Raw genomic sequence first — 71,131 nt, 5'->3', positions numbered from 1 at the left:
TTAGACCATGCAAATCTAATTAAAACAAATAATAAAGGGTTCTTTAGCCATATAAATAAAAAGAGAATAAGAAAAGAAGTGGGAACGCTCTGCAGTGATGGTAGGGTAGAGATTGAGTATAATCTAGATATGGCCCAAAAACTAAATGCATACTTGCCTCAGTTTTCAATAAGGATGATAAATTTAGGGTAGAACCTGAGGACAAAGGCAGGATGACTAACGAGGATGTGTGTGTAGAAATGGAAATTACACAAGACACTGGTAAGACCTCATCTGGCATACTGTGTACAGATCTCTTCACCCATGTTCAAGAAAGATTAATTCAAATGGGAACAGGTGTAGAGAAGGGCTATTAGGATCATTGGTGCCAATTTTACAATGTGCCAGGGGGTGCTCGGCCCCCAGCTCTGCCCCATGCCCTCCCCCCAACTCCACCCATCCCCCTCCACCTCTTCTTACCCCCACCCCATCTCTTCCCACCCCATTCCACCTCCTCCCTGAGCCTCCTGCGCCCTGAAACCGCTGATTGCAGCAGGCAGGAGGGGGGAGGGGGAGGTTCTGATGGGGGGGGCTTCTGGTGGGTGCTCAGCACCCACCATTTTTTCCCCGTGGGGGCTTCAGCCCCAGAGCACCGATGGAGTCGGCGCCTATGACTAGGATGATTGGAGGAAGGTTATTTTATGGGAGGGGACTGTAACTGGGTTCAATCCCCTATCTAGAGAAGAGTTAAATCCTTAGATACAAGAGTAAACCCTCCTCTGCTACCAAATGTTGACACCAGGGGGTGCTACTACCCCTGAAATGGATCTTTACTGGCTCCTGGTGGAGCACTTACTGTCATACTAGTGAAAAAGGTCCACAGTAATTAATTTCAATACACAGCAGTTTATTGAGAAGGAATTACACAAGTGGTAAGGGGTTATATCAAGCACATAACTCCTATGTTAGACATTAAGAGCTATACATTCCCCTTAATGAGTCTCTTTTTTACTAACATACACAAACAGGCCCTGCGGTGGCCTCACACAGTTCCTGCTTGGCAAACAGAGAAAGTGGTTACCAATTTTATAGACGGCTTCTTCTTTCCTTGTCTGTTCTTCTCAGCCTTCTGGTCTGCTTTGGATTCTGCGAAGCAAGACCTCGGTTGCCTTGAGACCCCTCTGGTTCACAGTCCCACATAGCAGAGTGATTGGTTACTCTGTCGAGGCAGCGTTGCAAGCTTCTTTAAGTGTCAATTAAGTAAGCCCAACAGTAATTTAATTTGCTTGATTTTTATACTCTTTTTCCTCAAAGAAGTCACATGTCTTAAAAGCATGCCCAGTGGGCATGTGGTTACTAATTTTTACCTAATTGGTATTTTTAGAAGGGGCTGGAGGGGTGGTACTGAATGAAGATCACCCTATGTTTACATACTTATCAATCATTCACTCTGGCTCTCCGCATGATGTTCCTGCTGTAAGGTCACTATAACCAGGTCGACCTGTGTTCCATACTGGAACTTTATACGTGGATATTTACTTTTGCATGGGCCCATATTTGCCAACAAATAGGTTCAATATCAATCGTACACACAGACTTTTCCAGTTCTTTATCAGATTTGCTTCTGCTTAAAGATTCTCCCAGGATCCTCTGCAGCCATTCAGCCATATTTAAGCTCTGGTCTACACTAGGACTTTAGGTCGAATTTAGCAGCATTAAATCAATGTAAACCTGCACCCGTCCACACGATGAAGCCCTTTTTTCGACTTAAAGGGCTCTTAAAATCGATTTCCTTACTCCACCCCTGACAAGTGGATTAGTGCTTAAATCAGCCTTGCTGGGTCGAATTTGGGGTACTGTGGACACAATTCGATGGTATTGGCCTCCGGGAGCTATCCCAGAGTGCTCCATTGTGACCGCTCTGGACAGCACTCTCAACTCAGATGCACTGGCCAGGTAGACAGGAAAAGAATCGCGAACTTTTGAATCTCATTTCCTGTTTGGCCAGCGTGGCAAGCTGCAGGTGACCATGCAGAGCTCATCAGCAGAGGTGACCATGATGGAGTCCCAGAATCGCAAAAGAGCTCCAGCATGGACTGAACGGGAGGTGCGGGATCTGATGGGGAGAGGAATCCGTGCTATCAGAACTCCGTTCTAGTTTTCAAAATGCCAAAACCTTTGTCAAAATCTCCCAGGGCATGAAGGACAGAGGCCATAACAGGGACCTGAAGCAGTGCCGCGTGAAACTGAAGGAGCTGAGGCAAGCCTACCAGAAAACCAGAGAGGCGAATGGCCGCTCCGGGTCAGAGCCCCAAACATGCCGCTTCTATGATGAGCTGCATGCCATTTTAGGGGGTTCAGCCACCACTACCCCAGCCGTGTTGTTTGACTCCTTCAATGGAGATGGAGGCAACACGGAAGCAGGTTTTGGGGAGGAGGAGGAGAAGGAGGAGAAGAAGAAGTTGTAGATAGCTCACAGCAAGCAAGCAGAGAAACCGGTTTTCCCGACAGCCAGGAACTGTTTCTCACCCTGGACCTGGAGCCAGTACCCCCCGAATCCACCCAAGGCTGCCTCCTGGACCCAGCAGGCGGAGAAGGGACCTCCAGTGAGTGTACCTTTTAAAATACTATACATGGTTTAAAAGCAAGCATGTGACAGGATTAATTTGCCCTGGCATTCGCGGCTCTCCTGGATGTACTTCCAAAGCCTTTGCAAAAGGTTTCTGGGGAGGGCAGCCTTATTGTGTCCTCCATGGTAGGACACTTTACCTCTCCAAGCCAGTAACATGGACTCGGGAATCATTGTACAACAAAGCATTGCAGTGTATGTTTGCTGGCGTTCAAACAACATCCGTTCTTTATCTCTCTGTGTTATCCTCAGGAGAGTGAGATATCGTTCATGGTCACCTGGTTGAAATAGGGTCCTTTTCTTCAGGGGACACTCAGAGGTGCCCATTCCTGCTGGGCTGTTTGCCTGTGGCTGAACAGAAATGTTCCCCGCTGTTAGCCACGGGGAGGGTTGAGGGGGTAGCCACACGGTGGGGGGAGGCAAAATGTGACCTTGTAACGAAAGCACATGTGCTATGTATGTAATGTTAACAGCAAGGTTTACCCTGCTTACCAACAGGAGAGTGGGTTTTTTTGGGGAGGAGGGTGAGAAAATCTGGATTTGTGCTGGAAATGGCCCACCTTGATTATCATACACATTGTAAGGAGAGTGATCACTTTACATAAGCTATTACCAGCAGGAGAGTGGGGTGGGTGGAGAGAAAACCTTTTGTAGTGATAATCACTCATTTTTTCATGGTTTGTGTGTATAAAAACGTCTTCTGTATTTTCCACAGTATGCATCCGATGAAGTGAGCTGTAGCTGATGAAAGCTTATGCTCAAATAAATTGGTTAGTCTCTAAGGTGCCACAAGTACTCCTTTTCTTTTTGCAAATACAGACTAACATGGCTGTTAGTCTGAAACCTGAAAGAGTGTAGCCACGGTTTATAAAATGTGTCTTTTTAAATACCGCTGTCCCTTTTTTTTTCTCTCTCCACCAGCTGCATGTGTTTCAATGATCACAGGATCTTCTCCTTCCCAGAGGCTACTGAAGATTAGAAAGAAAAAAAAAAACGCACTTGTGATGAAATGTTCCCTGAGCTCATGCTGTCCTCCCACACTGACAGAGCAAAGATGAATGCGTGGAGGCAAATAATGTCAGAGTGCAGGAAAGCACAAAATGACCGGGAGGAGAGGTGGCGGGCTGAAGAGAGTAGGTGGCAGGCTGAAGACAGGGCTGAAGCTCAAATGTGGCGGCAGCGTGATGAGAGGAAGCAGGATTCAATGCTGAGGCTGCTGGAGGATCAAACCAGTATGCTCCAGTGTATGGTTGAGCTGCAGCAAAGGCAGCTGGAGCACAGACTGCCACTACAGCCCCTGTGTAACCAACCGCCCTCCTCCCCAAGTTCCATAGCCTCCACACCCAGACGCCCAAGAATGCGGTGTGGGGGCCTCCGGCCAACCAGCCACTCCACCACAGAGGATTGCCCAAAAAAACAGAAGGCTCGCATTCAATAAATTTTAAAGTTGTAAACTTTTAAAGTGCTGTGTGGCATTTTCCTTCCCTCCTCCACCACCCATCCTGGGCTACCTTGGTAGTCATCCCCCTATTTGTGTGATGAATGAATAAAGAATGCATGAATGTGAAGCAACAATGACTTTATTGCCTCTGCAAGCAGTGATCGAAGGGAGGAGGAGAGGGTGGTTAGCTTACAGGGAAGTAGAGTGAACCAAGGGGCGGGGGGGTTTCATCAAGGAGAAACAAACAGAACTTTCACACCGTAGCCTGTCCAGTCATGAAACTGGTTTTCAAAGCTTCTCTGATGCGTACCGCGCCCTCCTGTGCTCTTCTAACTGCCCTGGTGTCGGGCTGCGTGTAACCAGCGGCCAGGCGATTTGCCTCAACCTCCAACCCCACCATAAACGTCTCCCCCTTACTCTCACAGATATTGTGGAGAGCACAGCAAGCAGTAATAACAGTGGGAATATTGGTTTTGCTGAGGTCTAAGCGAGTCAGTCAACTGCGCCAGCGCGCCTTTAAACATCCGAATGCACATTCTACCACCATTCTGCACTTGCTCAGCCTGTAGTTGAACAGCTCCTGACTACTGTCCAAGCTGCCTGTGTACGGCTTCATGAGCCATGGCATTAAGGGGTAGGCTGGGTCCCCAAGGATAACTATAGGCATTTCAACATCCCCAACAGTTATTTTCTGGTCTGGGAATAAAGTCCCTTCCTGCAGCTTTTGAAACAGACCAGAGTTCCTGAAGATGCGAGCGTCATGGACCTTTCCCAGCCATCCTACGTTGATGTTGTGATCCACCTTGTGATCCACCAGGGCTTGCAGCACTATTGAAAAGTACCCCTTGCGGTTTATGTACTCGCCGGCTTGGTGCTCCGGTGCCAAGATAGGGATATGGGTTCCATCTATGGCCCCACCACAGTTAGGGAATCCCATTGCAGCAAAGCCGTCCACTATGACTTGCACATTTCCCAGGGTCACTACCCTTGATATCAGCAGATCTTTGATTGCGTGGGCTACTTGCATCACAGCAGCCCCCACAGTAGATTTGCCCACTCCAAATTGATTCCCAACTGACTGGTAGCTGTCTGGTGTTGCAAGCTTCCACAAGGCTATCGCCACTCGCTTCTCAGCTGTGAGGGCTACTCTCATCTTGGTATTCATGCACTTCAGGGCAGGGGAAAGCAAGTCACAAAGTTCCACGAAAGTGCCCTTACGCATGTGAAAATTTTGCAGCCACTGGGAATCGTCCCAGACCTGCAACACTATGCGGTCCCACCAGTCTGTGCTTGTTTTCCGAGCCCAGAATCGGCATTCCACAGCATGAACCTGCCCCATTAGCACCATGATGCATGCATTGGCAGGGCCCATGCTTTGAGAGAAATCTGTGTCCGTGTCCTGATCACTCACATGACCGTGCTGACGTCGCCTCCTCGCCCGGTATCGCTCTGCCAGGTTCTGGTGTTGCATATACTACTGGATAATGCGTGTGGTGTTTAATGTGCTCCTAATTGCCAAAGTGAACTGAGCGGCCTCCATGCTTGCCTTGGTATGGCATCTGCACAGAAAAAAGGCGCGGAACAATTGTCTGCCATTGCTCTGACGGAGGGAGGGGCGACTGACGACATGGCTTACAGGGAATTAAAATCAACAAAGGGGGTGGCTTTACATCAATAAGTATTTCAGGCAGGACTTCACAGAGGGTTCTAATAAGAAATGGTGCACCTAAGTAATTGTTCTTATTGGAACAAGCAGGTTGGTCTGGCCTCTGATTGATACATGGCTAGATTTACCTCGCTGCACCTTCTCTGTGAGTGACTGCAGTGTGACCTAGAGGAATGAGTCCCCTAGGTGGGGGAGGGGAGGAAGCAAATGAGTACAAAACAAATCTGGTCTATTTCTTGTTTTGATCCACTCCATCTATCTTTGACATCTTTGGCTGGCAGCAGACGGTGCAGAAGGACTGCAAGCCACCCACATCTCATGGCTGCTCGGCAGAAGATGGTGCTAGCCATTCTCATCTCTTGCCTGCCTGACAGAAGATGGTACAGTAGGACTGCTAGCAATCTGTATCGCCTGCCTGCTCACCATAAGATGGTTCAATAGGACTGACTGCAGGACTAAAGAGAATGACCTGGTCAAGTCACTTCTAATGTAGTCCCTGCACCCATGTCTGCCCAGGTGCTCCTGGTCAACATGGCCAGGAGCACCTTGGACATGATGATGACGGCTACCAGTCCTATTACACCGTCTGCTGCCACAAGGCAATGGGTTGCTGCTGCTGTGTAGCAATGCAGTACCACGTCTGCCAGCACCCAGGAGACATACGGTGACGGTTACCTGAGTGGGCTCCGTGCTTGCTGTGGTATGGTGTCTGCACAGGTAACTCAAGAAAAAAGGCGCGAAACAATTGTCTGCTGCTGCTTTCACGGAGGGAGGGAGGGAACGGGGGCCTGACGATATGTACCCAGAACCACCCGCGACAATGTTTTAGCCCCATCAGGCATTGGGATTTCAACCCAGAATTCCAATGGGCAGTGGAGACTGCGGGAACTGTGGGATAGCTACCCACAGTGCAACACTCCGGAAGTCGATGCTTGCCTCGGTACTGTGGAAGCGCTCCACCGAGTTAATGCACTTAATGCACTTAGAGCATTTTCTGTGGGGACACACACACTCGAATATATAAAACCGATTTCTAAAAAACTGACCTCTACAAATTCGACCTAATTTCGTAGTGTACACATACCCTACATCATGTCAAGTTATGCTTTCACCATTAATTCAGTATGGCCACACCAATTTGGCACCATCCCAACAACAAGGAGCTGCATGTGATTCTCAGCGACGACCCCATCTCAACCCCCAAGAGCAGCGTGGATACCTCCGAGGAGTCAGGTCCTGGGCCACTGCAGGCAATCCTGAGCAGGAGGTCTGGGATGAGGCAGAGGCGAAGGAGAATGGGAGACAGGCGAGTGAGAGATCCATTGTGCTGGAGAGCCAGGAGCTGTTTGTAACCCCAAAGCTGGGAATGGGTGACAGGGAATGAATCACCTGATGATTACCTGTTCTGTTCATTCCCTCTGAGGCACATGGCATTGGCCACTGTTGGAAGACAGGATACTGGGCTAGATGGACCTTTGGTCTGACCCTCTATGGCCATTTTTATGTTCTTATGAGGAGTCCAGCCAATGACAGTACAGCAGCATGGCCAAGCATGACGTTGGAGAAGGAACCTCTGGTGAGTATGCAACTCCAATTAACATTTTGGGGTCATATGTTCTTATATGCTATTTTTTATTTAAAAAAAACAGTTGAGATAGAGTGGCTATCTGCTTCCCAGTGGCTGCACCAGCTAGGCAGAGGGTGCCCTATGAAAAAGATTGTGTATATACACAGGGATGTCCCAGGAATCTTCCATAGCTTTCCTGGAGGTAGTCTGCAATCTATTGTAGAAGGTTTCTGGGAAGGATTGCCTTATTTCTTCCACCATGGTAGGACACTTTGCCATGCCACTCCAGTATTAATTCAGCTAGTATCATCACAGTACACAGCATAGCAGCATAAGGACCTGGTCTGAACCAGACTCTTACAGCAGCTGTTCTCTTGCCGCCTCTGTTACTCTCAGGAGCATGATATCAACTAGAGTCACTTATGGGAGACGGAGGTAGTTTCCATTTAAATTGCTCAAACCACAAACAATAGTGTCTGTGCCCCCCACTTGTGATTTTCCGCTCCTTTCTCCATGCTTTACAATACATGGCCATAGTTTGGGTGGCAGGTGTCAGTGCTGACCACAGAAAGTGCAAGCCTTGGGCAGGTGGGATGTGGGGACATGGGCCCGGGGCCGCTCTCTAGCACCCCATCCCCTGCCCCCACCTAGGGCAGGTGGAGCGTCTGGGCCTCTGCACACTATCCAGGTCTCTCTCGGAGGCTCTTAACACTGCCTGGGCCCGGCTTCTGAACTGGGCTGGGGGCAGTGGGGGAGGGAGGGGCGTGCCTTGGATGCTGGAGAGCAGCAGTGGCAACAGGACAGGAGGGTAAGGAAAATGTTGTGGTAGCCATAAGCCACCGCAAGCACCCCCCCCCCCTCCCCCCAGTGTTGCCTCTGCCAAGGCTTGCAGTTTGGGAAGGAGAACACTGGTCCCCAACCTCCAGACAATATCCATGTTACAAAAGGGAGGTGGCATTGCCCCCTGGCCACCTCCAGTTTGGCCATGGGTTGCTCCCCGCCACTGCAGATGGTCCGGCGCCCCTGTTCCCAAGCTATACTCACCAGAGCTGGGACATCAAATTGGTTTAATGAATACCTTGTAGAAATGAAAATGTTCTGTTTTACACTTGTGGGGATTCAGGGGGGTGATTTTTATATAGCAATTCTGCACTAGACCTTGGGTCTGCACTGACAATGGTTCCTTTGCGTTTTGCAGGTTTTACACATGAAAGTGTGTCCTTCAGCTCTTCCTCCACACCAGCGGAGACGCTCTCCCAGGTAAGACAAAGGCTAAAGAGAACATGTGAAGACCTGTTTAATGAGATAATGAACACCTCTGGGACAGTGGACACTGAGCAGAGGGTGTGCAGGATTGCTCTCTCTGAAAAACTGGACATGGACATTATGAGCAGGAAAGCAGCCCAGTAGAATGAGCGTGGCATGCAGCAGGTCATGTGTGGGATTCAGAAGGGACAAACAGACACGTTGAGACATTTTGTTGACCTTCAGGAGAAACACCTTGAGGCTTGACTCCCTCTGCAGCCCCCACAGAATGGCATTCTACATCACCGTATTCTCCCTGCCCCCCTCGTACACATTCCACTAGTCGATGGGGGCCAAAGCAATGTCCCTTCCACTCAACCCCAAGGTAAGGTGCCAAGAGTAACAGCCGCACGTACACTGATGTATGACAGGCGAGATCGCTTTGTTTTTAAAGAGATGTTTCCCCCCTCCCAGTTTTATTCCCCTGTATTTCCATGGTTTAATTCTTTGTCAAATCTTTCAGTGTCTATTTCTGTGTGTAATAAAAGTCCATGTCTTGAAAATGAAATTGTCTTTATTAATTCATAGCATGGGTGGGAGGGGTGGGACCGGGAAACTGAGGCTCTGGGGTTGAGGGATGTGCACAACTTCACACAGAGCCGGGGCTGTGGATAGACCTCAGAAGTCCTGGTTCCCATCCCCTCCATACTCTAACCCAGTGGCTCTCAACCTTTCCAGACTACTGTACCCCTTTCAATAGTCTCATTTGTCTTGTGTACCCGCAAGTTTCACCTCACTTAAAAACTAACAAAATCGGACATAAAAATACAAAAGTGTCACAGCACACTATTACTGAAAAATTGCTTACTTTCTCATTTTTATAATTATAAAATAAATCATTTGGAATATAAATCTTGTCCTTAAATTTCAGTATATAGTATACAGAGCAGTATAAACAAATCATTGTCTGTGAAATTTTAGTTTGTATTGACTTCGCTAGTGCTTTTTATTTGCCTAGTTTTACAACAGGCTAGATATCTAGCTGAGTTGATGTATCCCTGGAAGACCTCCTGGGGTACACAAAGCTCTGGTTGGGAACCACTGCTCTAACCAGTAGCCCACGCGCCCTTCACTCATGGCAGCCACTGTTTTGGCCCCCAAGAGGGATGAGTTGCTGGGTTGCTGCCCATTCCCCAGGCACCAAATACACGTCCCCTCAATGGCTGTGCCTTAGGAGAGGCAAAGGGTTGAATGGCATATTGGGTCGTCTCTCCGGCACTAGGCTGGGAGGCGGCTCTAGTGGAGGTCGATGGTGGGGGCTGAGAGTTATATTCAGAGCAAAGCAAGAGGTGTGTTTCCAAAATAACATTACTACACAGACAGCAAGCGCAGCAAGGTTCAGACTACGTGTAGGCACAATGCAGAAAAGCAGCACGCTTTACTGTGTGTCATTAATAAAATGGATTTTCAAAGCTTCCCTGTGACACGCTGCTCCACATTGAGCTCTTCTTATAGCCCTGGTATCAGGCTGCTCAAAATTAGCAGAAAGCATATCCACCTTCATGCCCCACCCCTGTGGAAACTTCTTTCCCTTTGCTTCACAGATATTATGAAGCACACAATAGGCAGCTATAATGATGGGGATATTTTTTTCCACAGAGGTCTTACCTAGTGAGAAAACTGCACCAGCGATCATCCAAATGGCCAAAGGCACATTCAACCACCATTCTGCACTTGCTGAGCCTATTATTGAACCGGTCCTTGTTGCTGTGCAGGTGTCCAGCTGTGACAGGATCCCTGGAGTGCAACTTGGAACTGTGGGACCGCTGTGACCCCTTTACTCACTATTCTGGGTTGTCTCTCACAATGGCTTACTGGTGGCAAGCAGCAAACCCCTCCAGGTTCTGTTACCACTCAGTACAACTGCATGTGGAGCCCCACACCCAGCTAGATTGCCTGAATGCTCTCACAGCCACTCATGAATCACACAGAGAAAGGCACCAGAATAATCTGTCCCCAGCTCCCAGCCTTGTATGGTAGGAATATACCATTTTGCAATTATCAAGATGCTTTCTTGAGCAATGCAAGTTCATTAATTGGTTTGCCACTTCATCAATGGAAAGTGGACATACACCACCCTTTGTAACCTGAGCAGATTTACCAAGCACTTCAAACTCATTGGTATGGATATACATTAAAATAAGTTTGATTACAAAAAGATAGATTTAAAGAATAGGCCAAAAATCAGAGTGGTTACCAAAAATAAAATAAAATATAAGCATGCAGTCTAAACTCTCAACCTATAGACTGGGCAACATCTAGATTAAGCAATTTTTCTCACCCCATTGGATATTGAAGGTTGGTCACAGTCTTTCCAGGGATTTCCCTTTTAGCCTCAGGACCAGTATCTTCAGCTCCAGCATTCTCATTGCCTTCAGCAGAGGTGGAGGAGAAGAGGAAGGACGAAGAGTGGAACCACTGTGTTCTGTTTTATACCTTAATTCCATGTGCTTGGAAAACATAAGTCCAGGCATGTCTGGTGGGCATTGCTGAGTCACCATGCAAGGTTGAGCAATTCCCCTGGTGTGACCTTGTGCAAGTGAGTCATTGAATTGTAATTCTCTTGCTGGATAATGGCTGTTGATGGTTGTTCAACACCCACCCAGGTGTTGGTTAGCTCTCTTCTACTTGTCTCTGGGGATCTAATATCTGGGCAATTCCCCAACTCACAGCATATTTTAGTGACAACCATACAACACAGTCTCATAACTTCATATGCACCAATGATACACATATTTAGCTAGAACAATGACTTTCAGCAGATCCTTTCCCATGATACCTCACATGGCATGCTTTATATTAAATATCACTGTCAAGGTTCCTCCCCCACTCTGAACACTAGGGTACAGATGTGGGGACCTGCATGAAAACCTCCTAAGTTTATCTTTACCAGTTTAGGTCAAAAAGTTCCCCAAGGTACAAAATATTCCACCCTTTGTCCTTGGATTGGCCGCTACCACCACCAAACAAATACTGGTTACTGGGGAAGAGATGTTTGGAAACGTCTTTCCCCCCAGATACTTCCCAAAACCTTGCACCCCACTTCCTGGACAAGGTTTGGTAAAAAGCCTCACCAATTTGCCTAGGTGACTACAGACCCAGACCCTTGGATCTTAAGGACAATGAACAATCCTCCCAACACTTGCACCCCTCCCCTTTCCTGGGAAATGTTGGATAAAAAGCCTCACCAATTTGCATAGGTAACCACAAACCCAAACCCTTGGATCTGAGAACAATGAAAAAGCATTCAGTTTTCTTACAAGAAGACTTTTAATAGAAATAGGAGTAAATAGAAGTAAAGAAATCCCCTCTGTAAAATCAGGATAGTAGATACCTTACAGGGTAATTAGATTCAAAACATAGAGAATCCCTCTAGGCAAAAGCTTAAGTTACAAAAAAGATACATAGACAGAAATAGTTATTCTATTCAGCACAATTCTTTTCTCAGCCATTTAAAGAAATCATAATCTAACACGTACCTAGCTAGATTATTTACTAAAAGTTCTAAGACTCCATTCCTGGTTTATCCCCAGCAAAGGCAGCAGACAGAGACCCTTTGTTTCTCTCCCTCCTCCCAGCTTTTGAAAGTATCTTGTCTCCTCATTGGTCATTTTGGTCAGGTGCCAGCAAGGTTACCTTTAGCTTCTTAACCCTTTACAGGTGAGAGGAGTTTTCCTCTGGCCAGGAGGGATTTCAAAGGGGCTTACCCTTCCCTTTATATTTATGACAATCACAATTATATATAAATTATGAATATGGGATTTACAGGGCACTCCCCCAAAGTATAGAGTGTCACAACAGCTTCATGAACCATGGGAGTAAGGGATAGGCTGGGTCTCCCAGGATCACTATTGGCATTTCAACATCACTTCAGTAGGCAGGGATTAAAAGCAGTCAAGCTAGGCTGATTGGGGATGCAACCACAGCTGGGGCCATGCCAATCAGGGCCCAGCTGGCCCTGATAAAAGGGCTGTGGGGCTAGGCAACAAAGGAGTCTCTCTCCAGCCCTGGAGGGAGAAGGGCTAGCTGCCTGAGAGGAAGGTACCCAAACTGGAGCAGTGCTGGGGAATAGGGCTGGGGAGCTCCAGTCTGGTAAAACTGCAGGCCTTGATGAAGGCTTACAGAGATACTGGGGCTGCAGAGATACAGTCTGGGAATAGGCAAAGGCAGCAGTCCTAACCTCCTTGCCAGTGATGAGTGGACATGACAGACTGTAGTTCACCCCAGTGAGTGGGGGCTAGATGATGACTGGCAGTAGCCACTGAGGCAAGGTGGGTTTAGAGGGTTGGGGGTTCCCCTGGGAGGGGAGACCCAGAGCATGGACCCATGGCTAGGGCAGAACCCTGAGGTAAAAGGCACTGGGGTCTGGGAGGGACACGGGGCCAGTGGCAGGCGAGACACTGGCCTGCACAGGGTACTCCATATGCTGGAAAAGAGCTAATTCCTGGATGACCAGCAGGAGGCACTGCGCCGGTGAGTTGTCACTTTGCTACAGACCTATATGGGTCTTTGGGGCCAAGCACAATAAAGGGGTCACTCCCAAGGGACTGCTTACAGGCTAGAGTAGGGGTCTCCAAACTACGGCCCATGGGCCAGATCCGGCCTGGGGCTTCCATTTGCCCGGCTCCCCAACCAGCAGGGGAGAAGTGGCAAACAGCTGAGTAGGCATGCCAAGCAGGCTGGGGAGGGGCCGCCAGCAGCAGCTTATGAGGGGCGGCAGTACAGCTGAGCTGTGCGATGGGGTGAGTGCCCTTGGGAGCTGGGGTCCCCCCAAAAGGGGAGCCAACTTGGGGGAGAGTCGTTGCTACAGCTGAGCAGGTACAGGAAGAAGGAAACAGGCAGTATTTGTATGATACAGATGTGTGAGGTCTTTAGAAATAAAATTTAAAAAAAAGTGAAATAATTTTTAACGTATTCACAGAACCTGCATCGATTAACTTTTATACCTGATTTAGAATTTAATGCAATGCTGACACAAAGTAGAATAGTGTTGTTTTTTAATGATTTTGCATATATTTGCATATACTTAATTTCTTTCACAGTTGCTTCGGCCCGTGAAGCTCCTTCAGAAATCTAATATGGCCCTCGTCTCATAAAGTTTGGAGACCCCTGGGCTAGCGAATAGATCAGACGTTGTGGATCAGCCGAGCCCAGCCAATTCTTGCTTTTTCTTTTTATATCCACAGCATGGATGATTTAGTTGGGGATTGGTCCTGCTTTGAGCAGGGGGTTGGACTAGATGACCTCCTAAGGTCCCTTCCAACCCTGATATTCTATGATTCGCTCTAGTGACACGTTACTATCCGTCATGGAAAACATTAGCAGGATACTCCTGATGTGTTGTATGCACCACAAAATGGCCGTAAGATATAGGCTACCCTTGTTGTGAGAATGCAGAAGTAATGGCAGTCATAGCCTCTGCTAATGGGGCTGCTGAGGAAGCTCAGGATCAGTAAGTATTGATGTACCTGGACGAGGAGGTGACTTTAAGCTATCAGAAATAGACTGATTGCCAACAATTTTGGAGATGAGATGATCAGGGATGATAACAATTAACAGGAACAGTCAAATGGGGAAATCAATGAATATTGGCTTTTATTGTTATTTGTAGCTTATGGCCAAAGGCTGAATAGCCTGATTTTTGCTTACATTGTGTGACGTGAAAGGGATTTGTCTGCCGTAAGTGCACCTATATGCTGCTCATGTGTTTATTTCTTTGTGTTCCCTCTTTTGAACACTGGTTTTGGGATTACATAATTTAAGGTTTCTGTCTGGATTTCTACCTCAGTGACTTGGGTTTGGAAAACTGGTGTAGATGGGGATAGCAGACTTTCAACAGTTCAAGTCTGCAGTGTGTACAAACACAGCATGGAATGACTACATGTTCCAGCAGTAGCCACAAAATATTCTTTCAGATATGTTTGTTCTGTGCTATGTAAGGATTCTTCATCTGGTCAGAGAGTCCATCTTTACAACTTCTTTATACCGCCAAAGTAATGCAGAGGAATTAGAGTGGGGCTGAAGACCTGACCATAATATTAGCTGATCATGAGATCAATCATACCCTCAGAAACTAGTACCTGCACTCAAGAACTTCTTACTTTTTTATTGTTGTTCTCTCCATTCCCTCCCCTGTCTTTTTTTAATCAAGAATATTATCTGCTGGTAGGAAAGCATCAATTTATTGATCATCATAGTCTGCTTCCAGAGAGGGAAATTTTAGTTACTTATATTGTGGAGAAAAGGAATTGCACTTTCAAATGTCACTTAACTATGGAAGTTGAATTTAACCTTCACTTTATGATTTGGCACTAGTGAGGGAAGTAGGGATGTGTCTGATCTTGGCTGATGTGATGCTTTTGAGGGAGCTGCCAAAGCTGTTGACCTCATTGTTTGAGCCCTATGCTGATTTATTTAACCAATGGCGCATGCGTGTGAGGTCTTGGCTATAATGGTACTCCCGGAGGAGTTGCTGTTGCTGCTCTCTTAGTTGAAGCTTGAAGGTTTTGAGGATGTGTGAGCGTCGGATGAGGCTGAGCAGTTCATGGCGCAGTCGCCAATTCTCTGCTTTCACCTGCTTGGTGTGCTGGATTAGACTGCGTACAGCTTCCTCTTCAGCTCTCTTGGCCAGAGACTGAACCTTCTGATGAGAGTCCAGCTCATATTTAGCTTTTACTTGCAGGAATCTGCTCTTGACCTTGTGCATTTGCTCTGAGTGCTGGATTTTTGTGACCAGCAGTTCTTTCTCCAGCTCCTTGATTCTGCTCAGCTGTTCCAACTGAAGGTCCTTGAAGGGCTGCAAGTCTTCAACCTCCTTCTTCATAAGAGAATACTTTGTCTCCATCTCCATCAATTGGTTCTTCACTTCCTTCTCTTTAGCTGTGTACTGTGAGATTAATTCTTCCTTCTGCTTTCGGACCTCTGCCAGATCGAAGTGGTTCTGGTTGTTTAGTGTAATGATAGCATTTTGGTGTTTCTGAGTATGTTTGCTTATATAGGTCATGTAGGCTTTGCTGTCCTCCCGAATCTTCTGGGCCTCCTTATCCAGGAACTCATTCTCCCACAGGAAGTGCTCTACTCGCTTCATGTACATGTGCACATGCTCAGTCAGGATCTTATATTCCTTCTCCAGATATTGCTCCCTCTCTTTGACAAACGGTTCTGTGCTGCTCCTTGCCTTGGATATATCCTCTTCCTTTCTGTTTGCTCCTTGCTTGCTTTTTCCAAAATCTTCAGCTTTTTGTTCTGGCTTCTCTTTCTTGGATGCCATGTTCAGTGCTGGGGTGCCAAGGGTACTAGCAAAATACAATAGCATGGGAGGTTATATATTGTAGGTGAAGAACTACGAACACATTTTAAGGTTGGCTAACCCCTCTAGTCATAAATCTCCTGTTTTTAACTGATTGAAATGTTGGCAGACTTTAACTGGTTGGCCTGAAATTTGTCATGCTTGGTCTCTTATTTGGGATGGAGGAGCTGGGGGGAGGGGGAGGGAGGACAGAAAGTGTGTAGCCAGGACTAGAATAGCAGTACTGAGAGATATCAGAAGAGAGATGACTTGGGGAGAGTATGATTGGAATAACAGAGGGGCATAGGCTGAGCAGCATGATAGGGAGCCCAGGACTGGAATAGCAGAGGGCCTGTGGGCCAGGACTGAGGGACTTTGGCAGAACTGTATGAGTATGGGAGGATACATGAAATACTCTAAGGGTCAAATTCCCTGTGTGTGGAAAGGAAGGGAGTCACTGAGAACTAGAATGCTTCCAGGCATGTGAAGGAAGTAAGGCCCCAGGCTTCAGAGCACCAAGGGAGCCCCCAAAGGTCTGAAGCATATGTCTGAAAATCTCTGACCTCAATTGTTCTACCTTCTCTCCCACTCCTGAGCTCTTAATAAACCTTTGGGTAGTTTGTCACTGAACTCCCAGGAACGAGTAGGATAGTAACCTCCAACAGCTGGCCCCTAGGGGCTGTTAGCAGCTGTGCGGCCTTTGCCACGCAGTAAGCAGTTGAACACAGTGGTGTGATTGGACTCTCTTGAAAGTCATGTGTATCCAAGGTGACAGAATATTATGACATCACAGGGCAAGCTCTGTGTGTCCATGATGATGAATGGGAAGGGCCCAGTGCATAGTGCACCTACAGAGGTGCATAAATTACCACATAATTGTCTTGGAATATGCTGAATAATAATGCTCTTGATATCTGAGAATCTTAACTTCCTCCCATTCTTACACCCCCAGTATAATTCTCATGATTGGAAATTAAACCCTCAAAACCTGACTTGTGTGCAATGCCATCTGTCTATATAAACCATTAATCTCAATGGGGTGTTAACATTGAAGCCTAATGATAATATTTTAAATTTCAACATTGCTAAGTGCTTATATAAGTGACTGAAAGACATGGAGATATAAGGGTCCAACATGGATATTAAATGCAGTGTGGTGGATAATGTTAAAATGTTATATTTTTATGTACCTATTTACAAAGATGACATTATCTCATAGTAATGCAGGAGGATGGTAAGAGTCAAACAAGGGCATTTGTTACAATACAGGGGAAATACTGGGGTCCTGTTATCTTTTTAGATGGATGTTCCTGCTAAGAGCTTCTCCTTTTTGGATGGATATAATAATAATTAAGAAGTTCAGTGGGACAGGTAGTTGCCTTGGAGTTTTGGTTCAGTGGGAAATGAGATGTTCAAATTTAAACTAATTTCTGATCCTTGCCCAAAAAGTGGGAGGAAAATCTCTGTTGCTTAAGTGTTATGTTGCCCAAAACAAAACTCCTGTTGTTTTTTCCCTGGGTACTAAAAGCCAGAGCAGTCTCCTCCCTAGCAGAAAGACCTCCCATTTTTTCCCCAACAATTTCTACAATGCAGCCATGCATTTTCAGTAGTAAAATCTGAAGCACATTACACATTTGTAGGGTAGTGAAAAATGAACTGAATTTCCTGTGAAAGCAAATAAGGGGTACTACCCTGATTGTATTGTGCTGGCCTGAGATGGGGCAAAGTAAGGGAGACACAGCTAGTGACTGATGCATATGGCCGGTTTAGGACCTTATATCTATGCTATCTACCAGGAAACTGCTTTATGGCCTGAGCATTAAAATGTCTTTTTCTGAAATTTTGTTAGCTGCCCTACCTAGCCTTCCTCTTAATTAAAAAATATATATATTATGGCAGACTGCTGGGTCTTTCATAGATAAAACCAGTTTCTAAGTAATCTAAAATCTTCACAGTTACTTGAATTGCTTTGAAATTTGCAGCATAAATGTGCATAGTATGGTGTGAAGTTATTGACTTGAACTGGGACCATATAGAACATTGTTACAACCAAGCACCTGTAGTGGTACCAAATCTTGTATAAAGGGGGTCAAATAACGTGTCTAAGATAAGGTTATGGTTTGCTGGTTATGATTATGCTGTGTATATGTGTATCATTTTTGTAGTTGAAGTTATGAATATTGGTTCAATACTGTCTGTATTTCAAACTTATGCTATGCTTCTGGGTGACACCCTAGACAAGTTGGTGTCAGCTCTGCCTAGCCTGCTTGATGGCCCATTAAGGACCATCAACTATACAACTGACCCACTGAGAGAAGACAGACACTCCTTGTGACTCAGCAAGGTATGCAGGAATATGCCTATGGACAGAACTGAGGTGTTTCCAGGCCATGTGATGGACAGCTTGTCATTGGAACAAAGAAAGAAAGACCACATGTCAAGAGAATATAAAAAGCTGCTGCAGCTCCTCCATCTTGTCTTCAGTCCTGCTTCTTACCTCTGGAGGAGCTTTGCTACACTGAAGCTTTGAATGAAGGACTGAATGACCCAAGTGTGCCCTTGTTGCCTGAAGGCCAATGGCATTTTGGGATGTATACATAAGAGCATTGCCAGCAGATCGAGGGACGTGATCGTTCCCCTCTATTTGACATTGGTGAGGCCTCATCTGGAGTACTGTGACCAGTTTTAGGCCCCACACTACAAGAAGGATGTGGAAAAATTGGAAAACCTCCAGTGGAGGGCAACAAAAATGATTAGGGGATTGGAGCATATGATTTATGAGGAGAGGCTGAGGGAACTGGGATTGTTTAGTCTGTGGAAGAGAAGAATGAGGGGGGATTTGATAGCTGCTTTCAGCTACCTGAAAGGGGGTTCCAAAGAGGATGGGTCTAGACTGTTCTCAGTGGTAGCGGATGACAGAACGAGGAATAATGGTCTCAAGCTGCAGTGGGGGATGTTTAGGTTGGATATTAGGAAAAACTTTTTCACTAGAAGGGTGGTGAAACACTGGAATGCATTACCTCGGGAGGTGGTGGAATCTCCTTCCTTAGATATTTTTAAGGTCCGGCTTGACAAAGCCCTGGCTGGGATGATTTAGTTGGGGATTGGTCCTGCTTTGTGCAGGGGGTCAGACTAGATGACCTCCTGAGGTCCCTTCCAACCCTGATATTCTATGAAGCCCTACCCCCTGTGAGGGGGCAGAGTCTGAGTCTCCTCTGTACCGTCTCATGTGTTCTAGGATCTGGGAGTCCCTGCTCCTCTGAGGGTGTCTGAGCCCCTCTCTCTGCCCCCCTCCCCATGTAAGCCAGGATCTGGGGAAATCCTGCTTCTCTGGGTTTCTCTGTGGAAACCCTGCTTCTTTGAGCTGAGAACAGGTATGCTGAGATCATGCACCAAGAACACACGGCTGGGACTGGGGGTCAGGTGTTTAGAATGGGCATGTTTGATGTGTATCACAGGGTCTTCAGCACTGGGGAGGAAGGAAAGGAACACCCTGATATGAATGGAGCCATTCATGTGTCTCCCAGCTAGTGTTTTAGAATATATTCATCTACATGTGGTGTTCTCATTCAGCTGAGAATATTTAAGTGAGATGAATGAGCTATTTTACACCTCTGAACCTCCTCTGCTGCAGTTGGATGTGTAGAGTCCCTTCCCTCCATCCTTACTAAAACGTCTCCCTTTCAGTATTATCCTGTGCTGGGCACATGGATATAGACTCAGGCTATGTCTAAACAACACAATTAAGTTGACCTATGTTACGACATACAGCTTCCACAATAATTAAGTCAATTTTGCATGTCCACACTACGCTCCTTGTGTCGGTGCACATCCTCACTAGCAGCACTTGCATCGATGCAGAGAGCAGTGCACTGTTAGGAGAGCTAGTGACAATGTAGAATTCAGGCCTGTATATCCACCTGAGATAGAATTTTGCGTTTCATTTGCCCATTTGATTTTTGATACGGGGGAGGGATAGCTCAGTGGTTTGAGCATTGGCCTGCTAAACCCAGGGTTGTGAGCTCAATCCTTGAGGGGGCCATTTAGGGACATGGGGCAAAAATTGGGGATTGGTCCTGCTTTGAGCAGGGGGTTGGACTAGATGACCTCCTGAGGTCCCTTCCAACCCTGATATTCTGATACACGTATATCCTTACTAATATGTGTGAACAAAGACACCATGTGTTTCTTCACCCTAGTCAGATGGGTTTGTTAGTATAATGGGAACAGATAAGACCAGCTAAAGTGTTACTGGGTATGGTGGGAGTATAATATGAGTGTACACTTGAAGACTGCCTCAACGCCTATCTCAAGGCAAGATCAAGCAACCAGTTGGAAGAGGGTTGGGGGCAGGGAATGTATAAAACACTAAAGCCAAAGGTTTCAGAGGGGTAGCCATATTAGTCTGTATCAGCAAAAACAATGACTAGTCCTTGTGGCATCTTAGAGACCAACAAATTTATTTGGGCATAAGCTTTCATGGGCTAAAACCCACTTCATCAGATGCATGGAGTGGAAAATACAGTAGAGAGGTATAAATACACAGCATATGAAAAGATGGGAGTTGCCTTACCAAGTGGGGGGTTAGTGCTAATGAGCCAATTCAATTAAAGTGGAAGTGGGCTACTCTCAACAGTTGACAAGAAGGGGTGGAAATACTTTTTGTAGTTCTAATGAGGCCAATATAATCAAGGTGGCCCATTTCAAATACTCAACAAGAAGGTGTGAGTCTCAGCAGGGGGAAATTAGTTTTTGTAGTGACCCATCCACTTCCAGTCTTTATTCAGGCCTAATTTGATGGTGTCCAGTTTGCAAATTAATTCCAGTTCTGCAGTTTCTTGTTGGAGTCTGTTTTTGAAGTTTTTTTTTTTTTTTATGAATTCTGATGAAGTGGGTTTTAGCCTGTGAAAGCTTATGCCCAAATAAATTTGTTAGTCTCTAAGATGCCACAAGAACTCGTCATTGTTTTTACTAAGGCCAAAGAAATGCCTGTCCCTGACTGAAATACAACCTCGGTCCTTATCCCTCCCATCGGATACAAAAGAGGTGGGACAAAGACCTCAGACTCATGACACCCCAAAACGGAACATGACCCTAAATTGTAAGAGGTGAGACTAAGGGTGTGTACTAGAGGTATATTTATGCCTGCTAAGGAGGAGGGGAGGGAAACAAGGCTCTGTGGAGTAAGAGCTATGGATATGCTTGCTTGAAGCTAACCCCAATAAACATTGCATTGCCTGCACTTCAGACTTCTGGTCTTCTGCTTTCTGTCTGCATGACAAGAACCAGGGGAGGGGGTGAAAGGAAAGCCCCCTAACATGCACCACTGATAGCTATCCAACTGTGCAACTCTCCACCATGTAGCACAAGGTGTTGTGGGAAGGGTTTGCAGTACATCATGGGGGCACTGAGTGGTGAAGGTGTGACTGGGCACATGGGTTCAACGTCCGATGATGCAGTTTTCTCCATCCCAGCATTTCATGGGCATCCTATTATGTTTTGTGCCTCTTTTCAAAGCCTGTCTGCCATCTCTACGAGAAGCATGAATCCTACACTGCTCTTCAGTATTGTGATGAGCGTTACAAACACAACGCAATACTGATCCTGCAGTATTTTTAGAGCTGCAAGACTGAATATAATCATTCCTTGCATGCTGCTTTGCTGTGCACCATGGAAACAAACAATTCAAGGTGGTTGTTGGCATTCACGGTGCAGCTGCACAAAGTGGACTACCAGTTCTGGGCCTGAGAAACAAGCACTGACTTTTGGGATCGTATTGTTATGCAGGTATGGGATGATGAGCAGTGGCTGCAGAACTTTTGAATGTGGAAGGCCACATTCCTGGAACTGTTTGTAGAGGCCAATTATTGGGCCAAGACCGAGACCAGAATTGCCCACCTGGGGAGCGGGAGGGCTGATGTTTACAATAAAGGGGAAATGGAAAAGGATCTCAGCGCTCACTCCTTGGGATGTAGGAGAGGTAAATGGGTGGTACTGCTTTACTTTCTCTTCTGGCTAAGTCCCTGCTGCAATAAATGGTAATCTCGTAACCAAAGACTCCAGTCTTTGTGTGGTCCTGTGTGTCGGCTCGGCAAGCCCAATAATAGTGGGATCCTGGGCACCTCAACAAGAGGTACTATTGTGAGTGCATTAATTCCCCTTTATCCACTCAAGTTACAAGCACTACATTCCCACTTCTGCTGGGATTCACAGAGCACAATGGCAGTCCCAGCTATGGTCAGTATGGCCTGGGAGGGTGGGGTGGCAGCTGGGCCAATAAGCAAGGGAGCTCACAGACATGAGGACATGCGGATATGGCAATTTAACTGAATACCGGCACCATTTTCCACAGGCTGTGGTGACTTTAGCTGAAATCTTACTCCTGAGGGTAAGGGATGCTGAAAGGGGACAGTTCCTGTATATGTCCAGCTGCAGACCAGGTCTATGTGCTGCTTGTCTGTGTACTGCAGTGGTGTCTGCAGAAGTGATTGCTGAGTGGTGAGGGAAAGTGTCCTACTGTGGCGGAAGAAATAAGGCAGCCCTTCCCAGAAACTTTCTGCAGAGGATTGAAGACTACCTCCAGGAAAGCATCCTTGAGATCTCCAAGGAGGATTCACAGGCCATCCTGGTACACCTAAACAAACTGTTCTGCAGGGCCCCCTCTGCCTAACTGTTGATAAGCAGATAGCAACTCTATCTCTATTGGTTATTTCACTACTTCTTGCAGCATGATTAAAAGAGAGTAAATGAACAGATGTGTCCCTGCAATATTAAAGCAAACTGGATACTTACCAGAGTTCCTTCCCCTGCATCAGGCTCGCCCATGCTGAACTGCTGGGAGTGGCTTGACTGCTTGAGTCAAAAACAGGTTCTGACTTGCAGCGTCAATGGATCCCCCTGTCCCCGATTCTCCTCCTCTTCGGGGTTCACTACAGTGGCCTGTAACTCCAGCTTCACCAAAGTATCCATTGATCCCTTGGGGGTGGGAGTGGGGTCACCGCTGAGGATGGCATGCCGTGCCTTGTAGAAGCGGCAGGTCTGCAGCTCTGCACCAGAGTGACTGTTTGCCTCCCTTGCCTTCTGGTATGCCCTGTGCAGCTCCTTGATTTTCACATGGCACTGCTGCATGTCCCTCTTGTAGCCCTTCTCCCCAATGTCCTGAGCAATTTGCTAGTAGATATCAATTTTTCTAGGGCCGTAGTGGAGCTGTGCCTGCACAGCCTCTTCTCCTCACACACCTAGGAGATCCACCACCTCCTGTGTACTCCAGGCAGCAGCACGTTTGCAGCATGGAGCCAGCATGCTCAGTTGGGCGGTTGCTATGTGCACTCTCCATGCCAAGCAAACAAGAAAGGGAATTTAAAAGGGGCAGGGTGTGTTCTTGTTTACCTGGCTGCCAGCAGCAGAGTTCAAAATGGTGACCAGAGCGGTCATGGTGGATCATTGTGGGACACCTTCTGGAGGCCACTAAAGTCAACGTAATTTATGCAGTGTCTACACTGCTACTGCATTGACCTAACTATGTTAACTCCACCTCCGTGAGAGGCATAGCACTTAAGTTATTAGGTCGGCATAGCGGGTGACTTACATGGGCCGGAGCAACATTGTAGTGTAGATGCTTACAGAGTTAGGTCAACGTACGCTGCCCTACATTGACCTAACTCTGTAGTGTAGACCAGGCCTCAGAGAATCATAGAAATGTAGATCTGGAAGTGAACTCAAGAAGTCATCAAGTCCAGCCTCCTGCATTAAGTCAGGACCCAGTAAACTGAGCCCGTCCCTGACAGGTGTTTGTCCAACCTGTTCTTAATAAGCGCCAATGGTGAAGATGCCACAGCCTTCCTTGGAAACCTATTCCAGAGCTTAACTATTCTTATAGTTAGAACGTTTTCCCTTATATCTAACCTAAATCTCCCTTGCTGCAGATTAAGCCTGTTACTTCTTGTTCTGCCTTCAGTGGACATAGAATCGTAGGGTTAGAAGGGATTACATGGGTCATCTAGTCTAACTCCCTGCCAAGATGCAGAATTGTTGTGTCCAAACCATCCCAGATAGATGGCTATCCAGACTCCTTTTGAAAACCTCCAGTAAAGAATCTTCCACAACCTCCCTAGGCAGTCTGTGGCACTGTCCTACTGTTCTTACAGTTAGGAAGTTTTTCCTGAGATTTAATCTAAATCTGCTATGCTGTAGTTTGAACCCATTGCCTCTTGTCCTGCCCTCTGCAAGAGAGAACAACTTTTCTCCATCTTTTCTATGGCAGTCTTTCAAGTATTTGAAGACTATCATGTTCCCCCTTAATCTCCCCTTTTCCAAACTAAACAACCCAGGTCCTTCAGCCTTTGCTCATACGACTTGCACTCCATCCTTTTGATCATCTTTGTTGCTCACCTCTGAATCCTTTCCAGTTTCTCTACATCATTTCTATACAGCTATGACCAAGGTTGGACACAGTACTCCAGCTGAGGCCTAATTAGTGCCGAGTAGAGCAGTACTATCACCTCCTAGGACTTACACGCTATGCCTCTGTTAATGTAACCCAAAATTGGATTTGTTTTTTTTGCAACAACAACATCACATCGCTGACTCATGTTGAAGTTATGCTCCACCACAACTCCCAGATCCTTGTCCACAGTGCTGCTGCCAAGTCAGTTAGCCCCAATTTTGTATTTGTTCATTTGTTTTTTTCTTCCCTAAGTGTGGCACTTTACATTTGTCTTTGTTGAATTTTATGGAGAACAACTGATCACCGTCCTCTTTATAACAGCCCTTAACATATTTGAAGACTGTTATTGGATTCCCTGTCAGTCTTCTCTTCTCACAACTAAACATGCCCAGTTTTTTTGACCTTTCCTCATAGGTCAACTTCTGTAAACCTTTTATCATTTTTGTTGCTCCCCTCTGGACTCTTTCCAATTTATCCACATCTTTCCCAAAATGTGGTGCCCATAAATGGACACAGTACTTCAGCTGAGCCTCACCAGTGCCAAGTTCTGCGGGACAATGACCTCCCATGTCTTACATATGACACTCCTGTTAAGACACCCCAGAATATATTAGCCTTTTTTCACAACCGCATCACATTGTTGATTCATATTCAATTTGTGATCCACTATAACCACAAGATTCTTTACAGCAGTACTCCCACCTAGACAGTTATTCTCCATTTTGTAGCTGTACATTTGAGTTTTCTTTCCTAAGTGAAATACTCTGCATTTGTCTTTATTGACTTTCATCTTGTTGATTTCAGACCAATTCTGCTATTTGTTGAGGTTGTTATGAATGCTAATCCTGTTCTCAAAGTGCTTGCAACCCCTCCTGTATTGGCGTAATCTGCAAATTTTATGAACGTCTGCTCCATTCCATTATGTGTCAGGAATGATGGGAACACTGAGCCTTGGGATGGCACTGGGGGATTAGATTGTTGCTTTGGTGGGTGTGCATGAAAACTCTGTGGGCATGGGCATGTGGGTAAGGGAGATGGGAACAGGGAATGGGGGTAAGAAAATTGGAATCATGTTTTGCTAAAGGGGGAAATGGGAACAGGGAATGGGAGTAAGGAAGTTGGAATCATGTTTGGCTAAGGGTAGGAATGGGAACAGGGACACAGGTGTAAGGCTCTGTGGTGTCAGAGCTGGGAAGGAGGATACTAAGGAAGGAAACTGGAATCATGCTTGCTGGAAGTTCACCCCAATAAACATCGAATTGTTTGCACCTTTGGACTTCGGGTATTGTTGCTCTCTGTTCATGCGAGAAGGACCAGGGAAGTAAGTGGGTGAAGGAATAAGCCCCCTAACATCTTGGTGCCGGTGACTCGGATGCATCGCATTGGATAGGTGAGTGGCAGCCTGTAAATCCCCCTCCCCAACAGTCCGCGCAGCTGCTTGGAGGGGGTATCGCGAACTCTCGTGATGGTAGTTGCGGGTTCTGGCAAGCCAGGGTAAAGGATTTTTGGATAAATGGATAAGGGAGAACCAGGGCCCATACCAGGTACAGGGGTCAACCTGGGATGAGATTAAAAAGGAAATGGAGGAAGTGTTAGGGGACCCAGAGGTATGGGGGGTGGCTGAGGAGCCCACCCTCCTTGGTATATGGGTAGTGGAAGAAGGTCCCTGCCCATGGGGACTGAATGCCTTCCAGGGAAAGGAGGCACTTCAGTCTGCTTGTGAGAGGTTTGAAGTAAGGGCAGCATTATGGGAAGCTGCCAGTAATCTTTCAAGTTTGGTGCTGCTTCAGCAAGGGCTGCTGAAGGGTTGTAAATTAGTTAGGGGTAGTGAAAGATGATTTGGCACAAAAGGGTTTAAAGTCAAAAGCAGAGTTAACAGACCACCTTTAGAGACTGGATCTGAGACTTGGTCCTGGGGGAGTGGAGGAAAAAAAAAAAAAGTTTTAAAGTGCAACCTGCCTTTCCACACTCTTGTTTTTCTGAAGTTTTAATGGAGGGTACTTTGGATACTTATGTGAGATGTCAAGAAGGAAGTTTTTGTTTAATGATAAAACCCAGTTATATAAATGTAACTGTATGTGCAACTCTGTGCAGTCACATTGGATGGAAGCTTCGTAATTAAATTATCCAAGGAGGTCAGGTAGAGTGGCTACTACCACCACTATGCTTCTGTCCACAGAAACCTTTACAGCTATTCTGAGGGAAAATGGGCCCTTTTCCCACAGAAATGGTCTATAAGGGACTGCTGCAGGCAGCAGGCAGAGAGAGAATCTGATCAAAATTATTTGACTTTTGGGTAATGTAATCAAAATCACTAAAGGATGGAAGGGGTTTCTATTGGAACTTAACTTGGCTGCCGCTGGTTGTGTCTAGTTGTACAAGATGGAAGTGTAATCGGGTACAGTTGTGTAAAAAGAGTAATTACAGTGCAAGGGATGTTAGGCAAAACAGAATTTTGTGTGTGTGCGCACAGGTAAAAGAAAAGGAAAAGGGGAGGAATGATGGGAACACTGAGCCTTGGGATAGCTCTGGGGGATTAGATTGTTGCTTTGGTGGGTGTGCATGAAAACTCTGTGGGCATGGGCATGTGGGTAAGGGGGATGGGAACAGGGAATGGGGGTAAGAAAATTGGAATCATGTTTTGCTAAAGGGGGAAATGGGAACAGGGAATGGGAGTAAGGAAGTTGGAATCATGTTTGGCTAAAGGTAGGAATGGAAACAGGGACACAGGTGTAAGGCTCTGTGGTGTCAGAGCTGGGAAGGAGGATACTAAGGAAGGAAACTGGAATCATGCTTGCTGGAAGTTCACCCCAATAAACATCGAATTGTTTGCACCTTTGGACTTCGGGTATTGTTGCTCTCTGTTCATGCGAGAAGGACCAGGGAAGTAAGTGGGTGAAGGAATAAGCCCCCTAACAGTTATGAATGCTAATCCTGTTCTCAAAGTGCTTGCAACCCCTCCTGTATTGGCATAATCTGCAAATTTTATGAACGTCTGCTCCATTCCATTATGTGTCATTAATGAAAATATTGAATAATACCGGATGCAGGGATGACCTCTGCACGACCCCATTCAATATGCCTTCCAAGTTTGACAATGAATCATTGATGACTACTATTTGAGTATGGTCTTTCAACCAGTTGACCACTCACCTTATAGTAATTTCATCTGGACTGCATTTCCCTAATTTGCTTATGAGAATGTCATCTGGGACTGTGCCAAAAGCCTTATTGAAATCAAAATATATCACATCTATTGCTTCCGCCCATCTGCTATGACAGTAACCTTGGCAAAGAAGGAAATTAGGTTGGTTTGGCATGTTTTGTTCTTGACAAATGCATGCTGGCTATTCCTTATATTCCTATTATCTTCTAGGTGCTTACAAATTGATTGTTTAATAATTTGTTCCAGTATCTTCCCAAGTATTCAAGTTAGGCTGACTGGTCTATAATTCCTCAGCTCCTGTTTGTTTCCCTTTTTAAAGATAGGTACTATGTTGTCCTTCTCCAGTCCTCTGGGACTGCTCCTTGAATTCACAAAGGTAATTGGTAACTGTTATGAGATTGCTCCAGCTAGTTCCTTAATATGAATTTCATCAGGCCCTGCTGACTATAATACATCTAAATAATCTTAAAGCTGTTACCCTATTTTGGCTTGTGTTCCTTCCCCCTTGTTAATATTAATTGTGTTGAATATCTGGTCATCATTAACCTTTTTAGTGAAGGCTAATGTAATATAGGCATTAAACACCTCAGCCTTTTTGAAGTCATCAGTTATTAGTGCTCCTTCCCCGCTAAGCAGAGGACCTACAATTTACTTCATCTTTCTCTAGCTCCTGACATATTTTAAAAAACCTCTTCCAATTTTCTTTTATGTTCCTTGCTAAATGTGCCTTAGCCTTTCTGATTTTGTCCCTATGTGCTTGTGTTTTGCTTTTTGTACTCCTTCTTCGTCCATATTTTCACTTTTTATAGTGTTCCTTTTTGATTTTCAGGTAATTAAAGAGCACCTGATGGAACTATATTGGCCTCTTGCTGTCTATCTTTCCTTCTCATCTGAATAGCCTGCAATTTTGCCATTAATATTGTCTCTTTGAGAAACTGCCAGCTCTCCTAAATTCCTTTATCCCTTAGATTTTCCTCACATGGGACCTTACCTACCAGTTCCCTGAGTTTGTTAATAGCTACTTTTTTGAAGTCCATTGTCCTTATTCTGCTGGTTTCACTCCTTCCATTCTTTAGAATCAAGAAATCTACTATTTCATGAAAAGAAAAGGAGAACTTGTGGCTCCTTAGAGACTAACCAATTTATTTGAGCATGAGCTTTCGTGAGCTACAGCCCACTTCATCGGATGCATTCAGTGGAAAATACAGTGAGGAGATTTATATACACACAGAGACCATGAAACAACACCTCCTCCCACCCCACTGTCCTGCTGGTAATAGCTTATCTAAAGTGATCAACAGGTGGGCCATTTCCAGCACAAATCCAGGTTTTCTCACCCTCCGCCCCCCCCCCCCCCCCAACTCACTCTCCTGCTGGTAATAGCTCATAACAAAGTGACCACTCTCTTCACAATGGGTATGATAATCAAGGTGGGCCATTTCCTGCACAAATCCAGGTTCTCTCACTCCCTCACCCCCCTCCGAAAACCACACACACAAACTCACTCTCCTTACCAGCAGGACAGTGATCCTTACAGGCCAGGAAGCTGCAGTCGGAAGAGAGCGGGACAGGGTCGCTCTCGCGTTGGCACCCACGTTCGCCCAGCCGCCCCCGGTGATCCCGCAGGCACGCCCGGCAGCCCCCTCTCCCCCGTCTCTGGGGCTGCTCCCAGGGCAGGCCCGCTGGAACAGACGCGCGGCCTGGGCTGCGGGGAAAGCGGCGCGTGTCCCCCGGCACGTTTCTCCTGCATGGTTCTGTGCGGGGGGCACGGGAAAACGCGGGCCCCATAGGTTCTGCGCTCCCTCTCCGAGGAGGACGGGTGGGCTGGGGAGTAGGGCGGGCCGCGGCGGGCCGGGGTGCTACGAGGAGGGTGGATTGATGGGGGCTGGGCTGAGCCCAGAACCCTCCCACATCTGGGCTGCGGAGGACGGAAGCGCACCAGTGCGGGTTGGGCGGTGTCGCTCTGACGCTCTTTAGACCGGAAGTGACGCAATCAGCTGCCCCAGCGACGGGCGCTCACATCCTGCAAGAAGCGGAAGTGACCCATTTGCCCACCTCCCTTCTCTGGGCACCCTCGGCCTTCTACTGGCTGAGGGGTAGCGGGCGCATCAGTGCGCCACCTCCCTCGTCCGTCCCTGATTGGCGGCCGCTCGTCTTGCTGCCTGGCGCGGGCTCGGGTAGCTCCTGACGGGGCCGGGGGAACAAAGAGGAGACACGGGGTAGGCCGCGCCGCCGGCTCCAGGGTGAGCTGGGAGCCGGAGCCCGAGCTGGGCCGCCCCCGCCGCTGCTGCCACCACCACCACGGTGGGGCTGTGCCAGGAGAGAGCTTCCCTGGAGTTCTGTCTGTGCCCAGCCCGGGCGGGCTTTCCCCGGCTGGAGCCAGCCCCAGGCTCTGCTGCCCCGGTCCCGAGCCGAGACACCAGGTGAGGGAGAGATCTCGGAGCCAGCGCAGGGGCGGGCCGGGAAGAGCCTCTGCACAAAGGCTCCGGGAGCCGCCGGTCTCACCCCCTGGGGATCTGCTCCCCAGTGGGGAACGCGCCTGGGCTGGAGGGGGCTGCGCAGGATCTGCCCCAGAGGCAAAACGCGGGGTTCCGGTGGTGAAAGAGCAGGGGCGGGGCCCAGTGCGGTTTCCCCTCTGCGTGTCTGGAGTCGGAGGGGTCCGGCCCAGGCGGGATGGAAAATCAACCGGAGATGGAGGGCAAGGAAGGACGGTGTGAAATGTGCTGGATTGAACTGTCTCTGCAGCCAGGGATCTCCGGGGCAGACGAGCAGGTGACACAGTGAGGGGGATTAATGAAATCCTCTCTAATTTCATCACTTCTCTCTCAAATAGATATGCATCTGAAGAAGTGAGCTGTAGCTCACGAAAGCTTATGCTCTAATAAATTGGTTAGTCTCTAAGGTGCCACAAGTCCTCCTTTTCTTCTCTCAAATAGTGACAACCAGTGCTCCTGCATTTCTCCCTAATTGTCACCAATGGATATAAAATCCATGTAGATTTCTCCCTTTTTCTATCAAATTATTGACCCTTTCTCTAGCCTCCTCCTCAGATTTTGCCTCATTTTCTCTCTAACTCTCCGTCAATTTTAACTCTCCTCTAATTTGGGATATTTTTCCATCCATTTGATGTGCTGCAAATTGTCCATCTTTAGGTGGGAAATTGTTCCCCTGAGTCATTCAGCAAATGGGAAGGAGGTTAATGGGTGTAGCCTGGACAGCACTGAGACATGGCTACCTCTGGGGTGGGGTGGGATGGGATGACCGTTCTCTGCCAGCAACAAGGCATGAAAGGGCACAGGAGAAGAAAGGAGGAAGAAGTGTCCCCAGTGGAGACTGTCCAGTCCCAGCTCCTGACCCCCAACTGCCCAACACAGCTCCCCACCCCCCAACCATCAGCTGCCAGTTACATGCCCACCTCTTCTGCTGGCCCCTCCCCACTGCCAGGGAGTCTTCCTGTTCCACGCGCCTATCACTTGCTCTCTTAAAGCAGCTTCCCAAATGCCTCCCTGCTGCCCATGTGAATGGTGTGTGTGGGCAGGAGACTTACTGTCTGTTTCTTGAATTTCCATACACAGTCCCTTCAAACTGTCCCACTACTCTCACTTATTTAAATCAGTATAAAATCCTTTCAGCTCTTGGTGGTTTTCTCTCATTATCTATTTTTTTTCCTATTTCCTCTCCAATTCTCAAAGATTGATATATTCTCATCTAGAATACTGTGTGCAGTTCTGATCTCCCATGTTTAAGAAGGATGAAATCAAACTGGAAGAGGTACAGAGAAGAGCTACTAGGATGATCCGAGGAATGGAAAACCTGTCTTATGAAGGAGACTCAAGGAGCGTGGCTTGTTTAGCCTAACCAAAAGAAGGCTGAGGGGAAATACGATTGCTCTCTATAAATATATCAGAGGGGTAAATACCAGGGAGGGAGAGGAATTATTTAAGCTCAGCACCAATGTGGACACAAGAACAAATGGATATAAACTGGCCATCGGGAAGTTTAGACTTAAAATTAGATGAAGGTTTCTAACCATCAGAAGAGTGAAGTTCTGGAACAGCCTTCCAAGGGAAGTAGTGGGGACAAAAGACCTATCTGGTTTCAAGATTAAACTCAATAATTTTATGGAAGGGATGGTATGATGGGATAACATGATTTTGGCAATTAATTGATCTTTAACTATTCATGGTGAATAGGCCCAATGGCCTGTGATGGGATGTTAGATGGGGTGGGATCTGAGTTACTACAGAGAATTTTTTCCTGGGTATCTGGCTGGTGAATCTTGCCCACATGCTCAGGGTTCAGCTGATTGCCATATATGGGGTCGGGAAGGAATTTTCCTCCAGGGCAGATTGGCAAAGGCCCTGGGGGCTTATCGCCTTCCTTTGTAGCTTGGGGCACGGCTCACTTGCTGGAGGATTCTCTGCACCTTGAAGTCTTTAAACCATGATTTGAGGAATTCAGTAGCTCAGAAATAGGTGAGGTTTATTGCAGGGGTGGGTGGGTGAGATTCTGTGGCCTGCATTGTGCAGGAGGTCAGACTAGATGTTAATAATGATCTCTTCTGACCTTAATATCTATGAATCTATGAAAAAAATATATATATACTGTATGCAGTGGTGTAGTAGCCATGGTGGTCCCAGGATATTAGAGGCTGCCCCCTTGATTTATATACAAACTTTTGGTGTTATTCTCCATCCCATTCCTCATGAATCCAAATATTAACTTTTTTGCGGCAGCTGTGCACTGAGTGCAGTTTTTCGTTGAGCTCTTTACAGCAACATGTAGGTCCCTTTCTTGAGTTGATAGTTAATTTACAACCCAGTAAGGTGTATCAGGAGTGTTAGAGAGCTTATTCCTTCACTCTCCCACTTCCCTGGTCCTTCTCTCATGAACAGAGAGCAACAATACCCGAAGTCTGAAGGTGCAAACAGTTTAATGTTTATTGGGGTGAACTTCCAGCAATCTTAAATCCAAGTTCCTTTTTCCTTATTTTCGAACCCCAACTTACTTCCTGTTGGCCCCTAATTTATATAGTAATAATCTTAGCTATACCTTAACCAATCATTCTACTGAAATTTACCTAACCAATCCTAACATTATGTAACATGATTAGCTAACCAATTATATCTCACCACCTTAATTAGTTTACACCCAGCAAAATTAATTGTACAGCAGACAGAATCACAGAACCAGACAGACCATGCAAACAAACAATAGCAAAGTGGGAACTGTCATAAATATAAAGGGAAGGGTAAATCCCTTTAAAATCCCTCCTGGCCAGAGGAAAAATCCTCTCACCTGTAAAGGGTTAAGAAGCTAGGATAACCTCACTGGCACCTGACCAAAATGACCAATGAAGAGACAAGATACTTTCAAAAGCTGAGGGGAGGGAAAAACAAAGGGTCTGTCTGTGTGATGCTTTTGCCAGGGACAGAACAGGAATGGAGTCTTAGAACTTAGTAAGTAATCTAGCTAGATATGCGTTGGATTATGATTTCTCTAAATGGCTGAGAAATTAAGTTGTACTGAATAGAATGAATATTCCTGTCTGTGTGTCTTTTTGTAACTTAAAGTTTTGCCTAGAGGGATTCTCTATGTTTTGAATCTAATTATCCTGTAAGGTATTTACCATCCTGATTTTACAGAAGTGATTCTTTTTTACTTTTTACTTCTATTAAAATCCTTTTTTTCAGAAACTAAATGCTTTTTCCTTGTTCTTAAGATCCAAGGGTTTGAGTCTGTGGTCACCTATGCGAATTGGTGAGGATTTTTACCAAATCTTCCCCAGGAAGTGGGGTGCAAGGGTTGGGAGGATTTTGGGGGGGAAAGACGTCTCCAAACAACGCTTTCCTAATAAAAATAAACCCAGATAAACGTTTGGTGGTGGCAGTGGAAGTCCAAGGGCAAAGGATAAAATAGTTTGTACCTTGGGGAAGTTTTAACCTAAGCTAGTAAAAGTAAGCTTAGGAGGTTTTCATGCAGGTCCCCCCATCTGTACCCTAGAGTTCTGAGTGGGGAAGGAACCTTGAGAGGAACTATAATGACAAAACAATACAGAAGTGAGGATTTCACAACTACGTCTATAAAGACATAAGGGTTTCCCAGCTGTGTCTATTGATAAGTAAGTTCTTACCAGACAGAAAACTATCAAACTAAATTTCCTTTTACATCTTCTAGGCTTTTCCCTTTCTCTGGAAGTGATAGATCGGATCACCTTCCTAACAGCCCCATATTAACTAGTTTGGAATGTGAGGATGTGACCGGATGCTTCCCAGCTTATGGCTGCCTCTGCTGCTTAGCCAAAGGCATTGGCCTAAGAACAGGGCCTCAGACTGTCACAGTGAGAGAAGGCCCTTACACAGTTTCTTTCTTGTATACCTCTATTGCTGAAGCAATTTGTTGGGAGCAGGAGGGTTGCAGAAAGCAGGCTTGTCTCCCACCGCATGCCTATTCTGAGCGGCGGAACAGGTTGTTGATAGACGCCTTCACTTCACAGGAATCTCCCTCAGAAATCTCCAGAAAACTCTCTTGGAGATACTGGGCAATCCACTGTTGCAGGTTCCTTGGCAGAGCTGCTTTGTTTCTTGCCGCATTAACGGTAACTTTCCCGGGCCGCTGTGCCGTCATGGGGGAACCATTGCTGCACACAGGCGAGCTGCATAGGGGCCAGAGCGGAAGCTGTAGGCTTGGAGAAGACCCTGATTCCCTGCTCACCCTCAGCAGCGAGATATCTTCCATAATGATCACATCCTATGGAAAGTATGGGGACAGGAACGATTATCAGTGCCTCCCAAGGTGCAGAGAATCCTCCAGCAAGTGAGTCGTGCTCCAAGCTACAAAGGAAGGCGATAAACCCCCAGGGCCTTTGCCAATCTGCCCTGGAGGAAAATCCCCCCCGCCTCCCCCCGTCCTTGTTATACTTGGAAAATGAAAACTTTTAATCCAGCATGCTGGCTCTTCCGAAGAGCCACATGCCCAGTGTACAGCACGGTCTGGGAAGAGTGATTTACCCTGCTCCTGTGGCTACTCAGTATTTTGAGGGTCTTATGGCTCGTGTGCTTGTCTGGGGTCAGCCAGTTAGTGCAGTTATGTTATGCAATTATGTTAAACCCACTTACTGCATCATATGCACCAGTCACCTCCTAGCATTACAAGCACTGCAATCTCGAGCATAGCACCAAATATTAGTGGCTTTCAGCTTCAGGTTGCTGCCTCAAGGCATCCCTGATCCTTATGGCCCCGCGCTGTGCCCCTCTAATAGCCCTGGTCTCCAGCTGTTCAAACTCAGCCTCCAGGTGTTGAGCCTCTGCGGTCCAGCCCTGAGTGAAGCTTTCACTCTTCTGTGATGTTATTGACATAAACTATGACTGTATAGATCATTGTTTCAACCACTGTGGTGCAGAATTCCTCTAGGAATAAAGAGCCTGGGGGGAATTGTGATGTAACATTACTGTCCTCTTCTTGCCCTGACAGGCTGAAGCGTTACATCCCATCCTTCTGGAGGACAGGGAAGGGAAATAGCTGCAGTGAAACCAGTTCAGGTAGGGATTATCAGGGAGTTTCTGGTGGGTTCCTGTTGGATGGAGAAAGGCAGTAAATACATAGGAGGTGGGTGCTTCTGCAGGGTGTAACTTGGTCTGAGGTGGGAAGGGGCAGGAAATACACAGGGTGGAGAAAGGGAGTGGGACAGGGTGTGACAAACCTGCTGGGATTTGTTTACTGTGGTGCCTAGATTCTAGGAACACACCCATGGAGTTAGTGGAAATTTCCTAACTTGTGGAACAGGAAACAACCCCCATCAACTGGGCTGGGAAAATTCCCAGATGCTGGAGCCTGAACCTACTAGCTAGAGGATGCTATGAGATATGAAGGGGCACTCACCATTGCGGCCTAGGGAAGACTCCCATCCCATCCCGCTGCTGGCACTGGGGAGGGTGTTGGGATTCCTGCCAGGGAGTTGTCCCTGTGCCCTGCTGGGGACTCCATCTCCTGTATCAACCTCTGGCTAGTAGGTGAGTGATGTATGTGAAGACCCCTGCCCCCTCTATCTGCTGGGAGTGGTGAAGGGCTCTCTTTCTCCCCTCACCTTGATGCTTCCTGGCTGCTCTGATGGGGTGGGGGTGGGACTCTGCTGACTGTCCACCTTCCAGAACTTCTATATGATCGGCCCTCCACCCCTGTGAATAGTGGGGTTGTCACTGGGCAGCGGGTTCTGAGGGGGTGGCTCTTGCTCTTTCAGGGGCCAGTGAGCTTTGAGGAGGTGGCTGTGTATTTCATCAAGGAAGAGTGGGCTCTGCTGGACCCTGCTCAGAGAGTTCTCTACAGGCAAGTCATGCAGGAGAACTATGATAATTTGACCTCACTGGGTAAGGATTCCTGTTCCCTTGATTATTAGACGAGGAAATGAAGAGTTAAGATTCACAACACCCCACAATGCAACCTCAACTCTGCCTTGTTTCAGCAACACCCCGACAGGCCAATGACACACACATGAGCACTCTACCATTCCCTCCCACAGAACACTTAGGGAACAGCGCACGGGAGCAGGATAGCACAAAGTCTAACACCTTCTCTTTGCTAAGGCAAAACTTGGGGTAGGTCCGGTGTAGGGAACAGAAGCTACCTACACCTGGCCTGCACTCAAACACTGAGCCTACTGCATACAATCCATCTCAGACTTTCATAACGTTACCACCCCTTTACGCTTGCACTGAGGATTCCTTCTGAGTCATTGCTTTCAGTTACCCCTCACTGAGTCCTGTATGCCAACAGACTGCTGACAATCCCCATGCAAGATGTGACGAAGTGGGGGTTTTATTAGTCTTGCTATGTTGCATGTGAGTCTTACTGTCCTGTACGGATACTGTGTGTACCTTAGTTTCCCTGTGTACTGCACCAATACTTCGGTGGTGGGAATTGGGTGTGAGATTTTTGCTGAGGCTCTCGGGGCAGGTGAGACTGCCTAGCTATTTGCAGCTATGTAACCTGAGACCCAGGAGGGGGGTTCAACCAGGTGACACCTTTGGCCCAGGAAGCGAGGCAACGAAAAGGAGGAGGGGCATGAAGGGGGTGTCAGAGGTGAGGTGGCTGGAGGCTGGCAGTCTGCTTGGGGGAACTGGAAGAGGGGGAATCCAGGGTGTCTAGCCCAGGATTCCCAAGATGGACTTGGCTGAAAGTCACTGATGTCTGTAATAACAAGCTTTGTTCTATGCTGTGGTCCTGTCTAAAAATAAACCTCCTCTTTTACGCTGGCTGAGAGTCATGTCTGACTGCGGAATTGGGGTGCAGGGCCCCCTGGCTTCCCCAGGAGCCCTGCAGGTGCAGACTCGCTGTGGGAAGTGCACGGTGTGAAAAGGGTATGCTGAATGCTCCAAGGTCAGCCCCAGGAAGGCCGAAGCTGTGTAAGCTTCTTGCACTGGAGACCATATGCTCAGAGAGAGGAGGCTCCCCCAGAGTCATAGAATATCAGGGTTGGAAGGGACCTCAGGAGGTCATCTAGTCCAACCCCCTGCTCAAAGCAGTCCTAACTGGCTTCATATGAAGTAGTTCCAAAGTATCGCCTGGTGACTCCGTGACACAAGAACACACACTTGTCACTTTTTATTAACACAATCTACAATGCTCAGCACTGAAATGAGGAATACCTGTTTCGTCTGGTTTCACATGCACCTCTCTGCGGATCACAGTCACAGCTATGCCAAGCTGCTCCAACTTATCCTTCCACCATTCATTTAAAGCTACAGCTGAAGTGCATGCAGATAAATGCTGGTATTCAAATCTGAGGAACACAACATGTAATGGCATGTGCTTAGTCCTTACTCCTATTGATTAATACATTTTGAGGCCATGGAGTTTCAGCCAGTTACCATTATAGTGAGCTGAATACCTTGTGTTTGACGAAAACATCTTCCTGAAAGGCATCAGTCTTGACTTGAAGACTGCAAGAGATGGAAAATTTGCCACTCCCCTGCATAGTTTTTTAACCTTTGCACCACGCTTCCTGACTGAATCCCAGTGACGTTTGCCTGCTCCAGGGTTAGGGGATATGGGCAGAGTTAAGGTTGTGTTGCAGGGGTGTCATGTAATTTAGTTTATTTCCTGGTTTTCAGAGGCTTTATCTTTTGCCAACATCCATATGCTGGAATGGCATGAGGCAGCACTGGGCAACTTTAACTCTGCTTTAAAGTACTTTATGGGCGTTTAATTTCCTTGATTTTCTTTTTAATGGACTTGTTTGCCTCTATAACTCTTTCTACACTAGAGCTTTTGCCAGCAATTTATGTCAGGTAGGGATGTGATTTTTCACATCGCTAACTGCCAGAGCTATGCTGGTGAAACTTTTAAGTAGCAACCAGTCCAATACCTCGATGTAGATTTTAAAGCACTTCAAAATATTGCTCTTAACACAGATTTTGATATCAAGGCAAAAATTCCAAGAAGAACTCCTGCCGAAAGTGAGAAAAATCCACAACACGCTTTGTCTGAATGTTGTCAGTGATAAGGCTCAGAGTCAGATGCATGTAGCTCAGGTTCAGTGGCCACAGCATGTCCTCTTGAGCCAACCAATTACTGTGAGGGTAGATTCCTGGAAATTCTGGCTGTTAAAAGAGCATTAGTCTTGCTGCACATGTAAATTTCAGTCTCTTGGACTCATCATTCGATGATGGTGTATGGAGGAGGGTTTTAGGTTTATTAGGAACTAGGCAAAGGAAGAGCCTATATAGGAAGTGTGGGCTCCATCTGAACCACAATGGAACCAGATTTCTGACCTGTAAAATTAAAAAGTTCATAGAGGAGATTTAAACTAATGGCTGGGGGAAAGGCAACACATGATTCAGACTCAGACCGATCCTTTGGGTGAGGATCTCTTAATGGGGGTTCTTTACTAGGATATAGAGAGGAGGGACTAGAAGTTGATTAAGTAAAGAAAGGGGAAAAAAATACATAGGCAGGAGTTGTAGACCAAGCTGGATGAGCAAGCACCTTAGAGAGGTGATTAAGAAAAAGCAGAAAGCCTACAGGGAGTGGAAGATGGGAGAGATTAGCAAGGAAAGCTACCTTATTGAGGTCAGAACATGTAGGGATAAAGTGAGACAGGCCAAAAGCCGTGTAGAGTTGGACCTTGCAAAGGGAATTAAAACCAATAGTAAAAGGTTCTATAGCTGTCTAAATAACAAGAAAACAAAGAAAGAGGTGGGACGGCTAAACACTGAGGATGGAGGTTAAGGATAATCTAGGCATGACCCAATATCTAAATAAATACTTTGCCTCAGTCTTTAATGAGGAGCTTAGGGATAATGGTAGGATGACAAATAGGAATGAGGATATGGAGGTAGATATTACCAAGGTACCGAGGTAGAAGCCAAACTTGAACAGCTTAATGGGACTAAATCGGGGGGCCCAGATAGTCTTCATCCAAGAATATTAAAGGAACTGGCACATGAAATTGCAAGCCAATTAGCAAAAAAATTTAATGAATCTGTAAACTCAGGAGTTGTACCGTATGACTGAAGAATTGCTAACATAGTTCCTATTTTTAAGAAAGGAAAAAAAGTGATCCGGGTAACTACAGGCCTGTTAGTTTGACATCTGTAGTATGCAAGGTTTTGGAAAAAATTTTGAAGGAGAAAGTAGTTAAGGACATTGAGGTCAATGGTAATTGGGACAAAATATAACATGGTTTTACAAAAGGTAGATCGTGTCAAACCAACCTGATCACCTTCTTTGAGAAGGTAACAGATTTTTTAGACATAGGGAATGCAGTGGATCTAATTTACCTAGATTTCAGTAAGGCATTTGATATGGTTCCACATGGGGAATTATTAGCTAAAATGGAAAAGTTGGGGATCAATATGAAAATTGAAAGGTGGATAAGGAACTGGTTAACAGGGAGACTACAGTGGGTCACACTGAAAGGTGAACTGTCAAGCTGGAAGGAGGTTACTAGTGGAGTTCCTCAGGGATCGGTTTTGGGACCAATCTTATTTAATCTTTTTATTATTGACCTTGGCACAAAAAGCAGGAATGTGCTAATAAAGTTTGTGGATGACTGTAATGAAGCGGGACTGTTCTTAATGTTTCCTCTGAATATTGTGGGGGTGCCTCAATTTCCCCTATGCAGTTCTTAAGTATCTAGGTGGTGGGATAAGGGTGTATGATCATTGCAGAGCCCTAGAGGGCAGGTGTGTACAGGGGTCTGGACACAGAGAATTGCCGACACCTTGTTTCCTGGCAACTGATGGCCTGGCCCTTCCCCCCTGCAAGGTGAGAGCTAAAGGGTTGGAGAACAAAGGAATCCGGTGACCTCCTGGCCCGGGAAAGGGACAAAGCCCAGAGGAGGAGGGCCTGGAGAGAGTTTCAATTTGGGTCTGGCTGGGGACATGGAGTGAAGTGCAGACCTGGTTGTGTGGCTCACTGCCCCCCAAAATGGACCCAGCTGAGGGGTCCTGTTCTCTGCACCTACAAGCTCTGTGTTAGACTGTGTTCCTGTCGTCTAATAAACCTTCTGTTTTACTGGCTGGCTGAGAGTCACGTCTGACTGCAGAGTTGGGGTGCAGGACCCTCTGGCTTCCCCAGGACCCCGCCTGGGCAGACTTGCTGTGGGAAGCGCATGGAGGGGCAGAGGATGCTGAATGCTCTGAGGTCAGACCCAGGAAGGCGGAAGTTATGTGAGCTGTGTGTCCTGCAGACAGTCTGCTCACAGAAAGGAGACTTCCCCAGAGTCCTGACTGGTTTTGTAGGGAGCAGTTCCAGAGCATCGCCCGGGGACTCCGTGACAACTGACACAAGGCTGGGAGGTATTGCCAATGCAGAGAAGGACCGGGGATATCATACAGGAAGATCTGGATGACCTTGTAAACTGGAGTAATAGTAATAGGATGAAATTTAATAATGAAAGTGCAAGGTCATGCATTTAGGGATCAATAACAAGTATTTTGGTTATAAACTGGGGACGCATCATTGGAAGTAACAGGAGGAGAAGGACCTCGGAGTATTGGTTGATCACAGGATAACTATGAGCTGCCAATGTGATATGGCCATGAAGAAAGCTAATGTGGTCTTGGGATGTGTCAAGGTTCCTTCCCCACTCTGAACTCTAGGGTACAGATGTGGGGACCTGCATGAAAGACCCCCTAAGCTTATTCTTACCAGCTTAGGTTAAAAACTTCCTCAAGGTACAAACTTTGCCTTGTCCTTGAACCCTATGCTGCCCCCACCAAGCGTGTTAAACAAAGAACGGGGAAAGAGCCCACTTGGAGAGGTCTTCCCCCCCAAAAATATCCCGCCAAGCCCTACACCCCCTTTCCTGGGGAAGGCTTGATAAAAATCCTCACCAATTTGCATAGGTGAACACAGACCCAAACCCTTGGATCTTAAGAACAATGGAAAAGCAATCAGGTTCTTAAAAGAAGAATTTTAATTAAAGAAAAAGTAAAAGAATCACCTCTAAAATCAGGATGGTAAATACCTTATAGGGTAATCAGATTCAAAACATAGAGAATCCCTCTAGGCAAAACCTTATGTTACAAAAAGACACAAAAACAGGAATCTACATTCCATTCAGCACAGCTATTTTACCAGCCATTAAACAAAAGGAAATCTAATGTATTTCTAGCTAGATTACTTGCTAATTTAAGGAGTTATGAAGAGCATTCCTGATCTGTTCCTGGCAAAAGCATCACCCAGACAGACAGACCCTTTGTTTCTCTTCCCCCCCGCCCCCCGCTTTGAAAGTATCTTGTCTCCTCATTGGTCATTTTGGTCACGTGCCAGCGAGGTTATTTTAGCTTCTTAACCCTTTACAGGTGAAAGGGTTTTGCCTCTGGCCAGGAGGGATTTTATAGTTCTGTATACAGAAAGGTGGTTACCCTTTCCTTTATATTTATGACAGGATGCATCAGGCGAGGTATTTCCAGTAGAGATAAGGAGGTGTTAGTACCATTATACAAGGCACTGGTGAGACCTCATCTGGAATATTGTGTGCAGTTCTGGTCTCCCATGTTTAAGAAAGATTAATTCAAACTGGAACAGGTACAGAGAAGGGCTACTAGGGTGATCCAAGGAATGGAAAACCTGTCTTATGAAAGGAGACTCAAAGAGCTTGGCTTGTTTAGCCTAACCAAAAAAAGGCTGAGAAGAGATATGATTGCTCTCTGTAAATATATCAGAGGAATAAATACCACGGAGGGAGAAGAGTCATTTAAGCTCAGTACCAATGTGGACACAAGAACAAATGGATATAAACTGGCCATCAGGAAGTTTAGACTTGAAATTAGACGAAGGTTTCTAACCATCAGAGGAGTGAAGTTCTGGAACAGCTTTCCAAGGGAAGCAGTGGGGGCAAAAGAGCTATCTGGCTTCAAGACTAAGCTTGATAAATTTATGGAAGGGATGATATGATGGGATAGCCTAATTCTGGCAATTAATTGATCTTCAACTGTTAGCGGTAGATATGCCCAATGGCCTGTGATAGGATGTTAGATGGGGTGGGATCTGAGTTCCTACAGAGAATTCTTTCCTGGGTGCCTGGCTGGTGAGTCTTGCCCACATGCTCCGGGTTTAGCTGATCGCCATATTTGGGGTCGGGAAGGAATTTTCCTCCAGGGCAGATTGGCAGAGGCCCTGGGGGTTTTTCGCCTTCGTCTGCAGCACGGGGCGTGGGTCACTTGCTGGAGGATTCTCTGCACCTCAAAGTCTTTAAACCACAATTTGAGGACTTCAATAGCTCAGACATAGGTTAGAGGTTTGTTACAGGAGTGGGTGGGTGAGATTCTGTGGCCTGCATTGTGCAGGAGGTCAGACTAGATGATCATAATGGTCCCTTCTGACCTTAAAGTCTATGATTCTATGAAAGGTAGGAGCTGAAGAGAAACAGTCAGATGAAAGAGCCCTATTCAATTACATCACATGAAGACAGACAAGTAAATATTGACAAATTTTATAAGTGCTTGTATACAAATGGAAGAAGGCTAAATAGAATCATAGAATCATAGAATATCAGGGTTGGAAGGGACCCCAGAAGGTCATCTAGTCCAACCCCCTGCTCAAAGCAGGACCAATTCCCAGTTAAATCATCCCAGCCAGGGCTTTGTCAAGCCTGACCTTAAAAACCTCTAAGGAAGGAGATTCTACCACCTCCCTAGGTAACTCATTCCAGTGTTTCACCACCCTCTTAGTGAAAAAGTTTTTCCTAATATCCAATCTAAACCTCCCCCACTGCAACTTGAGACCATTACTCCTCGTTCTGTCATCTGCTACCATTGAGAACAGTCTAGAGCCATCCTCTTTGGAACCCCCTTTCAGGTAGTTGAAAGCAGCGATCAAATCCCCCCTCATTCTTCTCTTCTGCAGGCTAAACAATCCCAGCTCCCTCAGCCTCTCCTCATAAGTCATGTGTTCCAGTCCCCTAATCATTTTTGTTGCCCTTCGCTGGACTCTCTCCAATTTATCCACATCCTTCTTGAAGTGTGGGGCCCAAAACTGGACACAGTACTCCAGATGAGGCCTCACCAATGTCGAATAGAGGGGAACGATCACGTCCCTCGATCTGCTCGCTATGCCCCTACTTATACATCCCAAAATGCCATTGGCCTTCTTGGCAACAAGGGCACACTGCTGACTTATATCCAGCTTCTCGTCCACTGTCACCCCTAGGTCCTTTTCCGCAGAACTGCTGCCTAGCCATTCGGTCCCTAGTCTGTAGCTGTGCATTGGGTTCTTCCGTCCTAAGTGCAGGACCCTGCACTTATCCTTATTGAACCTCATCAGATTCCTTTTGGCCCAATCTTCCAATTGGTCTAGGTCCCTCTGTATCCTATCCCTCCCCTCCAGCGTATCTACCACTCCTCCCAGTTTAGTATCATCCGCAAATTTGCTGAGAGTGCAATCCACACCATCCTCCAGATCATTTATGAAGATATTGAATAATGAAGATATTGAATACTAAGATGGGTGAACTTGAGTGCCTGCTTTTAAAGGAGGATATTGATATAGTAGGCATCACAGAAACTTGGTGGAACGATAATCAAGGGGACATGGTAATATCAAGGTACAAAATATATAGGAATGACAGAGTAGATTGTGCTGGTAGGAGTGTGGCACTGTGTGTGGGGGGAAAATGTATAGTCAAATACAGTAAATTTTTTAAGTGAATCTGTATGGATAGAAATTCCATGCTTGAATAATAAGAGTAAGAGAATATACTACGGACTATGATGGTGATTCTGAAAAGCTCAAGGAGATTAGAGGAAAATAGAAAACTCAATAATATTAATAGGGGATTTCAGCTATACCCATATTGACTGGATACGTGTTGTCTCATGACAGGATGCAGAGATACAGTTTAGACACGATTAATGACTGCTTCTTAGAGCAGCTAATCCTGGAACACACAAGGGGAGAGGCAATTCTTGATTTATTCCTAAGTGGCACACAAAAGCTGGTCCAAGAGGTGAATACAGCTGAACCACTAGATAATAGAGACGGTAATGTAATTAAATTTAACATCCTTGTGGAGGGTGGGGAAATATCTAAGAAGCCCACCACAGTAGCATTTAATTTCAGAAAAGGGAACCATATAAAAGTGAGAGCTAGTTAAATGGAAATTAAAAGGAACAGTACAAAAGTGAAAAGCCTGCAAGCTGCATGGAAACTTTTTAAAAACACCATAATAGAGGCTCAAATTAAATGTGTACCCCAAATGGAAAAAAACAGTAAGAGGACTAAAAAAATACCACCATGGCTAAACAACAGAGTAAATAAGGCAGAATTTTAAGGCCTCACCAATCTTGAGGGGGTCAACAAACATGTGGACAAGGGTGATCCAGTGGACATAGTTTACTTGGAGTTTCAGAAAGCCTTTGACAAGGTCCCTCACCAAAGGATCTTAAGCAAAGTAAGCAGTCATAAGCAATGGGTCAGGAACTGGTTAAAAGACAGGAAACAAAGGGTAGGAATAAATGGTCCGTTTTCACAGTGGAAACGGGTAAATATTAGGGTCCTTCAGGGATCTCTACTGGGACCAGTATTGTTCAATGTATTCATAAATGATCTGGAAGAAGGGGTAAATGGGAAGGTGGCAAATTTTTCGGATGATATAAAATTACTCAAGATAGTTAAGTCCAAAGCAAACTATGAAGAGTTACAAAGGTGTTACCTGGGGCTTTGCTGAACCCAAAGCTCTTGGTAACTTTACTCTTTGCAAGGCGGTGACAGGAAATAAATCAATGGGGACACGGCCATCCAGCCGATAGATCTGGGGCGAGCGAACATTTTGGCCTGAGGGCCACATCGGGTTTCCAAAATTGTATGGAGGGCCAGTTAGGGGTGGCTGTGCCTCCCCAAACAGCTAGGCGTGGCCTGGCACCCAACCCCTATCCAACCCCCACCCCCCGCTTTTTGCCCCCTGATGGGCCCCCCTGGGACTCCTGCCCCATCCACCACCCCCTGCTCCCTGTCCCCTGACTGCCCCCAGACCCCCCACCCCTGAGTGCCCCCCGTCACCCCATCTAACCCTCCCTTCCTGACTGCCCCCCTGGAACCCCTGTCCCCATTCAACTTCCCTGTTCTCTGACCGCCCTGACCCCTATACACACCCCTGCCCCCTGACCACACCCTTGAACTCCCCTGCCCTCTATCCAACGCCCCCTGCTCCCTGCCCCCTTACTGCGCTCCCTGGAGCGCTGGTGGCACTACAGCCGTGCCGCCTGGCTGGAGCCAGCCACGCCACCGCGCAGCACAGAGCACCGGGTCAGGCCGGGCTCTGCAGCTACGCTGCCCCAGGAGCTCTCAGCCCTGCCGCCCAGAGCATTGTGCCGGCAGCGCAGTGAGCTGAGGCTGCGGGGGAGGGGGAACAGCAGGGGAGGGGCTGGGGGCTAGTCTCCCAGGCCAGGAGCTCAGGGCCGGGCAGGAGGGTCCCGCGGGCCAGATATGGCCTGCGGGCCGTAGTTTGCCCACCTCTGCGATAGATAGTTGATGCAATCAGGCAAACAAAAGTGCTTTCACTCAAAGCTTCTACTTTATTTAGTCCCCATCACTTATACACATCCACAATAGGTTAGTAGAGCACCCCAAATCACCCCTAGATTCATATTTACCCAGGGTCACTAGACTTCCAGTGGCCAACTTCCCGTCTTCAGGGAAACATGAGAGGTGTTCAAGTATCCACTGAGCTCAGATTTTTTCCTCTTTTTATATCCATTTTGTTAGTATTACATAGCTTGTGCATCGAAATAACTTAGTTTCTGCTTAGCACTTAAGTGTGGAGATTTTCAGCCTGTTAGGAAGGGAATTTTCCATCAGTTAACCATCTGTATAGTAACAGTCAACTATTGCCAGACTTTCCATCTTGCAAAACCACATGCTTTGGAAAAACAGCTTAAATCAGGAGGGCAGAGGGTTATGTTTACTCCTCGTGGTCGCTCACTTCACCCTCCCCTCCTGGTCTGTTAGTTGTGCTAAGGTTTCAGAAAGGCCTCCTTTTAGCTGCTTTCAGCAATAAGCATAACATTTGGTATTCCAGCTGCAGACAGTGGTTCAGGCACCTTACTGGGCTATCAAAAATCTGCTCCTACAGTCCCCTCCTTAAAGCCCACTTTTTTTTTGTTTTTGTTTTGTTATCATAAGGGGTCTTTATCTACCTATAGTCATCCCCACAAAGGACTCTGGTTGCACCAGAGCTGTGATGCAGCAAAAGCTCAAGGCGCTCAGCTGAGACTGAGCAAATGATCTTCTTCTTGGCATCCCACACTCAGCACACCAGATTATCTGGATGATGACTACACGGTGGCAAGTTGTACATACTCCCCTTCTAAGGGTAAGAGCAATGGTGAGAGAGCCACTGGCTCATCTGTCAGGGGACTTGGAATTGCTGAGTTTTGCGCTAGGTCCAATATGTCATCAGACTGAAAAAGAAAACCGCTACTATTTGGAATACCAAAATGACTATAATGGGGTGCAGGGCCAAATTCAAGATCCCTGTGCCAGTCGGGGACAATTCCAATAATACTTCTCACCACTGGTGTGTTAGGTCCTGGCCAGTTCTTGCAAATATGCATTTAATTTCATTGGTGTTATGATGCACAATAACCATGACTCTACACCCTTCCTGTTTGGCTGCATGCAGCTGGTTCTGCAAATCAGGGTGTACAGGCAACGTCTGTAAAACAGTTAAAGTCATCCCAAGGGGTACAGGTTTTACAGCAGAGTACAAAGTATTTGTCTCTCTTAACTGATTATATTTAAGTTCCAGCACTTGAAATTCAGAATCACATCCCCAAATCCTATACCATGACACAAGGATCATAAGCTATGGGATTTTCCTTCAGCCATTTCCAAACACACATCATGTACTTTCAGGGCATTTTTGTTGCATTCATGTCAAATTCCACAGTGAAGCACTGGAATGAGTTACCTATGAGGTGGTGGAATCTCCATCCTTAGAGGTTTTTAAGGCCCGGCTTGATAAAGCCCTGGCTGGAATGATTTAGTTGGTGTTGGTCCTGCTTTGAGCAGGGGATTGGACTAGATGGCCTCCTGAGGTCTCTTTCAACCCTAATATTCTATGATTCCTTTAAACATCACCCATAATCTATATGTGTCAACCCATTCCATCTATCTTGTTTGCTAATACTTCCTCATTGATGCTCTTAAGAACCCCTGCCCTCGTTTCAGTTGCTCTCCATATATCCCTTCTTACCCGGCCCTTGCCAGATTTGGGGACCTTATGTAAATTTATCCAGTTATTCCTCGGCCTTCAGATAATGGCTGGACAGATCACTCACAGTGGGGCTCTAGTGCCAAAAAGTGTGCTAGGCTTAGGCCTGTGATGGCCTTTTTGAGGGAGTAGGTGGGGTTAATTACCAATTGCTTCTTTACATTGGTTTGAACCACATATGCCCTGACCAAACTAATTACAGGTGGTCCCAAAATTCACACTTTCGTACTTTTTATTCCATGGGGTCCCCGGAGGAGCCATTTTCCTGTCATATTGGCTGCATGTTAATAACTATTTTACCAAGGCACCATTTTAACCACAGTATTATCAAAACATTCTTTATCCCTCTTATAAATTTCTTGAGAACACAGGGCCTCCAAAATGCAGGGCAAAGGAACCTTCCATTCCCCTCGTGGTATCACTGTCTGTAGCCTTGCCTCCCCCAGACCTTCTTGTCCAGTGGTTGGGGTGAAAGGGTTTGTTTTTGCCTAAAATGAACTGTCTTCTCCCCCAGTGCTGTCCTCTTGGGGATGTCAGTCCACAAATGAACACATTTGGACTTACAACAATTAAACAACAGCCTGTCAGTTCCACCTAGTGACAACTGTACCCACCTGGGTAGCTTTTAATTCTCCCCACTAACAAATCCGCTCCCCCACTATCCACATGAGGATGCTGTAGTTGCCACCAAAGTGGTAGAGATTCCGTAGGCACCAGCGTAGACCATTTGCAACCCAAACCATGCTACATTGCCAGTTCTTGCTCATTCCCACGCTCATATTTACTTTGTCCAAATCCAAGCCTTTCAATTTTACTGAAGTGGGGTCATTTCAGTCCAAGGGCCTACGAGTGATTTGTTCTCCTGGGATGTTGGGATCAGTAGTGATGTCAAGGGTACAGTTCACTTTACATTTTCCTGTCACTCATGGATAGTCTCCCCATGCTTCAGACACAATGGGTTTCTGATTCGCATCACCAAAGAGCAGGTCTGCAATCCAAATGCCAGCAGCAGCACACTGGAATGCATTGTCTCCAAAATCTTCCAGCATCCATATGATGTGACAAAGTTCCTCCTCTACCTTGGTGGGTCTTGCACAAATTGGTGGATTTGCTTGCCTTGGAGCTTCATGGCAGCCCTCAGCTTGGCCATTTTTCTGAACCCACAGTCCAGGTCGACTCCTCCTGTGTCTGACCAGGAGTTGGGAGGCTTGGGGGGAACCCGGGCCCGCCCTTTACTCCGGGTTCCAGCCCAGGGCCCTGTGGAATGCAGCTATCTAGAGTGCCTCCTGGAACAGCTGTGCGACAGCTACATCTCCCTGGGCTACTTCCCCATGGCCTCCTCCCAACACCTTCTTTATTCTCACCATAGGACCTTCCTCCTGGTGTCTGATAATGCTTGTACTCCTCAGTCCTCCAACAGTCCACGTTCTCACTCTCAGCTCCTAGTGCTTCTTGCTCCCAGCTCCTCACACGCGCACCACAAACTGAAGTGAGCTCCTTTTTAAACCCAGATGCCCTGATTAGCCTGCCTTAATTGATTCTAACAGCTTCTTGATTGGCTGCAGGTGTTCTAATCAGCCTGTCTGCTTTAATTGTTTCCAGAAGGTTCCTGATTGTTCTGGAACCTTCCCTGTTACCTTACCCAGGGAAAAGGGACCTACTTAACCTGGGGCTAATATATCTGCCTTCTATTACTGTCGTGTAGCCATCTGGCCCGACCGTGTCACAATGGTTAATAATCTAAAACACAAAGCAGAACAAACTTTTCCCCTCCCTATATAGGGAGGTATCACTAAAACATTTAAGCTAAACTTATTAACTTTTACTCAGACCCATCCAGGCCTGAGTCGTACCCTCCCCCCCCACACACACACTTTTTCCCTGGGACGGAACTCTTGAACTTTTAACTGTGCTTTTAGCACCCTCTTGAAGCTCAGCAAATTCATCAGCCCTGCTTTGTCTAGGGCTTGCTGAGGCTGGACACATGACTGTTATTAATTTTGCCTGTGCGTACATGTTTTACTGGAGAGTGGGTAGTTTTCAGTAACACAAGGGACAATCCTACCAGATATTCCCAATGCTGCAAAGCCCAAACTAGTGCCAAAAACCTTCTTTTCACAGGGAGTAAATCCCCTCTACTTCACTTAACGTTTTGGAGGCATAAGCCATGGGGCAGAGCCTTGTTCTATAGTTCTGACTCAGTACTGCTTCCATTCCCCTATCTGTAATTGCCAGCTGCAGCACAAACACTGTTTCACCCTGCTCCCTTCTTTAACAATTCATGCAGTGGGGCTGCCTTCTTTGAAAATTCCTCAATAAAATCTCAGCAAAACTCTCTGTTGGTCAGGGGGACACCCCTTGTGTTCCCAAATCACTCCAAAATAATTTACTTGTTGGGACCACAGCTGGGCTTACTTTAAACCCAGCTTCCTGAATCTTTTGTAACATTCTGTCCAGTACCTCTAGATACTCTTCCTTGGTCTGAGTGTAAACTAGGATATTATCCACACACAAAAATTACACTGTCTTTTTCAGACATTCCCACTTGCATCTTGACTACCTGGGCATGACAGTTAATAGGGGCATCGTTCCAGCTCTTGGGGACCCTTGCAAAACATAACTGCTTCCCTTGAAATGTAAAAGCAAATTTGTAATAGCTTTCCTGATGTAAAGGGATAGCAAAGAAAGCATTGGCCAAATCAAAAACTGAAAAACACTGGGCCCCTCCTACAATGGAGACCATCACCTCCTCATACTTTGCCACAACGGGGGCCATCAGTAGGTTCACCCAATTAAGTGTACCACAAGCCTCCAAGTTCTGCTATCACCTTTAAGGACTGGCCACAGAGCAGCATTATTAGGGCTTGTCTGTTCCACTAAAACTCCTTGTCCCAAAAGTTCATCAAATGTTTCTTTCAGGATGGCTTCTGCCTCCTTTGGATACTTATACCGCTTCTGGGGTGGGGGATTGGGGCCTGTAACTAGGATTTCTGCCTCAAATTTACCACATTCTATCAGAATTTTGGCCTACAGCTTCCGGTGTTTTTCTGCAATTGCTAGGACTTTTGAGGGCCACTCCAATTCCTCAGATGCCTTAAGGGCTGCTATCCAGTATCTCGCTGAAATCTGAACTGATTCCCAGGACGTGCCAGGAGGCGTTTCCCATAGGACCCTGTTAGCAAAATCAACCAGCAATCTCAATTCCCTTAAAACGTGAATTCCCAGGATCCCTTTTCCTCCCAAAATCCATTAAACCAAATTGCCCCTTATTTTCCTTTCCCCTAACCGATACAGAATGTTTCTGCAAAAGGGAACAACACTCTGTGCCTCATTAAATCCCTGTAAGGTTTTAACTCTAGCCAGAGATTCAAACAGGTTCTCATTTCAGGGTATTCATCAAGGAATAAGTAGCACCTGTATCTAACAACAAATTGTGTTCCAATGTCCCTCTTTCTGACTCCACATAAAATACGAAGCTCCCCTTTTGGCCCTAAAATAAATAATAATCTTTGGGCCCAATCTTTCTTTTGTTAATTTTCTACTTTTCTCAAAACTGTTTCCCAAGCAGTTGCGAAGTAGCAGTAGCAAAGTAAACTTTTCTGTTGCATGGCAAAGGTATCTTCAAGGGCAGGAAAATACTTTCAGCTGTGATATTAACCCTTAACTTTCAAAACAAAAACACAAGAGAAAAAACAAGTTGAAGGATGGGGGGTTGTGAAGAGAAAGAGTAAACGGAAGGAGGGGGAAGAACGACATAGAAAGAAAGGTTTCAGAGGAACAGCCGTGTTAGTCTGTATTCGCAAAAAGAAAAGGAGTACTTGTGGCACCTTAGAGACTAACCAATTTATTTGAGCATGAGCTCATGCTCAAATAAATTGGTTAGTCTCTAAGGTGCCACAAGTACTCCTTTTCTTTTATAGAAAGAAAGGAAAACCTAAGCCAAGAAAAAGTACCGACAGCAACAACAAATCTAAAAGTGGGGCTTTGTGGACCAAAGCATCTGGTAACCCATACCACTAGCCCCTGTCCTGACTCTGAGAGGAGAGTGAGAGTTGCCACCACATCTGCCGGAGTGAGACTGGGGGTGCCAGCTAGCCTTGCCAGCCATCCCAAGACTGTGCTTCAGCTTAACAAACCAACCAATTTCCCTGCTGCCCTACCCTGGTCTTGGTCAGCGGTGAAGGCCTGACCTCTACCCTTCTTCCCCTCCTGGGTTACCCCCTTGGGGACCAATCTTCCTCACCATAGGGGTTATGGGCCTCGGCGTCTGTAGTTCTTCCAGTGTTTCAAGCAATGGACCATATGGGAAATTCCCAGAAGAGCCCAAAGGAAAAGGAAGCTCATGAGGATCATCCCTCTCATACCCATAATGAGAAGGATACGAGTGGAGATCCTCCTCTGACCCATCACCCTTCCTCAAATTGCAGTCACTGTTACCTTCTGCTCTCCCAACCTGGCTCTGAGAGCACAACTTTGTCCTTTACATTCCCCATTATCTGCCTCAATCTTATCCTGAGAATCCTACAGTAAGGCCTTAATAATTCTTTTATTCTCCATTGTCTGATGTTTCAATCCAAACACTTCCTGCTCCAACTTCTTACTCACTCTCTTACTATCACACACTTGCTTTTGTATTCCCACTATCTGAGCCCAGAAGGTGTCTGATTCAGCCTTCAAGCTGGATATCTCTTTGTCTTTCTCGACTTGATATTTCACTAATTCCTCCAATCTTGCCTTTAACTGACCTATCTCTTTACCTACTAACGTCGCTAACATCTGCTTACAGAGCTACAGGAATTCTCTGGGGCTGGTCAAGCTCCCAGGCTTCCAGAGACCATTACTATGCTCCTGTTCAAAATCAGTCAAGCTATTTCCCAAAACAATTTCCAACTATTATTCTTTTCCAGATGTTTCCTTTCCTTTGAACATAATTGCCACTGGCCTGAGCTCTAAGTCTCAGTAATGGAATTTATCCATGAATTGACTCGTGAACTACGACATGAGAACTGTACGGAGCTACCCCACCTCACTGTCCTCTACCTTCTACTGCAATGCAAAACTGCTGGTTTGCCCCAGCCGTCCCCTTTCTCTCCACCAATTCTTGCTTGGAGCTCCAATTCTGTTTCCCCTGGGTTTTACTGAACCTAAAGTTCTTGTTAACTTTACTGTGACAGGACCCCCAGGGTGCGTGCTGGGACTGTGGGACCACTGTGCCCCCTTAACTCTCTCCAGTATGGGCTGTCTCTCACAATGCCTTACTAGTGACCAGCAGCAAACCCCTCTAGGTGCTGTTATCCCTTAGCAGAACCACATGTGGAGACCCAACACCCACCTAGATTGCATTAATGCTCCGAGAGCCACTCATGAATCACACAGAGAAAGGCACCAGAATCAAATCCTCCCAGCACAGTACCTCAGGAATATACTGTCTTCCACTGCTCAAGATGACCAGTGCACATTTATTAATTGGTTCGCCACTTCACCAGTGGAAAGTGGATATACACCACCCTTTGCAAAACCTGAGCAGATTTGCCACATACTTCATACAAACTCACTGGTAAAGATAAACAGTAAAACAAATTTATTGACTACAAAAATAGATTTTAAGTGATATTAAGTGATAAGCAAAAAGTCTAGTTACCAAAAGAAATAAAATATAAGCACGCAGTCTAAACTCTCAACCCTATTAGATTGGGCAGCAACTAGATTAAGCAGCTTTTCTCACCCTACTGGATATTGCAGTCCTTAATATACAAGTTTGTTCCTTAAACCTAGGCCAGTCTCCTCTGTTGGAGTCTTGTCATCTTCTCAGTGTTATAGTTGCTTGCAGCGTAGGTGGGGGAAGGAGAAAGGGGCCCTGCATGTGCTCACTGTGTCTGTTTCATAACCTCAGTCCATGTGCTTGTAGAACACAAGTCCAGGCAAGTCTGGGGGGCATTGCTGACTCACCAGACAAGGTTGAGGAATTCCCCTGGTGTGGCCTTATGCAGATGAGTCATTGAATTGTAGCTCCCTTGCTGGACAATGGCTGTTGATGGGTTGTTTGACACCCCGCCCAGGCATTGGTTACTTTGCTTGCTGTTGCCTCTGGGGAGCTGATATCTGGCTGATTCTCCCGCTTACAGTATGTTTTAGTGATAACCATACAACACAATTCTCGTAACTTCATTAATGCTATACATATATGGATAGAGAAATGACTTTCAGCAGGTCATAACATTTCCCCTGATACCTTACAAAGCATGCTTTATATGTAATATCACAATTATATACAGATGGGGAATATTGGGATTACAAGATGCTCCCCCAAGGTATAAGTATATCACATAATCTTTGTGAGGCGGTGGGAGGAAATAAATCAGTGGGGACAGCCATCTAGCCGATAGATAATTGATACAAGCAGGCAAACAAAAGTGCTTTCACTCAAAGCTTCTGATTTATTTAGTCCCCAGCACTTACACATGTCTGCAACAGGTTAGTAGAGCATCCCAAATCACCCCCAGATTTGTATTTACCCAGGGTCTTGAAGAGGTCTTGAGTGGGTAACTGTAGACTTCTAGCGGTCAAGTTTCCATCTGCAGGAGAACATAAGAGGTGTCCAAGTGTCCACTGAGCTCAGATTTTTTTTCCTCTTTTTATATCCAATTTGTTAGTGTTACATAACTTAGATTCTGCTTCATAGGTTTTTTGATGAACAAGCTAAATGTGGAGATTTTCAGCCTGTCAAGTAGGGAATTTTCCATCAGTTAACCAGCTGTGTAGCAATAGTTAACTATTGCCAGACTTTCCATCTTGCAAAACCTCATGCTTTGGAAAAACAACTCAAGTCAGGAGGGCAGAGGGTCATGTTTACGCTTCGTGGTAACTCACTTCATCCTCCCCTCCTGGTCTGTTAGGTGTGCTAAGGTTTCAGAAAGGCCTCCTTTTAGCTGCTTTCAGCAATAAGCATAACAATTGGTATTCCAGCTGCGGGCAGTGGTTCAGGGATGTTACTGGGCTCTGGTCTAGCAAAAATCTGCTCCTACAAAAGGATCTCACAAAATTGGGTGACTAGGCAACAAAATGGCAAATAAAATTCAATGTTGATAAATGCAACGTAATGTACATGGGAAAACATAATCCCAACTATACATACAAAATGATGGGGTCTAAATTAGCTATTACCAGTCAAGAAAGAGATCTTGTAGTCATTGTGGACAGTTCACTGAAAACAACTGCTCAATGTGCAGTGGCAGTCAAAAAATGGTGTTAACACTTAATGGTGTTTATGGTGTTTCTCACAGTGTTAGAAATGGAATAACTAATAAGACAGAAAATCATAGACAGTAAAACTGGAAGGGACCTCAAGAGGTCTTCTAGTCCAGACCTCTGCACCCATATGAGGACTGAGTATTATCTAGACCATCCCTGACAGGTGTTTGTCTAACCTGCTCTTAAAAATCTCCAATGACGGAAATTCCATAACCTCCCTAGACAATTTATTGCAGTGCTTAGCTACTCTGACAGTTAGGAAGTTTTTTTCTAATGTCCAACCTAAACTTAAAATATCATAATGCCACTCTATAAAGCCAACATATGTCCACACGTTAAATACTGTATGCAGTTCTGGTCATCCATTCTGAAAAAAGAAATATTAGAATTGGGAAAGGTGCAGAGAAGGGCAACAAAAATGATTAGGGGTATGCTTCCATATGAGGAGAAATTAAGAAGACTGGGACTGTTCATTTTGGAAAAGAGATTACTAAGGGGGGATATAATAGAGTAACCCATAAAATCATGAATGGTGTGGAAAAAGTGCATAAGGAAGTGCGTAAGGAAGCGTTATTCACCCCTTCATATAACACAAGAACCAGGGGTCACCTAATGAAATTTATAGGCAGCAAGTTTAAAACAAACAAAAGGAACAAAATTCTTCCCACATTGCACAGTCAACCTGTGGAACTCATTGGCAGGGGATGTTGTGAAGGCCATAATAAGAACTGAGTTAAAAAAATAATTCAATAAATTCATGGAGAATAGGTCTATCAGTAGCTATTAGCCAAGGTGACCAGAGGTGCACCCTAACCCTAACCATGGATTTATAAAGAGGCAATATGATATTTTGTGTCTTATTATCTATTCCTTTCCTTATATGGTGACAGGTTTCAGAGTGGTAGCCGTGTTAGTCTGTATCAGCAAAAAGAACGAGGAGTACTTGTGGCACCTTAGAGAATAATAAATGTATTTGAGCATAAGCTTTCGTGGGCTAAAACCCACTTCATCGGATGCATGCAGTGGAAAATACAGTAGGAAGATATATATATACATAGAGAACATGAAAAAATGGGTGTTGCCATACCCACTATAACGAGAGTGATCAGTTAAGGTGAGCTATTATCAGTAGGGGGAAAAACATTTTTTCATTTTCTTTGTGTGTGTATATATATATATATATATCTTCCTTCTGTATTTTCGACTGCATGCATCCAATGAAGTGGGTTTTAGCCCACAAAACTTATGCTCAAATACATTTGTTAGTCTCTAAGGTGCCACAAGTACTCCTCGTTCCTTTCCTTATGATTCCCAAGATTCTGTTAACCTTTCCGGCGGGTAGTGAAGACTTGCCCCAAATGTATGGCAGTCATGACAACCTTCCTTCGTCGGAGATGGATACAAGTATACCCATATCTCAACGACTGGCTCATCCGTGGTTGCACCAAAGAACAGGTGCAATCCCACCTTCAACTGGTCAAGGACACGTTTTGTCAATTAGGCCTCCTCCTCAATGTGGCAAAGTCAGCTCTAGAGCCAACCCAGAGAATAGAATTCATTGGGGCGGTCTTAGATTCCATGCAGGCCCGAGTCCTGCCGGACGCTCATTTCTAAGCTTTGTCGGGCCTCATCCGGAGCCTTCAAAGCTTCCCAACCTCAACGGCAAGAACATGCTTTAGTCTTCTAGGGCACATGGCTTCCTGCACATACGTGACCAGGCATGCCAGATTACGGCCCTGCCCGCTTCAAGCCTGACTGGCATCAGTCTATTGCCCAGGTCACGACAGCCTGAACCTGGTGGTCACAGTCCCGGAAAAGGTCCTCGCCTCTCTCCACTGGTGGCTAGACCCCAGTGCAGTATGCAAAGGAGTCCCCTTCCACATCCCTCAGCCCTCCTTGTCCCTCGTCATGGACGCATCAGCTCTGGGATGGGGCGCACATCTCGGGGACATCCAGACGCAGGGTCTGTGGGCCCCATCCAAGCGCTTTCTCTCCATATCAACATACGGGAGCTGATGGCAGTGCATCTTGCGTGTCAAGCCTTTCGGGAGCGGTTGCATGGAAGTTGTGTGGCAGTCCTCACAGACAACACCGCAGCCATGTTCTACATCAACAAGCAAGGGGGGGCCCATTCCTCCCCCCTCTGTCAGGAGGCCATTCGGCTGTGGGAGTTCTGCATAGCACACTCCACTCACCTGGTAGCATCTTTTCTCTCAGGGGTCCAGAACACATTGGTGGACCACCTCAGCAGGTCCTTCCAATCCCACGAGTGGTCACTCCATCCCAATGTCATCCACTCCATCTTCCTAAAGTGGGGGTTTCCCCAGCTCAACCTGTTTGCCTCACGCAGCAATCAGAAGTGCCTAGCGTTTTGCTCCCTCCAAGGCCGCTCCCCGGGCTCTCTCACAGATGCCTTCCTACTCCCATGGACAAGCCGATTGTTTTTCTCCTTCCCGCCATTTCCCCTTGTACACAAGGTCCTGCTCAAGGTGCGCAGGGACAGAACCCGGCTGATTCTGGTTGCCCCAGCGTGGCCCAGGCAATATTGGTATACCACACTATTGGAGATCTCGGTGGACGCCCCGGTTCCGCTGCCTCTTTTTCTGGACTTGATCACTCAGGATCACGGCTGCCTCTGTCACCCAGACCTACGATCCCTCCACCTCACGGCATGGATGCTGCATGGCTGAGCCACTCAGAGCTCCTCTGTTCTCATTTGGTGCAGCAGGTTTTGTTGGGTAGCAGGAAACCTTCCACTTGGGCCACATATATGGTTAAATGGAAGCGATTCTCATGCTGGTGCTCTCACCGTGGCACCCCCACCCCCCCTCCAAGCATCCATGCCTCTCATTTTGGACTATCTCCTGAGCCTGAAACAGCAGGGCCTGGTGATGTCATCCATCAGGGTCCACATGGCAGCCATTTCGGCTTTTCACCGGGAGCGAATGGCTGATCTGTCTTTGCCAACCCCATGGTCCTTAGGTTCCTTAAGGGCCTGGACCATCTCTACCCACAGGTATGGCAGCCAGTCCCCACATGGGACCTTAACCTGGTCCTCTCCGGGCTTATGGGGGCCCTGTTTGAGCCATTGGCCACCTGTTTCTTCCTATACCTCTCTTGGAAAATGGCTTTCCTTGTCACTATCACATCGGCGAGGCGTGTATCCAAGCTCAAAGCTCTTACCTTGGAACCACCATACACGATCTTCCATAAGGACAAGGTGCAGCTACGACCTCACCCGGCCTTTCTTCTCAAGGTGGTATCGACCTTTCATATCAACTAGGACATTTTTCTCCTTTTTTTTAATCCAAAACCGCATGCTACTCATCAGGAACAACGGCTACACTCCCTTGATGTTCGTAGGGCCCTTGCCTTCTACATCGAGCATATGAAGCCGTTCAGGAAAATGACCCAGCTCTTCGTCGCGGTGGTGGACTGGATGAAGGGCCTCACAGTCTCCTCCCAGCGGATCTCGTGGATCACTTCCTGTATCTGTGCTTGCTATGATCTGGCCAGTATTCATAGAATCATGGAATCATAGAATATCAGGGTTGGAAGGGACCCCAGAAGGTCATCTAATCCAACCCCCTGCTCGAAGCAGGACCAATTCCCAGTTAAATCATCCCAGCCAGGGCTTTGTCAAGCCTGACCTTAAAAACTTCTAAGGAAGGAGATTCTACCACCTCCCTAGGTAACGCATTCCAGTGTTTCACCACCCTCTTAGTGAAAAAGTTTTTCCTAATATCCAATTTAAACCTCCCCCACTGCAACTTGAGACCATTACTCCTCGTTCTGTCATCTGCTACCATTGAGAACAGTCTAGAGCCATCCTCTTTGGAACCCCCTTTCAGGTAGTTGAAAGCAGCTATCAAATCCCCCCTCATTCTTCTCTTCTGCAGACTAAACAATCCCAGCTCCCTCAGCCTCTCCTCATAACTCATGTGTTCCAGACCCCTAATCATAATGACTCTCTCCAATTTATCCACATCCTTCTTGAAGTGTGGGGCCCAAAACTGGACACAGTACTCCAGATGAGGCCTCACCAATGTCGAATAGAGGGGAACGATCACGTCCCTCGATCTGCTGGCTATAACCCTACTTATACATCCCAAAATGCCATTGGCCTTCTTGGCAACAAGGGCACATTGCTGACTCATATCCAGCTTCTCGTCCACTGTCACCCCTAGGTCCTTTTCCACAGAACTGCTGCCTAGCCATTCGGCCCCTAGTCTGTAGCAGTGCATTGGATTCTTCCGTCCTAAGTGCAGGACTCTGCACTTATCCTTATTGAACCTCATCATATTTCTTTTGGCCTAATCCTCCAATTTGTCTAGGTCCTTCTGTATCCTATCCCTCCCCTCCAGCGTATCTACCACTCCTCCCAGTTTAGTATCATCCGCAAATTTGCTGAGAGTGCAATCTACACCATCCTCCAGATCATTTATGAAGATATTGAACAAAACCAGCCCCAGGACCGACCCCTGGGGCACTCCACTTGACATCGGCTGCCAACTAGACATGGAGCCATTGATCACTACCCGTTGAGCCCGACAATCTAGCCAGCTTTCTACCCACCTTATAGTGCATTCATCCAGCCCATACTTCCTTAACTTGCTGACAAGAATACTGTGGGAGACCGTGTCAAAAGCTTTGCTAAAGTCAAGAAACAATACATCCACTGCTTTCCCTTCATCCACAGAACCAGTAATCTCATCATAAAAGGCGATTAGATTAGTCAGGCATGACCTTCCCTTGGTGAATCCATGCTGGCTGTTCCTGATCACTTTCCTCTCATGCAAGTGCTTCAGGATTGATTCTTTGAGGACCTGCTCCATGATTTTTCCAGGGACTGAGGTGAGGCTGACTGGCCTGTAGTTCCCAGGATCCTCCTTCTTCCCTTTTTTAAAGATTGGCACTATATTAGCCTTTTTCCAGTCATCCGGGACTTCCCCCGTTCGCCACGAGTTTTCAAAGATAATGGCCAATGGCTCTGCAATCACAGCCGCCAATTCCTTCAGCACTCTCGGATGCAACTCGTCCGGCCCCATGGACTTGTACACGTCCAGCTTTTCTAAATAGTCCCTAACCACCTCTATCTCCACAGAGGGCTGGCCATCTCTTCCCCATTTTGTGATGCCCAGTGCAGCAGTCTGGGAGCTGACCTTGTTAGTGAAGACAGTGGCAAAAAAAGCATTGAGTACATTAGCTTTTTCCACATCCTCTGTCACTAGGTTGCCTCCCTCATTCAGTAAGGGGCCCACACTTTCCTTGGCTTTCTTCTTGTTGCCAACATACCTGAAGAAACCCTTCTTGTTACTCTTGACATCTCTTGCTAGCTGCAGCTCCAGGTGCGATTTGGCCCTCCTGATATCATTCCTACATGCCCGAGCAATATTTTTATACTCTTCCCTGGTCATCTGTCCAACCTTCCACTTCTTGTAAGCTTCTTTTTTATGTTTAAGATCCGCTAGGATTTCACCATTAAGCCAAGCTGGTCGCCTGCCATATTTACTATTCTTTCGACTCATTGGGATGGTTTGTCCCTGTAACCTCAACAGGGATTCCTTGAAATACAGCCAGCTCTCCTGGACTCCTTTCCCCTTCATGTTAGTCCCCCAGGGAATCCTGGCCATCCGTTCCCTGAGGGAGTCGAAGCCTGCTTTCCTGAAGTCCAGGGTCCGTATCCTGCTGCTTACCTTTCTTCCCTGCGTCAGGATCCTGAACTCAACCAACTCATGGTCACTGCCTCCCAGATTCCCATCCACTTTTGCTTCCCCCACTAATTCTACCTGGTTTGTGAGCAGCAGGTCAAGAAAAGCGCCCCCCTAGTTGGCTCCTCTAGCACTTGCGCCAGGAAATTGTCCCCTACGCTTTCCAAAAACTTCCTGGATTGTCTATGCACTTCTGTATTGCTCTCCCAGCAGATATCAGGAAAATTAAAGTCACCCATGAGAATCAGGGCATGCGATCTAGTAGCTTCCGTGAGCTGCCGGAAGAAAGCCTCATCTACCTCATCCCCCTGGTCCGGTGGTCTATAGCAGACTCCCACCACTACATCACTCTTGTTGCACACACTTCTAAACTTAATCCAGAGACACTCAGGTTTTTCTACAGTTTCGTACCGGAGCTCTGAGCAGTCATACTGCTCCCTTACATAGAGTGCTACTCCCCCACCTTTTCTGCCCTGCCTGTCCTTCCTGAACAGTTTATAACCATCCATGACAGTACTCCAGTCATGTGAGTTATCCCACCAAGTCTCTGTTATTCCAATCACGTGATAGTTCCTTGACATCACCAGGACCTCCAGTTCTCCCTGCTTGTTTCCAAGGCTTTGTGCATTCGTATATAAGCACTTGAGATAACCTGTTGATCGCCCCTCATTCCCAGTATGAGGCAGGAGCACTCCCCTCACAGACATTCCTGCCTGTGCTTCCTCCCGGTATCCCGCTTTCCCACTTACCTCAGGGCTTTGGTCTCCTTCCCCCGGTGAACCTAGTTTAAAGCCCTCCTCACTAGGTTAGCCAGCCTGCTGGCAAAGATGCTGGCAAAGATAGACCGTCTCTGCCCAGCACTCCTCCTTCATGGAACACCATCCCATGGTCAAAGAATCCAAAGCCTTCTCTCCGACACCACCTGCATAGCCATTCGTTGACTTCCACGATTCGACGGTCCCTCTGACCCTGCCCCTCACCACTCGCTCTACAAGGGCTCAGGCCTCCTTGGCGGCTTTCCTGGCCCAGGTTCCAATCCAGGAGATCTGTAGAGCTTCTACTCGGTCTTCAGTATATACTTTTGCCTCTCGCTGTGCCATCATCCGGCAAGCCAGAGATGATGTGGCATTTGGTAGAGCAGTCCTACAATCTACGGTACTTCACTCTGACCCCACCGCCTAGGTAAGGCTTGGGAGTCACCTAATTGGAATCGATATGAGCAAGTACTCGAAGAAGAAAAGACAGTAACTCACCTTTGTAACTGTTGTTCTTCGAGATGTGTTGCTTATATCCATTACAAACCTGCCATCCTTCCCCTCTGTCAGAGTAGCCAGCAAGAAGGAACTGAGGGGGTGCTGGGTCGGTTGGGGTATATATCTAGCACCATGACGGTGCCACTCTGGGGGCTCCACAGCCAACCCACTGGGTGTTGCTAGGGTAGAAATTCTCCAACGGCCATGCACATGGCGGGCGCACACCTAATTGGAATGAATATGAGCAACACATCTTGAAGAACAACAGTTACAAAGGTGAGTAACCATCTTTTCTTTTTTTAACCCAGTTATAGTCTTGGCCTTCACAACGTTCTCTGGCAAAGAGTTCCACAGGTTGACTGTGCATTGTGTAAAGAAATACTTCCTTTTGTTTTAAATCTGCTGCCTATTCATTTCATTTGGTGACCCCTAATTCTTGTGTTATGAGAAGAATATGGAAGTGTTACTTACTCCATTTTCTCCACACCAGTTATGATATTTTTAAGGTCAGGCTTGACAAAGCCTTGGCTGGGATGATTTAATTGGGGATTGGTCCTGCTTTGAGCAGGGGGTTGGACTAGATGACCTCCAGAGGTCCCTTCCAACCCTGATATTCTATGATTCTATGATGTTATAGATCTTTATCATATCCCCCCTTAGTCGTCTCTTTTTCAAGCTTAAAAGTCCCAGTCTTTTTAATCTCTCCTCATACGGAAGCTGTTCCATACCCCTAATCATTTTTGTTGTCCTTTTCTATACCTTATCCAATTCCAGTATATGTTTTTTGAGATGTGGTCACCACATCTGCACACAGTATTCAAGATGTCGGCATACCATGAATTTACATAGAGGTGATTCCCAACATTCTGTTAGCTTTTTTGACTGCCGCTGCACATTGAGTGGATGTTTTCAGAGAACTATCCACAATGACTCCAAGATTGTCTTGATTACAAGTAGATAGCCTTGATTAAATTTCAGTGCCTTTTGTTACATTGTAATGGGTCATACCCAAGTTAGCTATTCTGTCGTTGTCACACCCCACCGGGAGCTTTTTTCATTGGTCACAAGCTAACAGTTGTTAACTCAAAACAAGAATGCCCATGCATCTGTGAGTCATCCTTTTATCCAGTTTGGGCCTCTGAACTTATCTTCATGTAACAGGTGATCATCAGGCAATGGTTTCTCCTCCAGGTACAGCTTCCATAGGTTTCCTGTGGAGATGAGAATTTGCCTCTCACCCCCCCCCAAGTTTTTCTTAGAAATCCCACTTAATTTTGTCTAGCACATTGTTTCAAAGAGTCCTTTGAAGCTGATAACACTTCCTAGGGTTTATATTGTCCAGTTCTTCTCCCTGGAGATGTTACAGACCATCCCACAGTAATACATACACACTCATATTTTTAATACAGTGAACACCTAGGATACTGAAATTTAATTCAATAAAGTTTGACTTAATTCAGTAAGGGTGGTCCAGGATATTACAGGAAATTGCCATCTGTGTCACACCAATTTCTATCTGTATCTGACTCTTGTCTTATTCTTAGATTGTCAGATCTTTGGGGCAGAGACAGTTTTTTGTTCTGTGTTTGTAAAACATCCAGCTGAATGGGATCCTGGTCCCTGACTATCACTACCAGATGCTACAGTAATTGAAATAATAAAATGATGATAATGGGGGGGTCTTGATAGTGAAAGGGAGGGTGTTAGAGAGCTGGGGAGAGGAAGATTTGGGGCAAAGAGCTCATGTGGGCCAGGAGGGCTGGGGGCAGTGGTAAGGGGTGGGGACAATGTTCCTTGTAGACATGACACAGTTAAATCCTTCATAAGAAGAGTGTCCTGCACCTTTGAACACCTGGGGAGCTGGCCCCAGGAGTTTACTGCTTTAAAATGGGCTGTGGTTAAAATAACAGAACTTTTTGTGTGTGTGATGAGTGTCCCATGAGTCCACCTGATCTCATTTGTCTTCTTTCTCCTGAGCAGTGTTTCCTGTTTCCAAACCTCATGTAATCTCCCAGCTGGAACAAGGGGAAGATTGGGGATTGGTCCTGCTTTGAGTTGGGGATTGGTCCTGCTTTAAGCAGGGGGTTGGACTAGATGACCTCCTGAGGTCCCTTCCAACCCTGATATTCTATGATAAGAGCCATGGGCCCCAGATCTCCAGGGCTCAGAGGAAAGAGAGTTCCTGAGAGGAAGCTTCATAGGTGAAGGATCATTAAACCAACTCTGGCTGAAGAAACAGCTGGGATTCCCAACAAAGACCTTGTGAACTCTTTGAGTTCAGGATTGTCCCCAGCAGGTGTCATATCCTTAGGGTTGATATTGCTCAGAGCCTCCAACCCATCCTGACTAACTCCTGGCAGTAACTCCCTCCCCAAACTCCCATCTCCCTGTATGTTTGGATGGGAACTAGATGCAGAATTAACCCCCTCCTCTCTCCCCCTTGGGGAAGAGTTTGGGGAAATTCAGTCCCTGATTTTTTTCCCATCTCCACCTGTTCTTTTGGTTTGTTCTCTCCTTTACTGTTCCTGTTTCCAAGGTTTTTCTTTCTCTGTCCCAGCAGATGATGGGATGGTGAGTGAGACCATGGAGCAGAATCCTCATCAGGAAGTTCACAAGCAAGTGGAATCACATGGGGTGTTATTGCAAAGATGCAAAGGGAGTGTGTCCAGGAGATGTGAGCAGGGAAAAACCTGTGAGAGTCAGCACAGGCCAGAGAAGTGGCAGGGAAACCAACCAGCGCAGAAGGTTGGTAAATCTGTTAATTATCAGGGAACTCTCAAAGGCCTCAAGGAAAGCATGGCCCAGCAGGGAATCCCCAAGGGAGAGAGAAAGAACACATGTGTTGATTGTGGGGAAAAGTTCAGTAGGCGCTTACAGCTTATTACACATCAGAAGACCCACACAGGGAAGAAACCCTATGAATGCTGTGAGTGCAGGAAAACCTTCACTGATAGTGCAAACCTTATTAGACATCAGAGGATCCACACAGGTGAGAGACCCTATACCTGCTGTGAGTGTGGGAAAAGCTTTGCTTGGAGATCAAGCCTTATTACACATCAGAGGATCCACACAGGGGAGAAACCCTATGAATGCTGTGAGTGCGGAAAAACCTTCAATGATAGCTCACACCTTATTATACATAAGAGGATTCATACAGGAGAGAGAAATTACACATGCGTTGATTGTGGGAAAAAGTTCAGTAGACGCTCAACCCTTATTACGCATCAGAGGATCCACACTGGGAAGAAACCCTATGAATGCTGTGAGTGCAAGAAAACCTTCATTGATAGCTCAAATCTTATTAGACATCAGAGGATTCACACAGGAGAGAGGCCCTATAAATGCTGTGAATGTGGGAAAACCTTCACTACAAGCTCACTCCTTATTACACATCAGAGGATCCACACATCAGAGAAACCCTATGAATGCTGCGAGTGTGGGAAAGACTTTTCTTCAAGCTCATACCTTATTACACATCAGAGGATCCACACAGGGGAGAAACCCTATAAATGTCTTGAGTGCGGGAAAACCTTTGCTTGGAGCTCATACCTTATTATACATCAGAGGATCCACACAGGGGAGAAACCCTATAAATGTTTTGAGTGCGGGAAAACCTTTGCTGTTAGCTCAAACCTTGTTACACATCAGAGGGGCCACACAGGAGAGAGAAATAACACATGTGTTTATTGTGGGAAAAAGTTCAGTAGGCGCTCAACCCTTATTAGACATCAGAGGAGCCACACAGGAGAGAGACCCTATGCATGCTGTGAATGTGGGAAAACCTTCACTCGGAGCTCACACCTCATCAGGCATCAGAGCATTCACACAGAGGAGAAACCCTATAAATGCTGTGAATGTGGAAAAACCTTCAATCGGAGCTCAAACCTTATTAGGCATCAGAGGATCCACACAGGGGAGAAACCCTATGAATAAGGATAAGATTTGGTCATGGATTCCATGACTTTCCAGGACCTCCGGGGTAGGGCTGGAGCAGCTGTCAGCCGCGGGGCCCCCACTAAACAGCTCATCAGCCAGCCAGCCTTCTGGAACAGCGGGCTGGAGCAGCTGCACTGTTCTCCCCCCACCCCCTGGGTTTTTTAGTAAAAGGGACAGGTTGTGGCTTCCATAAATTTTTGTTTATTGCCCATGACCTGTTCCTGACTTTTACTAAAAATACCTGTGACAGAATCTTAACCTTACCTGTGAATGCTGTGAGTGTGGGAAAACCTTCACTCAGAGCTCACAAATTATTACACATCAGAGGATCCACACAGGGGAGAGACCCTATGAATGCTCCGAGTGTGGGAAATTCTTCCAGCAGAGGTCCGCCCTTATTTATCATCAGAAAAGTTGCAAGGGAGATAAACACCATAAAAATTTTGTCTAGGGCTGAGAAAATATTTTGTTTTCCTTTTGCTAATTCCCACGTAGTGAGCTTTAAGGCAGCATTTGTGTCACCATGGCCTCTCAGCTCCCTCAGCTGAGTAGTCTGCTTTTCCCTTTTGCAGCTCACCCTTCCTTGGGGTGAATCCCAGTCCTTTTCATCAAATGCTTTGTCCTATGTCATAGAAGTGTATGTCCCTCCAACAGGAATGTCCTTCAGCCCCAGGTAGGGGGACCAAGAGTGACCTCAACTAGGTACATGGAGGTTAAATCTACCTGGGCCTTGACTCCACTAGTATTTTCCATGGAGTTAGCTACCTTGAGGTAGCTATCCTGTTGTAAAAGCAACTATTTTTTCAGTAAAGAAAATAGCCCATTTATAGTGGCCATGGTAATTTAGCCCTGACATAACCTCCATTGCTTTTCCTAGCCTAAACAAATTTGGAGAATTACATTTATCCTTTTCCTCCCACTGCAAAGCGATTGTTAGTCATCAAGTTACACTGGGTTGTGTTCAATAGCAGTTGTTATTGTACCATTTTTCTCATTTTAAATATATTTAAATATAACAAAGAGAAAGGACCAGGATTGGGGATAGGGAAAAAAGTGTTTTTTCAACCTCTGTGGCACCTGAAGTAGTGAGTCAGAGGGATTCCCACCTTCTGAATTACCCCAGCAGTATTTCCTCTGTGCCATGTAGAATTTATCTTCTCCACATTCTATACCTCCACTTCTCAATGTGTCATATGATTCAGTGTTCTCAGCCTTCTGCTTGGGAATCAGTTTTTTTCTTTCATCCTAAAACATAGTAATTTAGGGTCTGAGATGAAAGTGTCAAAGATCTGGAAGGGGAATTTGAATGGATCTCAAACATAGTGTGATCATTTTGTAAGCCATAGGCCTAGCTAGCATATTCTTGGCTGTAATGCAAGAAACCTAGAGGCAACATCCTGTATGTTGAGTTAAGGCAAATTTGCATACATATATTTGGGACCTTTAGCCTATATAAATGATAATAAGCTAATGCATAAAGTGTGTTTGTGTGTGTATATATATATATATATATGTTTGTGATCTTTAGCATAGATAAGTGAGGAAACATTAAGATAGAGGGCTACCTAAGTTCATGTCCTCTATAAACTTAACAGGTACACCACAGAGAACATGGAAATAACTTGTTAGGCCAGAAATAAGAGATAAGAATGAGCTAAGTGTCATTAATAGGTATGAATATGTCATTAATTCACACGAACATGCCAGCCTATAGGGTAAATGTACTTTGATTTTTGTGGGTAAGGAAATTAAGTTTGGACATGGAAGGAGGGCACCTGGTGCTCAGGCTCTATAAGAGGGGCAACCTACCATGTTAAGTTAGCCTTATAGCTTCTATAGTCTTAGTCTTATAGTTCTCTATAGTTCTTAATTCTTAAATTAGTTGGGTCAAACTCTATTAGATTATGATGTCTTTCTATAGCTTTTAGTGCTCTAGCTTCTCCTAAGCTCTTCACCTCCCACTCGAGAACTGGGGAACCTGGAAATCAGACTCTTTTGGCATGCCAGAGGTAAGGCTGGTCCTTTGTCTCTTACCACCAGGTTATCTAAAAAGCTTTAAAATATATAATACCAGATGTGCCACTAGAAGAATATTATTTCCTTTGTAATTCTAATTGATTATTATCTATTTTATTATTATTCCATTTCATCTCAATAAAAGTCTTTAAGGTTATATTTTCTTCTCTGTGTGAGTGTCCTTCTCAAACCTGTGTACCCTGATTCTGGGACAAGAACATTATTATCTTCTGATCAGAGTAATTGGTGAGCCTATAACCATATTATATAAACAATAATGTTAAGCTCCTAAAAATCAGGCAACAGGCTGGTGAGCCAGCCAGGAAACTCAAGGAGTGTGTGGCAGGAATTTTCAGGAATTCTAGGTGTTTCTAGACACCTAGGAGGTTCACCTGAGGCAAATTAGAGTTAGAGAGCAAAAGAGAGCAGAAAGCTATGTGTGTGTGACTTTGTCTAACAGACTACCTTGGAGCACAGGAAACCTTATTTCCTTTGGAAAAAAAACAAAACAATGAGGAGTCCTTGTGGCACTTTTGAGACTGGCAAATTTATTTGGGCATAAGCTTTCATGGGCTAAAACCCACTTCATCAGATGCATGGAGTGGAAAATACAATAGGCAGAATATATATATACACACAGTACATGAAAAGATGGGAGTTGGCTTACCAAGTCGGGGGTCAGTGCTAACGAGCCAATTCAATTTAAGTTGGAAGTATGCAGTTCTCAACAGTTGACAAGAAGAAGTGGAAATCAGTGTTGTAATGTTAATGAGGCCTATGGAAACAAGATGGCCCATTTCAAACAGTTGACAAGAAGCTGTGAGTATTTAGCATGGGGAAATTAGTTTTTGTAAAAACAACGAGGCATACTTGTGGCACCTTAGAGACTAACAAATTTATTTCATTTTTGTAATGACCCATCCACTCCCAGTCTTTATTCAGGCCTCTGACAATCTGTTTCTTCACTTCACGAGGTGGAATTCCACCCAGATTTCAACAATTTCCACCCCACCATCAACCTCAGCCTGGACCAGTCCACACAAGAGATCCACTTCCTAGACAGGACAGTGCTAATAAGCGATGGTCACAAACACCACCGTATACCGGAAGCCTACTGACCACTATACTTACCTACATGCCTCCAGCTTTCATCCAGGCCACATCGCACGATCCATTGTCTACAATACCCACCTGGTGAAGTGGAGAAACAGATTGATAGAGCTAGAAGGGTACCCAGAAGTCATCTACTACAAGACAGGCCCAACAAAGAAAGTAACAGAATGCCACTAGCCATCACCTATAGCCCCCAACTAAAACCTCTCCTGCGCATCATCAAGGATCTACAACCTATCCTGAAGGTTGATCCCTCACTCTCACAGACCTTGGGAGACAAGCCAGTCCTCGCTTACAGGCAGCCCCCCAACCTGAAGCAAATACCCATCAGCAACTACATACCACACAACAAAAACACTAACCCAGGAATGAAACCCTGCAACAAACCCCAGTGCCAACTATGTCTGCATATCTATTCAAGGGACACCATCATAGGATGTGACCACATCAGCCATGCCATCAGGGGCTCATTCACCTGCACATCTACTAATGTGATATATGCCATCATGTGCCAGCAATGCTCCTCTGCCATGTACATTGGCCAAATGGGACAGTCTCTACGCAAAAGAATAAATGGACACAAATCTGACATCAGGAATTATAACATTCAAAAAACAGGTTTCAGAGTAGCAGCCATGTTAGTCTGTATCTGCAAAAAGAAAAGGAGAACTTGTGGCACCTTAGAGACTAACAAATTTATTTGAGCATAAGCTTTCGTGAGCTTCAGCTCACTTCATCGGATGCATTCAGCGGAAAATGCAGTGGGGAGATTTATATACACAGAGAACATGAAACAATGGGTGTTACCATACACACTGTAACGAGAGTGATCAGGTAAGGTGAGCTATTACCAGCAGGAGAATGTGGGGGGAACCTTTTGTAGTGATAATCAAGTTGGGCCATTTCCAGCAGTTGACAAGAACATCTGAGGAACAGTGGGGGGGGGGAGGAGGGCAATAAACATGGGGAAATAGTTTTACTTTGTGTAATGACACATCCACTCCCAGTCTTTATTCAAGCCTAAGTTAATTGTATCCAGTTTGCAAATTAATTCCAATTCAGCAGTCTCTCACTGGAGTCTGTTTTTGAAGTTTTTTTGTTGAAGAATTGCCACTTTTAGGTCTGTAATCGAGCAACCAAAGAGATTGAAGTGTTCTCCGACTGGTTTTTGAATGTTATAATTCTTGACGTCTGATTTGTGTCCATTTATTCTTTTACATGGAGACTATCCAGTTTGCCCAATGTACGTGGCAGAGGGGCATTGCTGGCACATGATGTCATATATTACATTCGTAGATGTGCAGGTGAACGAGCCTCTGATAGTGTGGCTGATGTGATTAGGCTGTGTCCCCTGAATAGATATGTGGACACAGTTGGCAACGGGCTTTGTTGCAAGGATAGGTTCCTGGGTTAGTGGTTCTATTGTGTGGTGTGTGGTTGCTGGTGAGCTTATGCTCAAATAAATTTGTTAGTCTCTAAGGTGCCACAAGTCCTCCTATTCAAAAAACAGTAGAACACTTCAATCTCCCTGGTCACTCAATAACAAACTTAAAAGTGGCAATTCTTCAACAACAAAAACTTCAAAAACAGACTCCAATGGAAAACTGCAGAACTGGAATTAATTTGCAAACTGGACACCATCAAATTAGGCCTGAATAAAGACTGGAAGTGGATGGGTCACTATAAAAACTAAATCAATTTGTTAGGCTCTCAGGTGCCACAAGTACTCCTCATTGTTTTTACAAAAACTAATTTCCCCTTGCTAAATACTCACACTTTCTTGTCATGTGTTTGTAGTGGGCCACCTTGTTTACACTGGCCTCATTAACACTACAAAACTGATTTCCACTCCTTGTCAACTGTTGAGAATTGTCTACTTCCAACTTAAATTGAATTGGCTCGTTAGCACTGACCCCACAACTTGGTAAGGCAACTCCCATCTTTTCATATGCTGTGTATTTATACCTCCCTACTGTATGTTCCACTCCATGTGTCTGATGAAGTGGGTTTTAGCCCATGAAAGCTTATGCCCAGATAAATTTGTTAGTCTCTAAACAGCCACAAGGATTCCTCATTGTTTTTGCTAATACAGACTAACATGGCTACCACTCTGGAACCTATTTCCTTTGACTGTTTTTTGGCAGTGGTCCCAGTGGTATTTCCTGTTTGTGGCAGGCCTGGCACTGCACTGCCTCTTTGTGGCAGGGGTGGGGTGTAGGAACGTCGCCACTCCCAAGTTCACACACCTGTCTCTCTGTGGGCATCCGGTTGCCACCTAATGGCCTCCTTCCACACAATCGGCCCTTGGTCGGGGTAGTGCAGCCTAGCAGCCAAAGTCCAGGTTAATCGTCCCAAGTGTCAGGGCAGCGTAACCCAATGGGCAGGGTCCATATAAATCCCCATGTTGGAGCAGTGCAACCTAATGGCCAGAGTCTATACAATCCCCCTTGCAAGCGGGGTAGTGTGGCTTAGCCGCCAGAGTCCATAGGATTCCTGCGGTATGGGGGAGTGGTAGGAGGACCCAGGCCTGCCCTCTCCACTGGGTCCCGACCCAGGGCCCTGGTAGTGACAAGCTCCCCTTGCTACCAGCTCGGCGGGGATCCGCCTGCAAGACACTGAGTGTCAGTGCGGTTCTAACGCCGTTTGCCTC

At 46.1% G+C, this 71,131-nt stretch overlaps 2 protein-coding genes and 1 long non-coding RNA gene across 9 annotated transcripts; 1 reads left to right on the top strand and 2 right to left on the bottom strand.

Moving 5' to 3' along the window:
• Window positions 1-11,847: 11,847 nt before the first annotated feature.
• CCDC166 (coiled-coil domain containing 166) lies at window positions 11,848-29,462 on the bottom strand. Of its 3 annotated transcripts, XM_073329713.2 has the most exons (3): window positions 29,002-29,462; window positions 27,475-27,607; window positions 11,848-15,882 (listed from the first exon to the last, which is right to left on the bottom strand). In XM_073329713.2, exons 1-3 carry the CDS (start codon window positions 29,273-29,275, stop codon window positions 14,988-14,990), a joined length of 1,302 nt encoding a protein of 433 aa, XP_073185814.1. In that variant the 5' UTR covers window positions 29,276-29,462; the 3' UTR covers window positions 11,848-14,987. The 3 variants fall into 3 exon arrangements, with proteins under 3 accessions (XP_073185814.1, XP_073185813.1, XP_073185815.1); XM_073329712.2 differs by lacking the exons at window positions 27,475-27,607; window positions 29,002-29,462 and adding an exon at window positions 22,668-23,519; XM_073329714.2 differs by lacking the exon at window positions 27,475-27,607 and having other exon boundaries at window positions 11,849-15,882; window positions 29,002-29,092.
• Window positions 29,463-29,823: 361 nt separating this feature from the next.
• On the top strand, window positions 29,824-69,126 carry LOC140906213 (uncharacterized). Of its 5 annotated transcripts, XM_073329709.2 has the most exons (3): window positions 34,966-35,028; window positions 46,112-46,301; window positions 63,977-69,126. In XM_073329709.2, exon 3 carries the CDS (start codon window positions 63,985-63,987, stop codon window positions 65,347-65,349), a length of 1,365 nt encoding a protein of 454 aa, XP_073185810.1. In that variant the 5' UTR covers window positions 34,966-35,028; window positions 46,112-46,301; window positions 63,977-63,984; the 3' UTR covers window positions 65,350-69,126. The 5 variants fall into 5 exon arrangements, 2 of the variants coding, with proteins under 2 accessions (XP_073185812.1, XP_073185810.1); XR_012157042.2 differs by lacking the exons at window positions 34,966-35,028; window positions 46,112-46,301; window positions 63,977-69,126 and adding exons at window positions 29,824-29,910; window positions 31,180-34,383; XM_073329711.2 differs by lacking the exons at window positions 34,966-35,028; window positions 46,112-46,301 and adding an exon at window positions 29,846-29,910.
• LOC140906216 (uncharacterized) lies at window positions 32,404-53,844 on the bottom strand. Its single transcript, XR_012157044.2, has 4 exons — window positions 53,717-53,844; window positions 45,583-45,761; window positions 37,132-37,265; window positions 32,404-34,237 (listed from the first exon to the last, which is right to left on the bottom strand). It is a non-coding gene; the product is annotated as an uncharacterized LOC140906216 (long non-coding RNA).
• Window positions 69,127-71,131: the final 2,005 nt, after the last annotated feature.

This window comes from Lepidochelys kempii, chromosome 2, assembly GCF_965140285.1.
Source record: "Lepidochelys kempii isolate rLepKem1 chromosome 2, rLepKem1.hap1, whole genome shotgun sequence".
NCBI lineage: Eukaryota > Metazoa > Chordata > Testudines > Cheloniidae > Lepidochelys > Lepidochelys kempii.
The sequence above is the reverse complement of the archived record's forward strand: the minus strand, read 5'-3'. Positions and strand labels throughout refer to the sequence as shown.

Excerpts from the sequence above, each read along its gene's own strand:
- CCDC166 (XM_073329713.2), bottom strand. The coding sequence starts at position 29,275 with ATGGGGCCCGCGTTTTCCCGTGCCCCCCGCACAGAACCATGCAGGAGA. Across the intron at positions 27,608-29,001 it reads TAAGGATCACTGTCCTGCTG|GTTACTGTCATAGCAGATGG; the intron begins GTAAGGAGAGTG and ends TTCTTTGCCAAG. Across the intron at positions 15,883-27,474 it reads CCAGATGAAATTACTATAAG|TACCCTTGGCACCCCAGCAC; the intron begins GTGAGTGGTCAA and ends GTATTTTGCTAG.
- LOC140906213 (XM_073329711.2), top strand. The coding sequence starts at position 63,985 with ATGGTGAGTGAGACCATGGAGCAGAATCCTCATCAGGAAGTTCACAAG.